Raw genomic sequence first — 60,948 nt, forward strand, 5'->3', positions numbered from 1 at the left:
GGCTTAGGAGGGTTTCAACCTGGAAAAGAGTGAGCGAGTGCATGCACCAGAGCACTGAACCATGTTTGATGACCCAAGCTTACTGTTGCTGATTGACACAGGGTCACTGAGTTTGTTGTCAAACTGACATGCTTCAACTATATGTTTGTATAGATACACACCTATAATCAAATCAAATATGAAACTTAACCTAATTAAACGTTTCAGTCAACTATCTGAAACCACTGAATGACTTGTTTTACATATAACCACAAACATGATTTTGGAATGATTATATATTTTATACCCAAGTATTCAAAGTACATTCAAAGAAGTTTAGACACAATTATAAAATCAACCCTTAACTTGCTTCAGAATACATGGAAAATGTCTATTATTGTCATAGGTTGTGACACTTGTTTTGTCCATAGTCCAGGGACAATGCTTTTGATATTTGGTATTTTTTTACATTCTTACATTCTCTGGTACCAACCCTATGGTTGGAAGCAACCACACTCTTGTTCTGGGGAAACCTGTGCAGAAGTCTACATTAGAGCACATCCCAATCAGAAATTAATTCTAATTTCTATAAACACTAAACATGTAACCTGACTAAAATGTAAAATTATTATTCTAACCTCTGTTATTACAAAATTTACAATACCACAGTACAGTAAACTACAGTATACATGCCATGTTTTTACTTATCATTTGCAAAAAAATCAGTTTGACGAATATTCTAGGAATTATTGTACATTGGCAAAACCTGTAAATCCCATATTCAAATTACAGTGCTTTAGGGGTTATTTAATCATGAATTGGCAAAAGGCTGACAGGTTCAGAAAACCTAATTGAACTCACTAACCCTGGGTCAGGCTTCTTCCTTGCATACAACTGATGAATGGGGGATAATACAGTGATAATAAAGTTCCCCTTGGTGAAAAACCAGTCTTCAGTGACTAGGGTTTGTCCACTCTAACACACATAATCATCCTTATTATCTGCTGAACTATAAAACAGACACCTCATTTGCCAGTGGTTATATTGGTGATATTGTCCATGTTAATTCAACAACCTCTGAGTCACTCATAAATCTACACTTTCCTACATAGGTTGGTAAGAGGTTTATATGAACTAAGCCAATAGTTCAACGGGTGCAATCAATACTAGCTTGACAAATCAGCTACTTTTTCTTCTTCTCGACCCGGTATTCTGATGTGCAAATTAATCTGAGGTTACTGTTTCAAAATGTTCTTTTAAGTTCGTACCCCAATCAACAGTTTCAATAAGGACAACCAGCATCAAACTATGAGTAAATGCACACATCATCCTATTGTCTCATATACATTGTTTTCTGAACTTTTTACACTGAACTTAAAGTAATAATAAATTAGAGTATCTCACCTTAATCAGCGTCTTAACACTATTGTATCGATGTATGCCACTGCTGTGCAAACCAGTGTCCTAGATGTTACACTGAATGCATAGTAGTCATGGGTCCAGTTTTATGTCTATTATTTCATATGTTATAAAAAGTGTACACATTTCTTTATGTACATTATACTTACATTAATCTTGATGATTATCGGAGCATCTTGCTTTTTGAATGTACATTGAATAGCATAATTGGGCAATTGCAATAGCCAGGCTTAATGCAAAAACATGAATGTTTATAATGCATGTATTCAAAACCTTTTTCAGACACTACAATGTACCTGTAAAGAATCCTTTAAGAACTCTGTTTGTGCCACTGTGGTAAACTGCCCCACAAATATGTTTATTGTTATTCATGACTTATTGTGGCCCTTACTGGTAAAGTTAGCAGGTCATACTAAAAACAGATACAAGTCAGTTACAAACACAAAAATAAACCATCCAAAGCTCTATACAATGTAATAAATGTAACTTTTGACTTAATGATTCAATATATAATAACTAGATTATAATATCCTTTATTGTACTACATTTAAATAAAATCATAATCAGGATGTATCTATCTATCTATCTATCTATCTATCTATCTATCTATCTATCTATCTATCTATCTATCCATCTATCCATCTATCTATCTATCTATCTATCTATCTATCTATCTATCTATCTATCTATCTATCTAGTAGATGCAGTGTAAAATATTAGCTTTTTAAGGCATATAATTAAAAAGAGCCAATACAAGTTTTTAAGATTACATTTTACAAAAATATGCTAAATATTCTGTAGTAGCTCTTCCTATCTGTTTATCTCTTAATGGTGGCAGAAAACGTACTGAGAAATTATGCTTCATTAAAAAGTCTAAATCATGCGAAAATAAAAATCAATCTTTTTAAGTTAGCTGATTACATGAATGACTAGTGGTATGCAGTTCACTAGTTAATTGTTCAGAATTAAAATATGATGTAAACAACCAATATTCACTTTTAGCTAGAATCAGATTTTTTAAAAATATCTTTTTATGTATTTTTGTAAACACATGACTACCAGTGTCAGTCGTTTTACTGTTTTCATTAATAATACTGTATATAGTTATTTGGAAAACCATGGGTATAAACAATGTAATACAAAATACACAACCTATGGGTTAAGCCCACATGTTTGTGGGAAACTAAGCTAAACACTTAAAATATTTGTACCAGAATATTCAGCTAAATACAAAGTCTGCTGAATCCCCTGGCTGTGTAAACAGCCTACCATTATCAGATTATATCAGCATAATACCGTACCATAATATAGTTTAGGTTATTTCACAGTAGTAATAGTGATTCTAATCTTTATTATTACGTAATTTACTATACTACACTACAGTAAACTGCAGTTTACTATAGTTCATGTTTGTACTTGAAAAACTGTTTCTGTGTTGACATATATATTAAAAAAAAATCAATCCTATTTTCAGAAAATGCAAATTTCAATTCAATTCTTAGAAATGCCTTCATAATCAAATAATTCATCATAATGTACATTTGTGATAAGAGAAAAAAAAAACATTTATTGCTATAAGAATGACAGTAAATGTTTATAGTGATTTGACAAATATACTAGAAATTATTTTACATTGTTTTTACATACAACTCTCATATATCCCACTCTAAAATGTTGTGCTCTAATGTGAAATAATTTACAGTGCCTTAGGCATTATTTAATGATGAATTTGCAAAAGGCTGACAGGTTCAGGAAACCTAATTGAACTCACTAACCCTGGGTCGGGCCTCTTCATTGCATACAACTGAGGAACAGGGGATAATAAAGTGATAAAAAAGTCCCTCTTGGTGAAAAATCAGTCTTCAGTGACTAGGGTTTTATCAACAGGTTACATGCCCCAACACTATGTTGTGAGGATGACCTTCACCATTATTAATATTTATATTGTGCTTATCATGTTTAAAACATAAATCATGATTTCAGTTTTATGACAGTTCTGTCATATGTTATAGGAAGCATATGCTCTCTTTGGTGCATTATATTTATAATACTTTAGAAAATTATTGGAGCATCTTGTTTTTTAAATGTACTTCGAATAGCATAAGTGGGCACTTGCCAAAGTTAAACACATTTTTTTAGTTCAGCATATTTATTTGAACGAATTTTCACATATGTGTCATATTAAGTAGTTCATTTTAAATTTGCAGATTTATTAAGTCCAGGTGATTTATATGAACTCTTCATATGTTTTGAGAGCACTCTATGCTTGTTCAGTTGCATTGTGCAATCAATACAAATATTACTGGATGGCTAAAGTTGGCCTCACTATATTTATACACATTAAAACATTTAACAAACCTAGCCATTAGGGTTGCACAAGCCAGTACATTCTTATCGCTGGTCCCAAGCCCGGGTAAATGGGGAGGGTTGCGTTAGGAAGGGCATCCAGCGTAAACTGTGCGAAATCAAATATGCGGAAAGAGAAATTCATACTGATTCGGTCGAGGCCCGGGTTACCAACGACCGCCACAGGTATCGTTAGCCAACAGGGTACTGGTGGAAATTGGGCTACTGTTGGCTGAAAGATGAGAAGGAGAGGAGGAAGACATCTACATAGACGGGAGGGAAAGGAGAAGTGTAGGGGAGTGGAGGTTCAGGTTGGCACTTTAAATGTTGGTACTATGACTGGTAAAGGGAGAGAGGTAGCTGATATGATGGAGAGGAGAAAGGTAGATATGTTGTGTGTTCAGGCGACAAAGTGGAAAGGGAGTAAGGCCAGGAACATTGGAGGTGGGTTTAAACTGTTCTATCACGGTGTGGATGGAAAGAGAAATGGTGTAGGGGTGATTCTGAGGGAAGAGTTCAGTAAGTGTGTAGTGGTGATAATAGGGTGATGATCGTGAAGCTGGAAGTTGAAGGGGCGATGAAAATGTCATCAGTGCTTATGCTCCACAAGTGGGTTGTGAGATGGAGAACAAGGAAAGATTCTGGAGTGAGTTAGATGAAGTGGTGGAAGGTGTACCTAGGAATGAAAGATTGGTGATTGGGTCATAGGGTGATGTATAAGAGTAGAGGAACTTGCACACAGGTGGACTATGTTCTATGTAGGAGATGTAACCTGAAGGAGATTGGAGACTGTAAGGTGTTGGCAGGGGACAGTGTAGCTAAACAGCATCGGATGGTGGTCTGTAGAATGGTTTTGGAGGTGAAGAAGAAAAGAAGAAGAGTGAAGACTGAAAGAAGAATAAGATGGTGGAAACTGAAGGAGGAAGACTGTAGTGTGAGTTTTAGGGAAGAGGTCAGACAGGGGCTCGGTGGTGGTGAAGAGGTGCTGGATGATTGGGCAACTACTGCAGAAATGATAAGGGAGACAGCTAGAAAGGTACTTGGTGTGATATCTGGAAATAGAAAAGAAGACAAAGAGACGTGGTGGTGGAATGAGGAAGTGCAGGAGAGCATAAGGAGAAAGAGGTTGGCAAAACAGATTTGGGATCGACAGAGTGATGAGAAAAGTAGGCAGGAGTACAATGTAAATGCAGCAGCAGGTAAAGAGGGAGATGGCGATAGCCAGGGAAAAGGCATATGAGAAGCTGTATGAGAAGTTGAACACTAAGGAAGAAGAAAAGTATTTGTACCGATTGGCCAGGCAGAGGGACTAAGCTGGGAAGGATGTGCTGCAAGTTAGAGCAATAAAGGATAGAGATGGAAATGTGTTGACTAGTGAGGAGAGTGTGTTGAGAAGATGAAGGGAGTATTTTGAGCAGCTGATGAATGAGAGAAAATGTTGGATGGTGTGGAGTTGGTGAAGCAGGAAGTGGATAAGATTAGTAAAAGGGAAGTGAGGAAGTGAGAGCAGAAATTAAGAGGATGAAGAGTGGAAAGTCGGTTGGACCAGATGACATACAGGTAGAAGCATGGAGATGTTTAGGTGAGATGGCAGGGTAGTTTAGAACAAAATTGTTTAACAGGATTTTGGAAGGTAAAAGGATGCCTGAGGAATGGAGAAGGAGTGTGCTGGTACTGATCTTTAAGCATAAGGGAAATGTGCAGACCTGCAGTAACTACAGGGGAATAAAGTTGATCAGTCACACCATTAAGTTATGGAAAAGAGTAGTGGAAGCCAGGCTGAGAGAAGAGGTGACCATCTGTGAGCAACAGTATGGTTTATGCCGAGGAAGAGCACCACAAACACAGTATTTGCTTTGAGAATGTTGATTGAGAAGTATAGAGAAGGTCAGAAGGAGTTGCATTGTGTGTTTGTGGATTTAGAGAAAGCGTACGACAGGGTGCCAAGAGAGGAGTTGTAGTACTGTATGAGAAAGTGTGTCAGAGAAGTATGTGAGGGTGGTGCAGGACATGCATAAGGACAGTGTGACAGCAATTAAGTGTGCAGTAGGAACGACAGACTGGTTCAAGGTTGAGGTTGGACTGCATCAAGGATCGGCTCTGAGCTCTTTCTGGTTTGCAATGGTGTTGGACAGGTTGACGGACGAGGTCAGACAGGATTCTCCATGGACTATGATGTTTGCGGATGATATTGTTATATGTTGTGAGAGTAGGGAGCAGGTTGAGAAGCGCCTAGAGAGGTGGAGGTACACGCTGGAGAGAAGAGGAATGAAAGTCAGTAGGAGTAAGACAGAGTACATGTGTGTGAATAAGAGGGAGGGCAATGGAGTGGTGCGGTTGCAGGGAGAAGAGGTGGAGAAGGTGGAGGAGTTCGGGTAACTGGGGTCAACAGTGCAAAGTAATGGAGAGTGTGATAGAGAAGTGAAGAAAAGAGTGCAGGCAGGGTGGAGTGGGTGGAGAAGAGTGGCAGGAGTGATCTGTAATAGAAGGGTATCTGCAAGAGTGAAAGGAAAAGTTTATAGAACTGGACAGGATTAGAAATTAGTTTATTAGAGGGACAGCATGTAGGTCGTTTTGGAGAGAAGGTGAGGGAGGCGAGATTCAGATGGTTTGGACACTATAAACCATACTGCTGTTTACAGATGGTCACCTCTTCTCTCAGCCTGGCTTCCACTACTCTTTTCCATAACTTCATGGTGTGACTGATCAACTTTATTCCCCTGTAATTACCAGAGGTGGCAAAAGTACACACATCCATTACTTAAGTAGAAGTACAGATACTCATGTTTTAAAATACTCTGGTAAAAGTTGAAGTACTGATTATACCTTTTTACTTAAGTAAAAGTAAAGAAGTCTTGGCTCTGACATGTACTTAAGTAAAAAGTAGTTATTACTTCTACCCGTTTTAGCTGTTAACTGGACCTCACATCATATTAATATTTGACAGACAGACAGACAGACAGACAGACAGACAGACAGATAGATAGATAGATAGATAGATAGATAGATAGATAGATAGATAGATAGATAGATAGATAGATAGATAGAACATTGTCATTGCATAGTACAGGTACACAGCAACGAAATGCAGTTTGGCATCTACCAGAAGTGCAAAAAGTAGCAATTGTGCAAAAGTGCAGATAAATATGTAGCATATTTACAGCATGTGATATATATGTAAGCATATGTACAGTGATTAAATATAAAGGCTATAACTGTGCAGAGATGTGTGGACATCATTAAGAGCTTTTGCTATGTTTCCACATGCACAGTTAATGAGGTGATACCGGAAAAGTGCACCTCTTCAAGTCAAGAAGCTTTTATATATATATATATATATATATATATATATATATATAATCATAGACATTTTACAGATTTGAATGATGTTTTGTTTTTATCTGTACGATCAATAAAGACAGTAATTTAAATTCGTGTCGCCATTATGAGGGAAAAACCCACAAAACGCCACCCAGAGGATTAATTGTGTAAAACATGGCGGAATTGGTGTTTGATTTGAGACTTGGCGCAGAAATAAAACAAAAGTTTACTGATTCAAAATATTTTTCAGTGGAGTTTATTTATTTATTTAATATATAAGTAAAGAAGGGACGTCGTGAACAAGTGTATGTTTTGCTGGAGGTTTTAATTTTGCCTCTTTTATATTTAGTTATTTATTTATGTATTTATATTTTTTTAATAAAAATGGTAAAAACAAAAATGCGCGCTAAATTGATGGCGCGTTAATATTATTTAGTGCCGTTTAAAATAATTTGAATTTTGACAGCCAAATATATATATATATATATATATATATATATATATATATATATATATATATATATATATATATATATATATTAATACAAAACGAATTAAATATGTTGTTACCGAATGAACGTATTCAGGCTGAAGATCCACATATAAAACACAAGCAGAGAAAAGATGATGATGATCATGAATGTGTCTGTTCTCAGTCATGTTTACATCACTGACTCCCTCTGTCTCATCCACGTTAACCCCAAACTTCTTACTGCCTTCTGCCTGCTGATTCTTATCTTCGTAAAGAGTGAGAGTCAGGACTTTATACACCGGCGGATTGAAAAAGACGCGCAGTCACAGGAAATCAGTTGTTCGGCTGAAATCGTCGCGCAGTGAAAATAAAAAATATATTTTTCACCAAATCAATGGATTAAAACTAAAGTAACGAGCCGGTTTTGAAAATGTAAGGAGTAAAAAGTACAGATATTTGTGTAAAAATGTAATGAGTAAAAGTAAAAAGTTGTCTGAAAAATAAATAGTGGAGTAAAGTACTGATACCTGAAAAATCTACTTAAGTACAGTAACGAAGTATTTGTACTCCGTTACTTCCCATCTCTGGTAATTACTACAGGTCTGCACATCTCGATTATTCTTCTAGATCTGTAGCAGCACACACCTTCCAAAATCCTGTTAAACAATCTTGTTAAAAACTCCCCTGCCATCTCTCCTAAACATCTCAATGCTTCCACCTGTATGTCATCTGGTCCAACCTACTTTCCACTCTTCATCCTCCTATTTGCTGCTTTCACTTCCTCCTTACTAATCCTATCCACATCCTCCTTCACCATCTCCACACCATCCAACCTTCTCTTTCATTTTCTTGGTTCTTGGATCTCTACAGTGCCTCATATGTCTTTTTCTTGGCTTTTTGACACATCCCTCTTCACCTGCTGCCACATCTCCTTGTCCTCATGCCTACTTTTCTCATCACTCTGTAGATCCCAATTCTGTTTTGCCAACATCTTTCTCCTTATGCTGCCCTGCACTTCCTCATTCCACCACCACGTCTCTTTGTCTTTCTTTCTATTTCCAGATATCACACCAAGTACCTTTCTAGCTGTCTTCCTTATCACTTCTGCAGTAGTTGTCCAATCATCCAGCACCTCTTCACCACCACTGAGCCCCTGTCTAACCTCTTCCCTGAAACTCACACTACAGTCTTCCTCCTTCAGTTTCCATTATCTAATTCTTCTTCCAGTCCTCACTATATTATATTTGAAGAATTTCAGTCAGGTTTCAGGCCCCATCATAGCACAGAAACTGCTCTAGTTAAAATAACTAATGACCTGTTTTTAGCTTCAGACCAAGGCTTCATTTCGCTGTTGGTTTTACTAGATCTTAGTGCTGCATTCGACACTATAGACCATGATCTCCTCCTAGATCACTTACAAAATTACATCGGCATTCAGGGACAGGCATTAAGCTGGTTTAAATCCTACCTGTCCGATCGTTACCATTTCGTAGATTTAAATGGAGAGCTATCCAGGCTAATGCAAGTAAATTATGGCGTGCCGCAAGGTTCAGTTCTAGGACCCCTGCTCTTCACAATATACATGCTTCCGTTAGGAAATATTATTAGAAGGCATGGAATTAGCTTCCATTGTTATGCTGATGATACTCAGCTATATATTTCATCTAAACCAGGCGATACAGCTCAATTAACCCGGATAACTGAGTGTGTTAAGGAACTAAGAGATTGGATGACCCATAACTTTCTACTTTTAAATTCTGATAAGACTGAGATTTTGCTCATCGCCCAAAAACTAGTATACAGACGCTCCAGCATCTCAACCTGCATTTAGACGGATGTTCTGTAACCACTAGTTCAACGGTAAAAGACCTGGGTGTTATTTTAGACAGCGACTTGTCTTTCAAAAATCACATCAATCAAGTTACAAAAACAGCCTTCTTTCACCTTAGAAATATTTCTAAGTTAAGAAACATGTTATCTATATCTGATGCAGAGAAGCTCGTCCATGCGTTCATGACCTCCAGAATAGACTACTGTAATGCGTTACTAGGTGGATGTCCTGCATCATTAATAAACAAGCTTCAGTTAGTCCAGAATGCAGCAGCCAGAGTTCTTACAAGGTCAAAAAATATGATCACATAACCCCGATCTTATCGTCCCTACATTGGCTTCCTGTTAAGTTTCGAATAGACTACAAACTATTACTTCTCACTTATAAAGCACTAAATGGTTTGGCTCCATGTATCTATCCAGTCTTTTAACACGCTACAATCCGCCACGCCCCTGAGATCTCAAAACTCTGGGCTTCTAGTAGTTCGTAGAATAGCAAAGTCCACTAAAGGTGGTAGAACATTTTCACATTTAGCTCCTAAACTCTGGAATAGTCTTCCTGACGGTGTTCGGGGCTCAGACACACTCTCCCAGTTTAAGTGTAGATTAAAACATATCTTTTAGCAAAGCCTACACATAACATACGTCTCACATCATAACCTTGTGCTCCAGAACATCTGATCACATGCACATTATCAACTTGTGCTGTTAATATCATGAACAGCAGCTACGCTAATTCCTCTCCACTGCTTCTCTTTCTCTCCCCATCCCGAGACACAGTGAGGTTTGGCCAGCTCCAGTCACCTCCCACCTCGTGATGATTACGGACCTTTGAAGAAGTAGATGCCGAACTCACAAACATCCCGAACCATCTAGAGACGTACCAGTGCCATTTGGATCCCGCTACATGTGTGGAGTATTGACATTGGACCTCCTGGAGTGTTTAAAGGCTCTGGCATGGAGAAGCTGATGCTGGATCTGTGATGATCACAAATGCTGAGCTTATAAAACTAGGAGCTACTAACCATATAGACTGTATAAGACTGCAGAAAGAACATCACTTATAATCTTATACTCCAGTAATCATGTTAGTTCTCACTGTCCAGTGTTCTGTATTGTTGAAAGATTTATGATCAAACTCTTGATGTCACCCAATTGAGGATGGGTTCCCCTTTTGAGTCTGGTTCCTCTCAAGGTTTCTTCCTCATAACATCTAAGGGAGTTTTTCCTTGCCACAGTCGCCACGGCTTGCTCATCAGGGACAAATTCACACCATTCACCATCACTGTTGATTTGTGTAAAGCTGCTTTGAGACAATGTCTGTTGTGAAAAGCGCTATACAAATAAACTTGACTTGACTTGACTTGACTTGACTCTCCTTCTTTTCTTCTTCACCTCCAAAACCATCCTACTGTCCCCTGCCAACACCTTACAGTTTTCAATCTCCTTCAGGTTGCATCTCCTACATCAAACACCTGTGTGCACCTTCCTCCACTCTTATACGTAAAATATTAAAAACCTTAAAAAAATATTAATATAAGGTATATTTATAGCAGATAAAACTGTGCAATTAATATGCCATATCTTTCTCTTATTTTTGTGGTAAAAGTTTAAGTATAAGGCTGTATATACAGTACATTTCATATAATAAAATTGTATTTATTAAATGTTCTCTTCTTTTATTTTGTATAATTTACTATTTACATTACTAATAAACATTTAAAAGACAATTGCATCAAAGTATACTTTTCAACAGGTTACATATAATTCTGTTCTGATATGAGTAAAAAGAAAATCATCCCTATCAGTTTATGACACCTGGCCTTAATACTATATGAGTTACATGTTATGAGCTCTGAACTTTTGCTGATCTTATCTCGCCTATAATTACTTTTCATGATATTCTATTTAGCATGGCCTCATGTTGAAACATCGGATGGCATCATTAAAACAATGACTCTTAGGGCTTATCAGCTGCATGATTTGACCTGTGAAGTTGTTTACTACGTTGCATGTCTTTTAATAGAATAAATCTGCAGACACCACATGCACAGCTAAGACTATATATGTTTTCTTGTTTTGTAAGATAAAGATTAGGAACATTCCCCAGCAAAAAACTGATATGTGCTGAGGAGAGATCCATAAAAAAGCTCTTTCATCCAGAAGCAGTACACTGTATGTTTTTGTAGTGCAGTGGGAAAAAAATGTGTTTCCTGTGGGCTTTTTACAGAGCAGAAGAATTTGTGGTTGCACAATCTGCTCGTAAATACACACGTCAAAAGCTTGAGCAATGTGAGGCCTCATTGGCGAAGAAAACACAGAGACTGGAGCAAAACAAGTGCTTCCGCAAACAGGTCCAAACAAGTAAAGAGCGATCTCTGTGATCTCCAGTGTTGGCCAGAATGTTCCAATCCACAAATAAATGTCTGGCATAGTCTGTACACTATTGGACGGCTTCCATTGTAGAGTATTTGCAATCATCGAAGCTCAATATTCACATTGCCATATGAAAGGCAACATTACAACATCTGTCTGCTTGTGGTGCCATCGGTTGTGCCAAGGTTGTATTGATATTGGTGAGGACGTCGGTGTGCTTGAACATTCGGACACAACAGGTTGCTGCAGTCATGGGTTCCTGAATGGTACAGAGTTAGACACTCAGATAAAGACTATATGTGTTTGTGATTTTTTTTTTTTTTTTGTTTACTTACTATACATTAAATAAAAAAATATATATATAAATAACGTATAATTTGAGGCATTTTATTGCCTTATTTAGAATTTATTTTTCAAGCAAGTAGTTGACGAGAGATAATCTGTGTTTGTGTGTGTGTGTGTGTGTGTGTGTGTGTGTGTGTGTGTGTGTGTGTGTGTGTGTGAAAGAGAGAGAGAGAGAGAGAGAGAGAGAGAGAGAGAGAGGGGCCAGTTTCTGTGTTATAAGAGGCCAGGATAAGGGAATATGGGGAGTTTTTTCTGGATAAAGACCAAAAGTCAGGTTCAAAGGGACATTATGTGTTATGAGCTCTGAACTCCAGCATCCCACTCCTACACTACCACACTGAATAATCACAAGGCAAAAACATGCACTGTATGACCTCTGACAAACAAATGAACCCCCAACCTCTCTCTCTCTCTCTCTCTCTCTCTCTCTCTCTCTCTCTCTGATCTCTTTTGAATGTTTTTTGGTTTCTGTTAAGAGCTTGATTTGTATTAAAACCATTGTTCATCCTCCTTGTCTTGATTTTATTACTTGTTTGGACTCATTACACATATGCTCCTTGGATGACATGCTAACCGAGTCAAACAAAGCACAGAGCTATGAGGTGTGATTCATGAATCTTATTGGTTCTATGAAGTGGGTGTTCTTCTTCCAAGTATGATTCTGAAAAGGAGCACAATAATCTAAGCCACTCTAAATTCTATTGAAGAAAACTTTTGATAACTTTAAATTAATTCATTATAGACAAATCCATTAAAAATGTTTTTTTTTTTCAAGAAAGCATGCATACGATTGAATCTGGGCAATTGTGCCCATCTCTTAAAAACTATATAACTCTATTGGTACTCACATGCAATGAATGATTTGTATTTATAAATCCTATTATTAATATATTCATATAAAAATCTTTGTGGTCATTATCATGTCTAAAGCTACACAATATGGCCAAAAGTATCTGGATACTCAACTATCCCACCCTTAGCGATTCCATTCTAAAGCCATGGGTAATACAGAGTTGGTTCCCCTTTTGCGGTTATAATAGCATATGCTCTTCTGGAAAGGTGTTCCATTAAATGTTGGTTTCAGATGTCTGTGAAAATTTAAGCTTCATCGACAAGAAAATGAGTAAAGTTAAAGACAGGTTGACATGAAGGTAGCATTTGAAGCCGGCATATCAATTCATCCCAAATAAATGCAAACTAGAATGTTAAGACATTTCTGTGAACCTCGTTTTGTGCACAGGAGCATTTCTGGTGTATTTCTAGATTTTTAGGCTGCTAGAAATCTTAATGCAACTGCACACATTGTAGACACTTAATTGCTTTATGGGAAACATTTGGAGTAAGTCCACATGTGGGTATAATGGAAAAGTGTCCACATACTTTTTACCATATAGTGTACACCTTAATCTTTGGACAATAGCTTCCAGGGTTTGGCAGCAGCAGACTAAAATCTACTAATTTGAGGCACTGAACTGAAAAAACTGTAATCTTCGAGTTTGCTTAGCATTCTGCTTAATGTACATGTAGGAAGGGAGTATCCTTAAAGGTTTAAAACATTTAAAACTTATTTATTAAGGCACTGATTTTAACTAATAGTATTTTTACACTCTCCCTATATGTTTTACATGCATTCATTTTTGGTGCAAATGTAAACAACCTGTCTTGATCTGTCATTCATTGCTTGTCCCCAAGGTGATGGATACTAAACGTTTTACACGTGTGCCACCTCATACAGCATTTGTATCACAGGACATAGAATTTCTGGAGTCTTAAAAAAAAATTGTAAAGAAAACAAAAAGGAGGCCGTTGTATGTGTGTCAATGTGTTTGTCGTACAGTGCCTTAGGGAACATTCCACCTACATGCTTCAGGTTCATGGAGTGCAGTGAGGGCACAGGAGTGAGTGAACTCCTCAGTATTACATGTTGATGGTGTGTTCATGGTTGATGTGTGGCGTCAGCTCTGGGTGCCCAAGGCCATGTTCCCTTTGACTTTTCTGGTGGGCTGTGTCTGTGTTCCACATGGTTCAAGTGACTTCTCAAGGCCTTGACCCGGCTAAAGTCTAAAATGTAGTGGAATTTGTAGCCATAAACTTGTTGTGCTGAAAACTGGAGAGCACAGAGCTGTAGAGTCAGCACCGTCATAGTGTGAGCTTATGGTTCTCACAACGATTCATTATTTCCAGAAAAGGATAAACATAAAACTATACATATGAGTATGAGCTGAGCTAAGTGAGTAATATCATGATAATTTGCTGTAATCTAATTGATTCACATTCCCTGTAAAAACAGAAATCTAAAATACTGTGTGCTTATGGTCCTGGTTTGGACCTTACAGCTCTGAGGTCTCTGATTTGGTCCTGGGCTCAAGTGAAGTCCTTTGCAGCATTTGCCATGGGATCCTTTGGTTTATGGGTTTCCTCCAGGTTGTCTAGTTTTCTTTTAACTCCCAAAACCATTCCAGAACATTGACTAGCAACTTTAAAGTCTGCCCAGAAGTGTATAAGTGTATGGTGTGTGCATGGTGTTCCTCACACAGTATTCTTGTGGTTGGGTCAGGACCCACTCTGAAAAATTACTTACAATGACATTGTCTGTGATTTATCAAAACAAAAGTAGTAAATGTTCAATATCTTGAACTATATTGTTTTTATTTATTATTTTGTTTCTGCACTATTTCTAAGCCCTGATAATAAAATGCAGCAAATTTCAATTCAGTTTGCTTTTAGCAACAGACATTGTCAGAAATTAGCTTTACAGGATAAATAAATAGATTAAGACTATACATTTTAAGTTCATAATTTAGTGTAAGTGTGAAATGTGCTAATCAATCTGTCAGTAATGCAAATAATCTTTTCTGTTGGAGCCTGCATTCAGACAACCCTGATGAATTTGATAAGGGACCATATGTTTTTTCGGTTAAGAAATTGGACTTTGGATTAGAAGGTTATAAGTACAAATCCCAGCACCAACAAGCTCCCATTCTTGGGCCCTTGAGAAAGGCCTTTATTTCTCAACAGCTCAGCTGCATAAAATGAGTTGATTCTAAGTTGCTCTGCAAAAGGGCATTTGCCACATTCCATAAATGTTAATGTAAATGTAGAGTCCATACCACTAAAATAACTGTCATTAAAGCAAAATGTGTCACCAAATATAAAGAAATAATCAGCTGTGATTTTTTTCTCATCAAGAAATCACACCCTAGATATACAGATAAATATACAGTATATTTTACTTGAAAAAATGAATGAAAGTATAATTGCTAAAGCATGCTAAATTGTGAAAACGTTTCATAGAATGGTGGAAAATCCAGACTCACCGTTATCAAGTTTATTGCATTTATGAATGAGTTTTTATAGTTATTAGCAGTTTTGCTGGCCACTTAAATTGAATGGGGGATTAATCCAAACCTCACACAGTTTATAAACAAAGACTTTGGCTTAATGTGATGTGAGTGGAATAAAAAAGCACTCCAATAAACATATCATTTCAACACACTAAGAATGAGTGAGTTGTTTGAATTAATTATGCATTATAAATTGAATTGATTATGAGTGGGTCCATTATATATATATATATAGGGACTCCTTTTCCCCACATCTTGTCAGATAATATATGTGATGTGATTTTGATGCCTTCTCTGTAATGCTTGACTTTTATAGGCATTTATAATGTAAAAATAGAGGCACTCACAAGAGGGCGCCATTGATCATGTCATTATGTGATCATTGATCATAATGGATCGTGTCCAGGATTTCACAGCATGCTGTTAAACAATTTGGTGAATGGATGCGGGGTGGAAAAGAAAGACAAAAAAAAGCCAAGTAATTGGAATTGAAAAGGTCCAATAATTTATTTCTGGGTTACAGAAGTGACTCAGCTCTGCACATGTTCAGTAGCATACGCTGCCTGCCTGCAAAACAAACAAACAAACAAACAAACAAAACAGCAACAGCTCAGAGAGTTCTTACGTCATGAAAGAGACATTTTGAGTAATGGGTTCATATTTTATGCAAATGAAAGCAAAATGTAGTTTTGACCACTGTAGTCTATTAATGAGCATGAGTGGCATTTGACAGCAGTGACCCGTTTAGCATATATCTCAACACTGGATTTTGCAATGAGTGACAGTTTACTTCACAGTGTAATGGAAAGATATATTGGAAAATAATTTCCTCCAATGCAAAAAGATAAACTCCAAAACACAAGCATTCTTTTTTACTGATCAGTTCTTCAATGCCTTATTAAATTTTTATTTTTGACCCCATGACATTTCCTATGCCTGAAATATTTACATTGCTAAATAGTCTGGGGCAACTCGAAAAAAATAAATAAATAATAACATAACATGAAGTTATAATTTAACTATTCTGACAGCAGTATATTATAAAGCATGCTCCTCTGATGCATTGGCTGACCTTAAGCTCATATTTATCCTCTTTTTCTTCTCCTGAGCATTCTTTTGTCTGTGAAATACCTATCACACAGGTGCTCTGAAGGTTGCTTCTTATTCAGATGTTCAGAAAGTCCTTCCTTGGGGGCTACTTTGAGAGCTGTCACAATAAAACTGAAACAAGTGAAAAAACAAGTGAGTCTTGTACTAATCTGATTACATTTTAAACACCCTTTTCTCCTGACACTATAACAACACCCTCCAAGGCACTTGGGATATACTCAGGAAAATGTCTACTTCTTAGCTTTGGTTGAACTATGAACGAAATGGCTTGTTATCTAGGCATATGCTTGGTTTCTTCTCTTTAAGGAATGACATATCTGTAAAGAAATCTAGCTAATGATTTTTCTTATAGGTAGCCATTGGGGTAGTCCAAAATACAAACCCGATTCCAAAAAAGTTGGGACACTGTACAAATTGTGATTAAAAAAGAAATGCAATAATTTACAAATCTCATAAACTTATATTTTATTCACAATAGAATATAGATAACATATCAAATGTTGGAAGTGAGACATTTTGAAATGTCTTGCCAAATATTGGCTCATTTTGGATTTCATGAGAGCCACACATTCCAAAAAAAGTTGGGACAGGTAGCAATAATAGGCCGGAAAAGATAAATGTACATATAAAGAAACAGCTGGAGGACCAATTTGCAACTTATTAAGTCAACTGGCAACATGATTGGGTATAAAAAGAGCCTCTCAGAGTGGCAGTGTCTCTCAGAATTCAAGATGGGCAGAGGATCAGCAATTCCCCCAATGCTACAGCGAAAAATAGTGAAGCAATATCAAAAAGGAGTTTCTCAGAAAAAAATTGCAATGAGTTTGAAGTTATCATCATCTACAGTGCATAATATCATCCAAAGATTCAGAGAATCTGGAACAATCTCTGTGCGTAAGGGTGAAGGCCGGAAAACCATAATGGATGCCCGTGACCTTTGGGCCCTTAGACGGCACTGCACTGCATCACATACAGGAATGCTACTGTAATGGAAATCACAACATGGGCTCAGGAATACTTCCAGAAAACATTGTCGGTGAACACAATCCACCGTGCTATTCGCCATTGCCGGCTAAAACTCTATAGGTCAAAAAAGAAGCCATATCTAAACATGATCCAGAAGCGCAGGCATTTTCTCTGGGCCAAGGCTCATTTAAAATGGACTGTGGCAAAGTGGAAAACTGTTCTGTGGTCAGACGAATCAAAATGTAAAGTTCTTTTTGGAAAACTGGGACGCCATGTCATCCAGACTAAAGAGGATAAGGACAACCCAAGTTGTTATCAGCGCTCAGTTCAGAAGCCTGCATCTCTGATGGTATGGGGTTGCATGAGTGCGTGTGGTATGGGCAGCTTACACATCTGGAAAGGCACCATCAATGCTGAAAGGTATATCCAAGTTCTAGAACAACATATGCTCCCATCCAGATGTCGTCTCTTTCAGGGAAGACCTTGCATTTTCCAACATGACAATGCCAGACAACATACTGCATCAATTACAACATCATGGCTGTGTAGAAGAAGGATCCGGGTACTGAAATGGCCAGCCTGCAGTCCAGATCTTTCATCCATAGAAAACATTTGACGCATCATAAAGAGGAAAATGCGACAAAGAAGACCGAAGACAGTTGAGCAACTAGAAGCCTGTATTAGATAAGAATGGGACAACATTCCTATTCCTAAACTTGAGCAACTTGTCTCCTCAGTTCCCAGACGTTTGCAGACTGCACAGTGGTAAACATGGCCTTGTCCCAACTGTTTTGAGATGTGGATGACATGAAAGTTTTCTCTTAAAATGATACATTTTCTTAGTTTAAACATTTGATATGTCATCTATGTTGTATTCTGAATAAAATATTGAAATTTGAAACTTCCACATCATTGCATTCTGGTTTTATTCACAATTTGTACAGTGTCCCAACTTTTTTGGAATCGGGTTTGTAGATACCCTATATTTTAATCCCAAATTTCACCCTTGTATAAAAAATCTCATCTAGATACTGTACTGTAGTAAACTTATTGAAGTTGCAATAAAGACTCTCCTGTCCTGCTCATTATGGCACTTTTATTTAATACCAAACATCTTTTCAACACTCAGTACTGCTTATCTTCATAGTATGCAGTTATAGAATAAGAATGGATTTTCCTTGTCACATACCTGCTCAAAAAACTGCTTGTCAATGTCTATTATTTCGATCGAATATCCATATTCTTAACATTCCAAAAATAATCCATTACCCATTGTCTCAATTAAAGTACATTAGAAGGCATTTGAGTCCATTAATTTGATGCAATTAATTTATTCTTTTTATTGTTCTATCATATTTGCCCAAAAACAAAAATCAACAATAAACCATATATACAAATAATAGCTAGAAGGACAGGCAGTGTAAAAGGTACATGCAATTCAAAAAGACATCCATCCAGATTCCATACAGGAAAGAAACACACACACACACACACACACACACACACACACACACACACACACACACACACACACACACACACAAACACATAAACTTCAGTAACATCAAAGGAAAGAAACATAAAATCAAATTTACATCCAGTAACAAATATTACAAGATCAGCATGGTCCAGGCACATAGTGAAGAGGAATGATAGAGATATTTTCTAGTGCTTAAGAAATCACCTCAAACAAAATATTCATAAGTTACGTAAATGATTGTCACCTTAATCGATAGATTCAGTTTTATACTTTGGCTACTTTTGGGATTAGTTATGTTGGAATCTTGCACTGGCTTTTTTTAAATGGGTTATTAAATAGTATATACTATTCTAGAGCATTACATTGAGTGGAATATTAAACATTTCATAAACATTCTTTTTTTACCTAATAGATGGCTTACCTAAAAGAATGGATCAGTATCTGAATCAGTAATATAATTAACACATTATTGCATTATTGATAGAAATTATCAGGAAAACTCCAAACTGTTATATCTACATATTTTCCCCAAATGATTTTCAGTAATACAGACAATTTCCCCAAGTGTTTTATTTGTTAAATGCTATTTTACTGAATTTCACAGTTGTTAAAAAAAGGTTTATTCTGTAATAGGATGTAGAGCAAAAAAAGCATATCTGTTTTTTTTTTTTTTGTAAAAGAAACACTGAAGAAATCTCTGCATGAGATGTGGATATTTTTTTTATATCTACAACAGACAGCAGTTGCTGCTTGTGAATTTGTAGAAAACATAAATATTTGCATACTTTTATCCAAAATCTGATTTTTCTCATCACAAATGATATATGTATATTTGTCCTGAAGTCATGTTTACTCAAATTAATAATCACAGATTTTTTGGTCCTTCAAAGCACTCTGGTCTGAAAAATGTGATTGTCTCCAGTGCAATGCGCCATTGTATAGAACTGCTGTCACAGACGGAAGAAAAGAAGGAAAAGAAAAGTGTTTTCTAAACTGATTCGGAACAGACGTGTTTCCGGTATTCTTGCAACTCCTGGATGATTGGTCCTGCAGTTGTTGGTTTGGCCATGTGTTTACGGTTGACCAATTTAAAAGAGAGCTGATGTTTTGAGATTCTGGCCTCTAGAGGTAGTCCAGCTCTAGTGCATGACTCAGTGCCTCCAGGTCTGCTCTGCATGTTACCCTCCAGAATGGCATGTTTTTCTAGAAGAAATCAGAGCTATTAGTACTCACATAACAACACAATGTATCGATAAACTGACCAGAAAATTAATACAAATGATTAGCTAGAAATAACATTTAGAATTAAGAATTCTTCGATTGCAATCAATGACAAAATTCAAAAAAGGCTTCTTGAATCGTACTTTCTTTGCCACAGTTTCCTCTTCCACTCCATCTCCGATTACCACGTACACAGCTCGCCTCCCGAACCTCTGAGTCACTCTCTCGAAACAGCTCTCTTTACCTGATCATACACAACACAAGCTCAAATTTCTGCCAGAGTTCATGTTCATCCTAACATGTTTCCTATTTAAATAAAACAAAAAATAACACATACCAGTTTTGGTAGCACTGTAAATGTTTTCGATGGGAAAAGCTCCTCCCAGACCATAGAGCAGCACTTTGGAAAGTGCTGGGATTAGCTGAGTGGTGGTGACCATCACATTCACACAGTTTGGCCTGAGGAAGGAAAGCAGGGGCAACAGGGTTCATTACTTGAGGAATTCTGCATAGTTTATAGATTCAAAGTAAGCAGAAAGAAATCTAATATCATCACTCAGAGTAAAAGGAATTTTTAAATATTTAAATCTAAAATCTAATTTACATACTAGCTAAATAACATTTTTGGCCAACTTCAGCAATGTGCACAAAAATAGAGCTTGAGAATGCTGCCTTGGTGCATTGACTTTCCCTGCGAGGGTTCGTCACCTGGAGTTAATAAGAGCTAGAGCCTTTAGAGCCTGCGTAAGCCACAGATCAGTCAGAACCTCCATTTCTCGCCTCAGCTGAAGCCATTCCTCACGCTTTGGACTCCCCAGCAAACCTGCCAATCAAAAACCCACAACAACCAAATCAGATTCTAAAACAATGAGGCACAAAAGATGAGTATCTGACAGCTGAGACTTTCAAACAATTCTTCTTTCCGTTTTACAGTTTATTCACCTCCTACATTGTTCTTGAAAGTGTTATAGATCTCTTTTACTCGTCGGTAGCGGAAGGCCAGCTTCCTCATCCAGTCGACGCCACCGTGGACCCCTGAGCCTAAACACAGAGCACCACCTCCTGCTGGACTTTGGAAGCCGTCTGTTCCAAAGTTATATGTGCTGCACACACAAAGAAAAATACACATATGAAACGTTTGCCAAAACCGGTGCAACTCAAGATTCCTAGTAAAAGTCCACTTTGTGGTTTTAGACCAAATGCATGGTTATCCTACTGCTTGATTTACTACCGAGGTTAAACAAAATGGTTAGAAACCCGTTCAAGTTTCATAGGCAGGAAAAAAATGTCTGTTTGTTTTCTACTAAAATGAATTAAATAAATAAAAGAAATTAAACAAACAAGCAAATACAGTTAAGTAAATGTCTGAATATCTTCACTTTACTGTGTATCTTTCCTATTCTTTTAACTGCATGCAATGAATAAGGATATTATTATTATTATTATTATTATTATTATAACTCAAATTATTATTATTGAAAAGAAGGAGAAGAAAAGAAGAAGAAGAAACTGATTAAGAAAAAAAGGTTAAAGCTTTTAGAGGTTAAAAAGACCACTTTTGCTGACATGATTAAAAATGTACATCTTAAACATCGGCAAAGGGAAAAGGGATCGCTTCCAAAGAATGTTAAAAAACAATAGGTATAATTCCTTATTTGGAAATGGTATGCAGCACGAAAAAAGCACCGGCCGTTTTATGAGCTATATCATTCATTTTATTGGAGATCTTAATACACTCCATGACTGTCTTCCTGCGAGACTATACCAGCATTATGAGGGGAACCACCATACCTCAAGTCCTGTCCGTTGTCATCTGAGGCCACATCATCGATATGAACTTGGTCGCATTCCTGTGAAATTAAAGGAAAGTGGATATGTTAGAGTGGTAGATGTGTTTCAGACAGGAAGAGAGGTACTATGTATGGGCAGGTTTGCCCTTTACAGAGCCTTGGGGAATGATGGAGTTAGACAGGAATATATAAAAAAAAAAAATGACAGAAATAAGCTGCTAATACCAAAGACATTTAGGCACCTTAAACACCTGAAAAAAAAAAGAAAATCAAATCGGGAGACTTCCTAAAGATGATAACAGCATAAAACTCCTCCTAAATCTGACAGTATTAATCAACAATGTAGATTAGACATATTGTTGTGTAGCAAAGCATTGACAATTGTAGAAAATGTACTTGTCTTTGACATATACACACACACACACACACACACACACACACACACACACACACACACAAGCACTCTTTTTTGCTCTGCAGCTGTTCTCATATTTCAGTTGGTCTAAGGGCCGACACTACCTCATAATGCTCTCATATCTCTACAGACCTCCTCAGACAATGCACACGCACCACAAATCCCTAATCTACTGAACAGATTTTAGCCCCCAAAAACATTTAATGTAATAAGTGCGATATTTATTTTAATCTAAAATACTTCAAATAGTCGTAGGGGTTAATCATTTCAACAGAAACCACATATTTTTACGCCAAGAACAAAAGTGCTAAGACATCAATCAGAACACTTTTTTCCCCTGTGGAAGCTGTCTCTCTTCCCAGGCTGACAGAGGTGAATGGAGATGAGATAAATCAACTAGGTGTGTCTGAACCATGAAAAATGACTGTGACTCGAGGTGAGTGCTCTTGGAGGAACCACCCCTACCCCCGACACCCAAAAAAAAAAAAAAAGGGCACAGGGGTGTCATTAAAACCTGCCAACAAAATAATTGTGCTCTCTCTCCCCCTACCCCTGTTCAACTATAATCTGTTGCTCCTCCCTAGGACAAATTTTCCTTTCAGAGTTGGCTACACACCTATAATTAACACCTCAAAGTTTGTGCTCCTCCTCCAAAGCAGAATTTAATCTCTTTCTTTGTCTTCTGCCAAAGCAGAGGAATGCTTCAAAACAAAACAAAAAAAGAGAGGAAAAATAAAGGCAGTCTCTTGAAGTCCCTTTGCTTTATGTAGATTATATTTGAAACTGGAACTTCTCTATACAATTCATCGCAACCTTCACACTCAGCAAATCCCCAGAGGATGTTTCCTAATTGCACTTTTTACCGTGTCATATAAAACATCATTGTATAACTGACTGCAAAAGTTTGCACACCCTCAGGACAAAATGAAGAAAAAAACCCCCCCCACAAAAAACGCAATTTGTCTTTTTAGACAAAGCAACATGATCTCTGGTATAATTTAGATGCCCTTCATTTATCCAGGAGAAATATAAATGGAGACAACATACTAAAATGTAGTATTTACCTTTAACCTTTTTGTGTATCCTCTGAGCAAATTTGGACTTTTCCCATTTTCTATCAGTCTGATTCTGATCATTCTCACACCTTTCTTTATCTTTTATTTCAATGTATTCTGGATTTTGGATTAGGTCTTCTGCAGAAACTCATGTGAGATTCACTCTGTGTGAGATACATTTTTGCTTTTCCCACCAAATTCCCCGGCAACGACGGCGGATGCAAATGTGCGCAGTCATTTGCTTCCGGTGTAATAATATATGCCGTACTAACTGCCATAGAACGGTGAGGGATTTTTCCTCACCTCAAGGTCATTGAAGAAGAGTCGAGAGTCTGCCAAGTTGAAGATCATCTCCTCCATCCACAACCCCAAAGATACAGCTTTGGCTGAGTCCTAAAACATGACATTAGGCAAATCATTATAATTACACCTCTTGGACTGTCATAAGTAGTTCATTAACAACCTGAAATGACAGTTTGAATTGTGATCAGGAGCATGGCAAAACAAGTTTCTTTCTTTCTTTGCCCCAGTTTGTCTGCATTCATGTCAATCATGTCAAAAAGCCACATATCAGTCAGTATGGCTTCATATACACACATACACTCACACACACAAACACAAACACACACACACACAATGTACAGCTGCTAACGTTATTTCCACAGTTTAGATCAGGGTGCATGCTGACACTAGCTGAGTAATTATGTAGCTTGGTGCCAGGCCAGGGCAGGTAGTTAACTGGTGCTTTACATTTGGCAGTTAATCAAGCCACAGGTGTCAGCCAGCGGTAAGTGTCAGATTAACTCAATGAAAGAAAGACAGGATCCATCCCTTCCTCCCCACCCACACAAAGTTCATGCAAGGGGGAGAGGGAGACATAGGTTTGTGTTGGGGGTACAAAGAAAGTAATGCTTCCTTTAATTAGAATAATTACATACTCCCTAAACCAAATGACTATCACAGAGTGCTGTTGAATTCTTTTTTTAATAAATGATACCTTGCTTCATAATTACAGATGAGATTGTAATGAGAAAAAAGAAGGGGCAAGCTACTGTTTTTCAGTTGCGAGAGTTTGTTTAGCGAGACGAAGAGAAAAAAAAAAGTTTGGCCTCTGCAAGAATTTGCACGTTTAAAGACCGTATATGGTGCCTGATGATGAATGAGATGCCAAAAAGACTCTAATGAGAAAGTTAAAATTGTGCTATGATCTTCGGTTCACCTCGGCCTCAAAAATGCATTGAAATGAGGTTCTTTCAACACGTAGATTGGCTTTCTGCCCCATAGTTTTGGCCTCCCCACAGGCCAAACGCAGGCCAAATACTTGTTTACTGTGACAGCTTTTCAAACTCTGAATTTTCATAACAGTTCTATATGTTTCAAGCTGTGAAAAATATACATATTGAATAGAACATCCAGTTCCTTCTAGAGATTAAACAATCATAACGCTCTGTCTGGCAGTAAGCATTTAACAGACCTGTTCTTCTACATTTCAAACCCAAGTATATATAAAAAAAATCTTTGTTGCTCTTTATCTAAACTCAGATATAAACTCAGCATATCTATATGGAACAATATTTGGGAAAAGACTGTATAATTGTGGAACATTCTTCGGAAACATCAGCTTCACTAGTCATGGTAAATCTCAAGATGTTGGGTTTCTCAAAGTGAGTACACTTTGTTACATATCAAAAAAAATAGATAAAAGAAATATGGAACAGAATCAGCACCGGTGGTGACCGATAACTCAACCTAAGAATAATGTGACAGTTTTAAAATTATTATACACAAATGATTATTTACGGTTGAATGAACTTGCAGAACAATCTGTTTTTGTGTACAGTACAACAAAACAGCTAATTAATGTCAAAAGAGAGAGAGAGAGAGAAAAAAAAGAGGGACATTCCATTAGTCAGAGCAAAAAAAAAGTAATAGAACAGGTTTGTACCTTGCCGAAGCGTGTGGAAAAAGAGCCTGTGAGAAGCGAGTGGAAAATAATGATGGTTTCATCCAGGTCCCAAATAAACACTCTCTGCGGGCAAACATACACACAACATAAGTAAAAACGCAAAAATCATCTATGGGCTGACTTTGTGATTATGGCAAAACAACAGCTTTCATCTTGTTTTATAAACACTAAAATTAATTGTCAATGGTTTATTTCTCTCCTCGTTGGTCCTGAAGCAAGTTCCCTCCTCCATGCTACAGTATTAACATGCTGCTCTGTTTTCTGTGATAAAAACCACTTGTGGCTTGTTGTTTTTTTTTTGGTCAGATACTGTATATCACTATAGCTTGACTAGTGTGAGAGAGGCCACAGAGCAGCGTATGTACCTCGATTTCAGAGTCCAGTGGGGGTACGGGGTCATTGGCCCTCTTCCTTCCCCGCAGTTTTCCATCCGAGCCACGTCTGGCTGGACCTCCTTCCTGCTCCTTTCCTGGGGTTGGGGGGCTAGGGGGGGCATGATACTCCCCTGTTACACAAAACACACAAACACACATTATACTTTGTTTCTAAGAAGTTCCCATTCTGGTATAATGCAATAAAATTAAAATGCATGATTTTTAACAAAATTTGAATTGCATTGAATGCTTGTCTTTACCTGGGTGGGACTCTGGGCTGTGACTGGTTGTTACAGCAGGATGTTCTGTATGCTGATAGGGGATCGCTGTGCCAATGGCTGATGGGCTGATATTACTGCTTGTGAGGTAGGGGTTGTTGTAGTGTGTATTATAGTACGGTGAGTACTGGCTTTGGCCATAAGTGGAATACGCTGTGAAATCCTAATGAAAACAAAAAGACAAATAAATGACAGTAAAATGCATTTAAACTATTAAAGTGTGTGTTGATTTCTTTTAATTTCTTTTTTAATATTATCAGCTTTAGTTTGTTTTTATAAGTTAAATGTTTCACAGTACTGCAATAATTATACTAATTACAGCTTACCGTCTTTGTACCTAAATGACCTAAATTTCTGCGCAGTTCCATGCAGCACGACGCTTTACGTCGTGTGCTTCTTTACTTGAGCCACTCACCTGCTGTGTAGGACTAAATGGCGTTGAGCCTGTGATGGCATTCGTTCCCTGGAAAATTCCAGATGGAATACTGGCACCTGGAAAAGGAGCACATAGACAGCCTTTAAGACACGGCGCATATCTGAGTGTGGTTTAAAATTCAGATGAAATTCATTCTACTTTACACGCTCACTCCAACACAAACAAAACGATGCACCAGAAATGCAACAGAAAGTGACACGATAATGGCAGCACAGAGAATTACTACAACAAAGGCAGGCTTTTCTTAGGAAAGCTTGAGTGATTGATGATTAAAATTATTTGAATCAGGCGAGTTTGTTGATTGAGAGAGTATCCATCAATATCAGTAAAGAATGAATGCTGCTATAAACCCCCCTTCCCTCACTTACACCGCTTATTTCCTTTTTCCAGACAATCTTTTAGGTTAATGTCTGTACCAAAGCTTAGCAAAATCTCATTGGAAATCAAACAAAGGGGTTCAAAGGGGAAAAGGTGGGCAATGTTTCTGAAATGCAGTGCACAGATAAGTTACTTATTTTAAGCTATATCAGGTCTCCTGTTAAAAAATTCATACAAGTCACACAAAACTACCATGACCAGATCTATAAGAAGCATATCGATTACATGAGATACACTAGTATTGTGGAAAAATAGGCACTCTAACAACCATAAACCACATCCAAAAGAACAAAATCAATTAAATAGTGATTATTCATCTAATCAAAATTCTAAAATACAAATAATAAATACATTTGCCTTCCCTTTCACCTTTACTGTCTTTGTCTTTATCTGAAGTAGCTCTTAAATAATGAAAACATCCTAATACCTCTTCAACTCTCACCTTAGCGGAGAGAGAGGTCAATTTCATAGTGTAATGGCAGCCATAAAATTTGCTGGGTTGAGACAGGGGACTCAATTGGTGCCGGTGGAGTGAAAGGACAAAGGATATAGGGGTGTTGTGGTGCTGCCGGTGGCCTGTGCCACTCACATCGATGCAAACACTCCACCAACGGGGCGTGTGTTGTGATGGGGAGCAGCAGAAGGGCTTGACCCCCAAGAGAGGAGAGAGACGGCTGACGCCAGGGCCCCAGACTGAAGCTAATGGAGAACAGGTGTGGTGAGGGGCAGCATGAGAAAGAAAAAGAGAGAGAGAGAGAATGAGAGACAGAGTGAGTGAGAGAGAGAGAGAGAGAGAGAGAGAGAGAGAGAGAGAGAGAGAGAGAGAGAGTAGCAGACAGACAGACAAAGAGAGGGGCCAGGATGGGCCGAAGCCAGCACCTGGAAAAGTGTGTGTGGGGGTGGGCTCGGAATTCACAAACCACCTATCAAACAGTTTTTATCAGCCAAAAAATACAGTGTGGGCTAACACATACACACGTGAGTGTGTGTGTGTGTCTATGTGTGTGGGCGGAGTCGCTAGAGGTCTTGTTAATTATCCTGGAGCAACACGCTAGGTCAGACGCACTCACACACACACACACACACTGTAGAGAAAATAAGAGCTGACAGGACGACTGACCATGTGTAGAGTAACTGTAAAGAGCTTGGCTGGAAGGTGTTCCACTGAAGTTGGACGTGTAGCCAAGCAAACTGCTTTGTCCTGGTGAATGACTCAAGCCATCTTCTGTTTTAATATCTGGACAAAGGCAGAGAAAGAGAGGAAAACACTTTTTTTTTTAAAATACAAAGGAGAGTCATGTAGTTTGAAGCCAAAGTCAATAAAATTTCCAGTGTTTCACATAATTTACTAAACAGTGCTGACTGATAAAATAGAAGCAGTATGCTCTCTTTAGATTTTATTACATAGAGCTCAAAATGTTGAGAATATTCCCATGATTTTTTTTTTATTATTACAGTAGTATCAAGTATAGGCAAAATATTTAGTTATATTTAAGTGTCTCCATTCGATTTAATGGCTTATTCAGGTCTGCATAGCATTATTGACAGAAGTATGGCTCGGTTCTAACTTCGTATGTGACAGCTTTTGTCCCATAGATAAACAAAACACTCACTGTAGGGTGGCACACTGTAGCCCTGGGTGTGATGTGTGTAGGGTGTGTACGGGCCTGCAGGCTGGATAGCAGGGCTGTACTGCGTCTGTCCATAAGCAGCCATCACTTATAGTTGGGACAGCTGCACTAGATAAAGATAACAATCTTAACATACTTCACAATTACATATTAATTCCATTTATTTTCGTCTAAATCTCGCAAAAGTGCAGATGAAATATGAAATACTTACATGCCGTAATAAGTGAAAGCTGATATATCAAGCCCCTGACACAAAATGTATCAAACAAAATATAAAGAATAAATTTCAAGGACATTTGCAGACAATAAAGAGGGAATTTATGGGAAAATATGGGAGATATATGTACAGCAGTAAATCTAACCTGTCAGTAAGGACGGGTAGCTGTTTTTCTCTTTTTCCCTTTCTTCTCTCAGCTCCTTGCCATCTGAAAAGATAAAGATACTCAACAAGAAGCAATACCCCATGCAAAGTGAAAATAACCCGTGGCACAGTCAATACCAGTGTATACTAATTGTAAGGTATGTGACCTTATTTCGCCTGTTACAGAGCATTACAGTTGGCAATATGCTAACAAATGGTGTTCAAGGCACCTGAGATTTACATGATTATTATTCTGTCACACAGACAACACTGAGATGGTTGTTTGCATGAACCTGCCTGGTAAGATTGTGTTACAGAGAAGAGAACAATGCGTCAACTCGCTTAACACGACAGAATCTGGCAGGCAACCGCAGGCGTCGCGATATGTCAGCAGTTTGATGAGTAATGTCAGGACAAGAACAAGTCAATGCATTGCAGTTCTTGCACTCTTGCTGTTGTTTGTAACTAGAAATTGGATGTCTGAATGGACCATGACATGTCAAGATGACAGTGGAATACGGTACTGGCCGATGGTGGGTGTCCGACTCCCTATTAAGTCCTATCTTTACTTTATGTCACTTTGAAACATCAAATCACAAACAAACTTTTTTGCATCTCTCTATTATAAATGCAACGAAGGATTTATTAAACAGCAAAAGACATCAGTCAATTTTGAAGATGGCAATCAGAAATAATTTTTTTTCCAAAGTGTGCTTTGAAAAAGCACAAGGCTCTCCCCCAGGGTTAATCAATCTGACCTGGTCAAGCCACTGTGGCCTCTGATCTGACAGAGGACTCGCTGAGACCAAGACTCATGAGCAATGTTTACGCAAGCCAGAGCAGATCATTAGAGAAAGTAGCTACTTTCCAATGCTAAGCAAGGGTCAAGATTAATCATTATTCTTTCTCTGTTCCACCCTTATTCCTAATCTATGACCATCTCTAACCTATAATTTCATCATTAAATATAACACGTAAGCTCTGGCACTCAGATTTGACATGTAGGATAAACGAGAGCGAGCATAAGTATCATGATCGGCATCATTAAGTGGGCTACGCCGCATCAGATCCATTTCATGTATTCTGCTTGTTTTGAGCGAAATCATGCAAAGTAGGTATATAATAGGCTACAGTTTAGCAAGACTGCACACGAAGTCCACCTTTTAATGTCAGGCATGTGTGACTCATCTTAATTTGATCTGTATTTTCCTCACTAAATCACAGAATTACAGCTGTAGTGAAATGTGTAATGTGGAACCAGTAATGGGACTGCTTCAGTGATAATGAAGAGAGCACAGTTAAACATATTACACACATTAATTGGGATAGAATAATAGAGGGAGCTTTGCTTAAATCATGAGATCACTGAAGAAAAAAACTCACATGTACTATTCCTCACAGGAGCTGAAAAATTCTTTTAGAATGTATCCCAGTGCCCAGCATTTACACAAAAAACCTACTGCAAATCTGTTAAACTAATCTTAATAATATACCTAAGTACAGTATTTGAGCATTTTTAAAAGAAAGGTCTGTCTGTGACATTCTGTGGAAGAGCAACAACAACAACAAAAAAAAAAAAACCCCATCCACACATACATTCACAAACACACCATATGCACAAACTGCTTCAAATTCCTAGTTATCGACTCATCTTCTCCAGGCGCAAGGATGCAGGGGGTTCAAACTCTGACCCTTTTAGAACAACACAACACCTGCTGACTCAGTACAGAGAAAGCCAGAGAGGTGGGAAGGGCCTCTGAAGGCAGTCAAAAACAGTAAATAAAGAGAGGACGTGTCAGCATATGTGGAAAAAAAAACTGTGTCAGGGACATCCAGTGGAATCCTGACTTCCTCACAGTTCTCGCACTGCACAGCGTGTTTCCTGGTACACGCCTGTCCCGGAGAGACAGGGCATGAGAAAGATCAGGCCAGCCGCTCTGCACGGGGGTAAACTGAGCTAAAACAAACCCTGCATGGGGCAAGGCCAGTGCAAAGCACTTCACCTGGCTTTCGCCCTGTTCTGCCGGAGCAGCCTGTTTTCACGGGTATCACCTTCCATACACAGTCCTACTCTGTGACGTGTCACATTCATATCTCGGGAACAAAATAAAAAATCATAAACCATCAAAACATTCATTTAAAAAGGACAGTTAATGATTCTGATTCTTATTTTTGCTAATAAAATAAGTCACGATTTAATTATTCTAATCTCATTTCTGTTCAATCACGAGTTTTTGAAATTAGCAAAATAAGTAGGTCAATTCTTTCTGTTAATTAAAAGGTCACCATGACGGCTCCTCTAAGAGGGTGGTGCGCCAAGGTTAAAAGGGCATTCTGGGTAACCATGAGGTGAACCAGAAGCCAAGACTTTGCCATATGGTGCACTACAGACTTCTCCTTTATGTGCTTATCCAAGACCATCTCTCTAGATCTAAACCTCAATATGAACTTTTTTTTTTTAAATGGCACATATGGCACTTTGCTGCTGTGACTATTAGAGGTCTGTCCCATTTCTTAACGGGTTATAGAGAGGGACATGTTGACCCCTGTCACACAATGCCAAAGTGGTGTGGCCTCAAACACACAACACACACAATAGTCAGATCAGACATCTGGTATTAATGCAAAGAATTCAGATCACACATGTTAATGCATGTTTTCATTGAGCTTGTAGGTGCTGAAAATGTAGTCATTTGTTCTTGAAAAAACAAAAAAACATTACTAAATCTCATGAATAAAAGATGTTACAAATCTTTTTTTACATTTAAAACTGAAAACAATACCAAATCTAGCAAAAAAAAAAACAGTTCTAAACATCTAAAAGCTTTGGTCTTTATATAAGTGTATTCTTTATTATGTTAAACATTATTTCTCAGCATTCTGATTCATATCTGAGCACTGCACGTGTACATGCTTATTAAATCATCTGACACCATTAATATTATATGGCATTTTAGACTCACTCATGTTTTGCAGGTGCTTCTACCTTTCATTATGTTTTTTTTTATGTCACTGTGCTTCCCTTCTTTTTATTAAGTCTCTGTTTAATTGTGCAATATTGAGATGTGTTTTGCAACACACCTTGTCGGTTGGTATCGGTACGCATCGGTTCACAATATGTTTTTGCTTGAATGAAGAAGGTGTGCAAAGCTCTGAATTTACTGTTCTATCATTTAATCAATGAAATGACCTGTTTTAGATATAACTGCTTGGATTGCTTCTCTATTTTTTTAAATAATAAACCTTTAAATAATAAAAGTATGAGTTTTATTACTACTATCACTACAACTGGTATGTTTCAGATACTAAATCATACTATTATATGTCATGCTTTAGAGACCAGCATACACACGCTCACCACACTCATGCGGCTTGTCTATGGCTGCTTGTCTATGAACAGCGCCTCTGGGCTTTTGCTCGTCTGCAGCCTTTGAACCCCGACTCTCATAAATAAAGACTCCAGGCCGCACACGTCCGCTCTTTAGGCAGCTAATGGGAGCAGATGTGGGGGGTGATAACGGCCCAGTAATGGCCTCCTGAGATGACTTATACACCACGCTTACCTCATTGCCGGGGGATTTCATTAACACTAGAGCCCAGCAGAGCATGGGAACCCTGACAACTCTCTCTCTCTCTCTCTCTCTCTCTCTCTCTCTCTCTCTCTTTCACTCTTGCTCCTTTTCTGTCTGTGACAATAAAGACAGCAATGCATTATTACTATTAGATGACTCATAGAGACCAAAAACAACAATGCTGTGTTTAATTCTAGCTTTATACTGAGAGACAAGGGGTTATGGATATTTCGGCTCTTTTACCTAAGAGAGTTTTACTTTCGTGAATTATTTACACTGACCTTTGGGTATTCTGTCACAGAACCAAGGAAACACAACAGGAATTAGCTGAAACATCACAAAAAAATTTCAAGAAAAAAAAAACACAACATGCCTCATGTAAAACTCATAACAAGCTATCACCTTTCTCTTTCTGCACAGCCTTTTAAATTTACTGGCTGCAGTTATTAAAAGCGCACAACTCAATGGCTGCCACCTCTCTGGTCACTGGGATGTGTGTGTGTGTGTGTGTGTATGTGTGCACGTAACACTAGCTGCCAGTCATGGTGGGCTCCCTTTTCCACATGACAGCTTCCGAAAGTAGAAAGGCTGCTTTCAGGCCAGCTTTGGTGGACAGAAGCTCTCTGCTCCCATCATCTCAGTGCAATACTCCTACCCTGTCCTCCCCCATCCCCTATCTGTAATCGACCCCTTGCATTCAGTCCTCTCACAGTCTCATCAGCCTGTAGCCGTCCGCCCGTGCCCCCGCCCCACACCCCGGGTCAGCAGAATGCTTCGGTCCAGCAGAGCACTCTCCCCTTGAGCAGTGCCCCGAGACGTGGGGCAGAAGACGGGGACAGCTGGCAGACCTCCCAGAAGCCATCTTATGTGAGCGGGGTGGGGGGTTTTGGGGACCTGCTCAGTCAGCCGGTGGTCTCGTTCCCAGGTAACACATCTGGTGCAGTCCGAGCAGGAGACCAGCAGAGTTACAGTCAATTAGATGTAGATTAGTGTCCGATCATTCGTACTGAGACCCCCCTTTACAAGCTGCTCATTTAGTTGTTCCTGTTTCTATATCACACCGATATACAGCTGTGAGAAACAAAATTAATTTTCTGGAACAACATAGCGGCTTTTCATTTGAACCTCATAGCGCACTCAGGGTTTAGATAAAAAGCAGCAGCTATACATGTGCATTGCCTGAATACGCAAACTTGAAAAACGAACAGGAACTTTTGGTACAATATAAATGCTGAAGGCAAGAAAGAAAGAAAAAAAACAGGGGTTTCTTCCATTAACAGATTTTTTTCTGATACACTTGCTCTTGCTTTAGGCTGGCAAGCCTCGTTTTCTAATCTGCCTGGGACAGGGACTGAGTGATATATTACTTTATCAGACAAGGACTGTTGAAAAATTGCTTGCTTATTTTGGCCTGAGGGACATACCCGTGTGTACACTTGCTGAGGAGCCAGGGAAATGGAAAAAAAAAAAAAGCTTACACAGGCAAACTAATTTGTTTAGATTGAATTAAAGCCAAGTTTTTTTTTCCAGTCATTGCCTTTGCAAGCATTATAAAAACAGGACAAAATAGAGACAGAGAGCAAAGAGATATAAAAAAAAAACATTAGTTATCATTTCTCATCATTATCAGCTACATACAGATAGAGTTGTCATTTTGTCTTGATGTATTTCTTTTCTCTTGCTTTCGCTGTTTGGAAAGAATGGCGGAACGAAAGAACGATCGTATTAGGATGTGAATATGATGCTCATGTGGGCGGAAGGAGAAAAGAACGAAAAGGGGGAAAAAGAGAGGTACCAGAGAAACAGAATAGATCTGCACTGTGATATATATCTTAAAGACTTTTACAGCTGCTGTATGCTGGAAGACTGGGATAGGTCAGATCAGGATTATAGAATGGAGTTGTTAGGTGTGTGTGTGTGTGTGTGTGTGTGTGTGTGTGTGTAGTGTGTTTGTGTGTGTGTGTTTATACGCTCCCCCCAGGCAGCTCCTGAAGGAATATAATAGCTGAGCACCATTTCTGTGGATTCTAAGCCTGTACACAAACACACTCACACACGCATTCACTCACAATGATAAATACAGATTGTCTAATTCCACATCATTAACAATTGCTTTATCCAAATCGAGTGTTTGTTCTTTGCAGTCAAATGACAATGATCCCTTTTTTTCTCTTGCTATTGTCAGTTGAAAACAATGAAATGGCTGTTTAAAAACCTAAAGCCAACCCAAAACCAACAGACAAAAACAAATCAGTGGACAAAGCCTATTAGGAAAGAATTAATATGGTTGTTTAAAATAGGAAGTATAATTTCGCTCTGACAGTTTTAGCTTTAGGGCCAAACACCGACATCAAGTGATGTTTTTGATCAAAGAGGTTTAAACAAAGTTCACAACTCTGTGGTTGGGCTATTTTCTATACCTTTGTAGTAACAACAGACAACACTCAGACGCTATTCTTCAGGTGAAACTAAAGACCCACAAGCATGCACTGCATCTGTACTCACTTTGAGTGAATAATTTATAATGTGGGACCTTGAAATAAAAAGCTTATTAAATTCTACAGTTTTAAAATACCAAGCAGATTTTCAGTATGAGAAACATGCAAAAAAAACATTTCTTTTTTTTACTGTTAAGCAATATTTTAATGTATTTATTTAACACTCTAATTTATTTTATACAATTATATATTATTTATATAATTCCAAGGTTTTAAACAGTTTAAAACAGCTTTTTATTTTACAGAGTTAAAACAATTCATTCTAGGTATCTGATCTATCGCTTTTATTTGTCATTCTTTGATGACTAAACGAAGTAAAAGGAGTAGATTTAAGAAAGCGTGCACAGAAAAGTTTTAGTCACATGTGCCTGATGATGTGGCACAGCGCTAACTCAAAACAACGGCTCTCGCAATGTATCGGATTCACTCCGCCAATTCTCGCTAGACTTTCAGAGCAGCTTGTTGGGCAGCAGCTAAATATTTTGCTCATTACTACCGAGGATATCACCCATCTGGGGTTCTGAGAAGCAGAGGATCAGTTGGCTATTCAAAGCAAAGCTGCGACTCAGGGCCTTCAGCCTCACCTCAAAAACCGAGGGTTTAACACCCGCCGTCCAATAATGAAACGAATGCTGATAAAGTCAGGAAGAGCTGCGCTTCCTATGAAAATATTTATCATTCCAGCAACCTTGGGCTACAGAGGATTTTAAGAATTAATTTGTGTTTTCATAAGAGGGGGTGCAAAGGCCACGCAGGATGAAGCATTCTCCACACTCGCTGATCCCAGATCTAGAACTTGGGCAGCATATTCACAATGTATTTGAGCCAGCAATAAGAGCCATGAAGGTAAAGAATGGGCTTGAACAGTGTATAAAGAAAAATGAAATGGAGTTCATTGTTACAAGACAAAGAAACACTTCAGCACACTTTTCTCCAAAGAGTGAATGGGTGATTTCACTTGACTTATATACTATTCAACCAACAACAAAAAACATTTAAAAAATAAATGTTAATAAAATATGTTAATTAAACGTGTTCTTTAAAAAAATATATATTATTATTATTAGTTGTTGTAGTAGTAGTGGTAATATTGATGCTATTATTATTAATATTATTATTATTATTATTATTATTATTACTACTACGACTAATGATAATAATAATAATAATAATAATAATAATGTCATTAGTTGCCTGCGATAGAACTATAAGAGATATATATATATTTTTTCTAAAATATTCACTTCTGTGCCACTAATTTAGCACAAAAGTTGTCCAACATGGAATTTTTTTTTGCGTGACAAGCATATAAAACTGGTGCAGTGAAGCAGCCGTCTAATCAGGGAAGAAAGGAAACCCAGAAGAGACCTTAGACTCTGCTTTATATCCGCACAGAATGAAAAAGGGAGCTGGCATGTGTTTTATTGTTTCTGAAGCTTTTCGTGAAGTTCAGGCTTTTTAAACGTGGTGTTCTGGATGTGGAATGGAATGAGAGATGTGTGTGAGTATTTGTGTGTGTGTGTGTGTGTGTGTGTGTGTGTGTGTCTGTGTTGAGAGGGGGATGTAATGTGTAATTGTGCAAAAGTGATTCGGGTGCTAGCCACAGGAAGGTGAAATGTATTTAACTGGGGGTTGTGAGGAGACCTTGAAAAGTATGAATGGTCTTCTTTGAAAAATGCTTAGCAAAGCACCCTAAAATTATGTTATTAACTGGCTGGCTGCAACCAAAATTTTCAGTGAATTTGGGTGTAATTTGCAGCTTGAAATTACGCTCGAGCAAATCTACTTCTACCAGCATGAACATTGAACATTGCGAGGAAAAATAAAATAAAAGCTGAAACATAACATGTATACGTTTTTCCACATCGCCTACGAGCAATCACAAAATAAAATACTTTTACTAGGAGGAAATTGAATTGGAAAAAATCAAGCAAGTTGCTTTTATTTTTGAAAAGATGTAATACAATTTAATAATCGTTGAATTATGAAAGGTTAGGAGGTCTTAATATCGTTTATTTTCCAGTCGGTCAAGTAATGTGCATTTTTTGCTTTCAGCGTCAATTACTTCAGCATATTATATACAAAAACAAACAAACAAACAAACAAAAACAGTTGTGTGAATTTCCTGGTTAAATGAATTGTAATGTCAGATTTGAAGGTTTTAATTTCATTAATTTCCCTTACATTAAATTATTATTTAAAAGCAAACCAGGTGCTTAAAACAAAACGTATTTAATTTTTTTAATTTTTTTAAAGAAAATGTACAAATAAATTGACAGCAATTTTAGAGTAAGCTAGAAACTGACAGTAGTAATAATACTAATGACCTGCCACTTGTTTAGATGGTGGCGAAATTGGTCAAACCTAGAACTTAATTTAATAAAAAAAAAAATTAAATAAAAAAATTAAAAAAAAAATTGTTACAAATTTGGAATAGTTATCAAATGAAACATTTTTCAATCTTAAAAATAACTTTTTTAATTCTTTTGTCAAACATTAAGTGAAAAAACTGTACTGTTGTTACACGAGATACACAAGTGAACACAAGGTGTTTCGATCATCACTTCCTAAAGCCTTTTTGATATCGGCTATGCGTAAAATAAAATGATAATAATATAAATTCATATTTAAATAAACAAGTAAAACTCACCCTATAGCAGCTCACGTGAAGATTTAGTGTCTCGGGCTTCAGGGTCGCGTCTCCATTCCAGCTGGAACGAGGAAATTAATGAAAGAAATGGTCCGAGAGCGTGACAGGATCGCTGACAGGATGTGTGTGTGTGTGTGTGTGTGTGTGTGTATGGAAAGCTCAGGTCCAAACCATTATCTACGGCACAAAAAAGCGCTCAAAGTAAACGTCGCTATCGGCGGCTGGCCGTTGTGTCAACAGCAGTTGAGGCTCAGAGTGTGTAGTCGGAGTGATTAGAGAGAGTGGAGATTGAGCTCTGACCCTCCTCCGCGCTCAGACTACAGCGGTGTATGCGCCACTGACACCAGGCTGAGGGGAATATACTAAAAAAACTAGCGACCTGTGGACACTCCCCCTCCCTCCTTCTCCCCTCCCTCCTCTTACACCTCCTCCTTCGCCCTTCTTCCTCTCCTCCTCCACCCCTCATTCTTCTCCTTCTCCTCATACCAAATCCTCCTTCTCCTCCTTTTCTGCCTTCTCTCCTCCTCCTCCACCTTTTCTCCTCAATATCCTTCTCTTACTCTACTATCTCCTCCTACTCCGCCGGTTCCTCATACAACCTCCTCATCCTTCTCCCTCTTCTGCACCTTCCTCCTTCTCATCCTCCTTCTCCCCCCCCTTTTTATTCTCCTTCTCCTCCACATCCTCCTTCTCATACCGCCTTCTTCTTCTCCTCAAACCTCCTTCTTCTCCTCCTCATACCTTCTCCATTCCTGAGTGTGTGTGTAAGTGTGTGTGTGTGTGTGTATGTCTTTATATACACTAGCCAATTTAATTCATATATTGAATTGAATAATTGTGTGTGTGTGTGTGTGTGTGTGTGTGTGTGTGTGTGTGTGTGTGTGTGTGTGTAAGTGTGTGTGTGTGTGTGTGTGTATGTCTTTATATACACTAGCCAATTTAATTCATATATTTACAATATTATTTACATAATGTGCTTTTAACAATATACATCGTTACAAAGCAGCTTTACTGAAATTAGGAGATTTAGAGTATACATGTTACATTCATAAATTTATCCCCATAAATTGATCCCTAATGAGCAAGGCAGCGGTAATGGTTGCAAGAAAAATCTTTCTGAGTCGATATGCGGAAGATACCTTAAAAGAGACCAGACTTAAACAGGAACCCTTCCTCATCTGGGTGACACTTGGTATTCATTCATTATAGTGTTATCTTGATGAGCTAATCAACTGTTATGTAATGGTCAACTGAGTGAAAAACTGTTCATAGCAATTGTTCTCTTGAGAGATTGTATCATGTTAATTACAGTCACCTTCATGGTTTCAACATGGTTCACCATCAGTGTCACCAGCAAAGCACACACAAACCATTACACTTCCTCCTCCATGCTTCACAGTGCAAACCACACATTCAGAAACAGTCCGATCACCCTATGTACATCTAACAAAGACATGGTAGTAGAACCAAAAATCTCAAATTTGGACTTCTCAAACAAAACCTTCAAACCTTTGGAAATCTCAAACAAAAACTGATTTCCACTGATCTAATGTCAATTTCTTGTGCTTCCTGGCCCAAGCAAGTCACTCCTGCTTGTTGTTCTGAAGTAATGATTTTTTTGCCACAATTTGACCAAGAAGGCCTGACTCACACAGTCTCCTCTAAACAGTTGATGTTTAAAAAGGTTTTCCACCTGAACCCCTAAAAATATTTATATACATTTTTGAGGTTGATAATTCTAATAAACTTATCCTCTGCAGCAGAGGTAGCTCTTAGTCTTCCTTTAATGTGACAATGCTCACAAGTCCCTGTTTTATCATAGTGTATGATGGTTTTGATACTTTTAAAGCATTTAAAGTTCTTGAGTTTTTTTTTTTTTTTTTTGATTGGCTGGATTTATTTATTAAAGTTAAAACGGACTTATTTTCTATTTATTTAAATTTACTTAACAGAGTGTTTCTGCCCTAATATGGATTTGTACAGTAGTTGTATTAGCACTAATAGGGCTTTTGCTTTTGACTCTGTACTCACTCTTCCTCTGCACCTGATGGTCTAAAGCTAAGACTGTCGCTTTAACGCAAATTCATTTTCATGGCACTAATTTTATTAACGCACAATTAATGCAGCTCTCAATTCTGTTTAACGGTTTTTATTAAAAAATAAATAACTAAATAAAAAAGCGGCGAAATTAAAACCTTAAATGCAACACACATTTATTCAGTCCTTCCTTCACTCAGATATACAAAAAAAAAACTCCACCGCAAGATAATTTCTAATTACTACACATTTGCCAAGTCTCAAATCATGAACCAAAATCTGCCACGAAGCACACATCTGGCAATTAAAACCGTCGCAAAAGTTCTGTTTGGTGTCCTGATGATTTATGTAATTTAAACACCATAATTACTTTAGAACATTTACAAGAATATTTTGTCTTCATAATCTATGTTAAATTTGGTTTCACTAATAATAAACATACATTTGCATAAAGTTATATTTGTCCATGCTCATGTTGATTAGAGTATTAAAAACTTGAAGAGTATTAATTTCAGGTACATTTTGAACAGATACAAATGTGTGAATAAGTTGAGATTAATCAAGAGTTGACTCATGACAATTATGTGATTAATCACGATTAAATATTTTAATTAATTGACATTCCTAGCTAAAGCACAGGCAAAAACTATAAAAGAAGAAAGCAAATGCCATGAGTTTTGTGATCTGTCATCAAAGTTACTTTGAACAATCTAAAAAATAAAACATTTTCAAAATTGTTTAACACTTTTTGCTTACTATTTAGTTCCATATGTGTCTTTTCATAGTTTGGATGTATCCAGTATTATTGTGCAATGTTTAAAATAATAATAAAAAAGAAAGACCTGAAGGAGAAAGTCTGTGAAAACTTTTGACTAGTACTGTTTCATGTACTGCACTACAATGCTTTAATGCTTCAACTTCCACCTGTCTAATTTTAGGTATCATTTCCCTGTTTTACTTTCATAGAATTATGGTGAATGGACTCCAGTGTTTTCCCTTCCATAAAATCTGAATGTCAAATCAAGTTCATGGATGGCATAAGGAAGAATGCCGTAAGCATACCTGTGCTTGCAGTTAAGCAACATGACCCAGACATGAATTTGTTCATTTATGAGTAATCACGCTAAGACCTCTGGCTGGTTTTTGAACTATGAGGAAAATAAAAGCAGCCATTGTCTTCCTCTTTGTAAGTTGCACAAACAAGCTATTACACAGATACCAGAGCTAGACATTTGTAATTAATTGTCTTGTCAACAGGTTATAAGTTTCTGTTATGCAAATCAGTATTCAAAAAGTGTCTGCATCTCAAAATCATGAAATCTCAAAAATGATAGTCAACAGCCAAAATATTAAAAGAATTAACTGATACCTGTAATACCTGTGCAATCGCTAGCTTATGTTATTTCTGAATCTTTAATAAAATATGTTATGTAGTTAACCTATACTGAGAGATTGCACTTAATATGATTTATTTATTTATTTATTTTTAGATATACCTTTTTTGCATACTTGTAGGCTTATTTGGATTACTTTTATACTAACTACTACATTTCAACCATTTATGTGACCCTTGATTTGTTCCTCTAGACCCAGTACAGACATGTAAGGGCAAAACATATTATGAAAGTGAAAACATAAAAAGTGAGAAACCCAAGAGGAAATATGAAGATGCAAAACAACAAAATTAAAAAGTACAACAGCTGAACCTCATGCACAAAAACAAACATTTAAAAATATATCAGAATTATTGTGGAAGAGGTTAGGTCCTCACTGAACATCCTTTTATTGATAAGTGGACATGGAGTGTGACTAGAAGAAATATTTTTAATGTTTACATATTCATATTAATGGCATACAAATTTGACAGCATATCTATAATAACGTCCTATAAATGTTCTTACTAAAAGTAAACATGAATGAAATCGGTGTAGATTTTGGACTATAATTTCTATTGTTATTCTAAACCAGGGGTCACCAACCTTTTTGAAACTAAAAGCTACTTCTTGGGTACCGATTAATGTGAAGGCCTACTAGTTTGATACACAGTTTTTAGTTTGATCTGAAATAACACATTTTCTCAATTTACCTTTTATTATATGTTATTATTAATAATTAATGATATTCATCTATGTGAAGACACTGATCATGTTAATGATTTCTCATAATAATCATCAACAATGATTTAACAAAGTAGAAAACAGCTATTTTTAGAAAAGGCCCGCGGGCTACTCATGTGGTCCTTGCGGGCTATCTGGTGCCTGCGGGCACCACGTTGGTGACCCCTGTTCTAAACTTTCTCCAGCCTCAATTTTCTGTGGTCTCGCCAAATGATGAGCGCTGTATCCAATCAGCAACAAGCATATGATGTGTGGAAAGGACTGTGCCTATTTTTGAGGTAATGTTGTTGTGATTTTGTTTCTGCTGTTGTGTTTTTGGTTTGTGGTCATGTTCCAAATTATAAACAAAGCTAATAAAGTCCGAGCAACACTGAACCAGGCAGTGCCGACAAACACACTGAAACTCTTCACAGCAGGTCATTCTTCTGTAGCAATAATCTATCTCAGTTTCCTATCTATATATTTCTCTGTCTCTGGTGGCTTTTTCAGCAGTTCAGTGGGCAGGCCTTCCCCTTTAACCCCTCACACATTCAGTCCTCCACCTCTTACTGGGCACAGCAATACTGCTCCCCTTGTCTTAGGAATGTGGAAATGATTTCCGCCTTAATTTTATAACACAGGGGGCTCCCTTTGGTTCAATTTTCACCCATGCCATAAAAAACATAGTAGTGGTAAGAACACCGCAGACATCTGTTTTTTCCATTGCCAAGCCTTTAATGATCAGGTAATAAAAGTTCAATTTGACAGAAATTACAACAGATGTTGCAGACCATAAACCTCAAATATAAGGGACTTCTCAGGAGTACAGGCTGACCCTGCATGGTCATAGCTCACCTTACTATAAACATCACCATCAGGTCCTTTAAGACGCCTCACTCTGGGTAGTGACTGGCAAAATTTTTGTATTTAGTCAGTTTTCATGTACCCTCATGTACACCAACACAAACAAACAAACAAACAAACAATTTAACAAACAAAACAAACAAACAAACAGGTTAATAAACAAATAGCAAGGCCATTATGGAAATATATTTAGTACTTTTGTAAAAACAGATGAGTAGCAATGAAACAAAATAACGCCTGAGTCAGCATTTGCTTGTTTACTTTTGCTGCAGTAACCTTTTCTGGGGTAAAGCTATAAATAGGAAAATGTAACTTATATATTATTCATTGTACGCAAAATGGGTGTACAAAATCTTTCAAAATTATATTATTTATTCTCAAAAGTTTTATCATTATTTTGGACACACCTAATGCAGCTTATTAAGGGCCTGATAACAAGCTGATAAATTTAACCAGCATTAAAAGAACAGGAAATTATCTACAATATTTAATTCTTGCAACTTTTCTGCCGATGGTTATTCAATGATTATTTGTTAAGACTATCAAAAGCTTAAACTGTTGTCATTTTGGGTCCATATGGGTCCAGGAATGTAGGTCAGGAATTGTTTGCATCAAACTGACTAGCAATTTTATTTAATGATTGTGAAAGAAATAATAAAATTAAAAGGAAAATTAATTTATTCACTTGTTTTTTTCTGTTGCTGTTTTAGAAAAGCTTCCCATCGTAATTAATCTAATAATAAAATGTTGTTGTTGTTGTTTTATATTGCTAGCATTAAACACGTACCTTCTTGCCAGTCCCAGTTGCTTAGTGCCATGTTAATCTGCATTAAAACCATGTTTCACATATTAACCCTCTTTTTAGGTGCTTGATTGACATTCAGCTTCCCATTCCCACACTTAATAAACAATCGTGTGTTTTTGAACATTTCCAACTATGTGCTGTCGGAAACGGCGGGTTCAGCTTTGACCTGGAGGCAGGTATTTGAGACGGTGCTGTCTGATTTTCCCATGAGCTTTTCTTTAATAATGACTTGTTATGGTGTGAAGTACTTCCTATGTGACTGAGTTTTTTTTAGTCATAACTTACAGTTTCGTACGCCTACACACCCAAACTGTTCACTTGATAGGAATGATTATGATAGCACTGAAGTCAGTTGTATGTGATTGACAGTTGTTCTGTCCTGTTAAGATTAATAGGCCACAAATGATTTCCAATAAAGTTAAGGGCACACGCGGGGTCTGAGCACTTTATAATGAACAGGGGCTTATGAGAGTATTAAGGTGCGTTTGTGTGTGTGTGCGTGTGTGTTTGTGTGTGTGTGTGTTTGTGTGTGTGTGTGTGTGTGTGTGTGTGTGTGTGCGTGTGTGTGTGTGTGTGTGTGTGTGTGAGAGAGAAAGAGAGAGAAAGAGAGTAAGTTTCAAGCCCAGAGGTGAGAGAGTTATGTTCACACGCCTTTTCTTTGTTCCCACGGCAATCACAAATGCACCTGACCCCGAGGTTCACATACAGAGTCTATCTTATTTTGTACTTTAAATGTCTGCCATGTCAACACACTTTTTCTACTGTCTCTATGGAGCAATGAAGCACTGCGGTGTGTTTACTTTGATAATAGTCTCAGCGTGTGGTCACCATCACACTCTTATGATATATTGGACTCTTGGTTCCTGTCAAAGTCTGCGTGCTTGTGTGTGTGTGTGTGTGTGTGTGTGTGTGTGTGTGTGTTTGTGTGTGTGTGAGTAAGTATATGTGAAAGAGGCACTCCTGAATCAAGACACACTGTTTTCACATGTGTGACCTGCTGCATCCTTTTATGATAATTCATGGAACATTTTGGTGCAAGATATGGGATTCTCAACACCGCTTCCGGCAAAGGCGATGCTGTGAGTGGAAAAACAGAGCCGGTGCTATATACCACGGACTTTTGGTTCGGCCTTTGTGTCCATAAGATCGCTAAAGCAAGGAGGGGCAGTGAGAAAAGTGGTGCTTTAAATGACCTGGGGAGGTAAAGCATTGTTTGGGAGACAATGTATTAGTGCATCTCCATGTGAGAACTCCAAAACAACAGTAAGCAGCCCAACAAAAGCACAAACAGGCTGCTGAAACCTGAGAGAGAGAGAGGGATGATTTTTAGAACTGGATTGAAGACATTCTTCTACACCCCCTAAACTTTACGGAAATGGAAAATCATTTACAAAAGATTATAGGCAATGGTGAAACAAGTGAATACGGTTACTCATGCTTACTAGCTCGTATTTCATCTGACGTGGATATGTTGAGAATGAACATGCAGTTCATCCAAACATGTTTTCAGAAAGAAAGAAAGAAAGAAAGAAAGAAAGAAAGAAAGAAAGAAAGAAAGAAAGAAAGAAAGAGTTAATAATTACTGTATTTGGAAAACTACTCTGTACTTTGACAATATGACAAATGCCTGGCAGGCTGAAACCAAAATTAAGGTTTTCTGCCTATAACCTATTTTGATCCTATTACTATAAGAAAATGTGAAAAAATTTGCCCTTGATGCTGTAGAACCGCTGTAACTTACTTTGAAATTGGAAAAAAGGACACATTTTATTTGACAAAAAACTTTTTATATAGTAAAAGAAATTACCATGAGCTGTAATTTAGGGACTCATGAGGACCTCATAAACCTCAGGTTATCAAAATCCAAAACATGATGTATTCAACAGTGGAGGATGAAATACATGTAAAAGTAAAAATCCCCTGCTTATATATTACTGCAGTAAAAGTAATAGTACACCTTTTACATTTCTACTCAATTAAGAGTAAAAAAGCGCTTGCTTTCGGGTGTATTTAAGTTTCAGACAATAAAAGTACAGATCTATGAAAACGCATTATGCAGTTCAACATTCCATTTTTCTGCGCATCAAACCTTTTTACGAAGAGGGCTTTCTATTGTTACAGGCACACAGTAAGAGTATCATTACCCTGTTAAACCCCTTGTGAGAAGTGTGGGGTTAAGGTTGTGGTCTTGCGACAGGCTATTATTTAATGCAATTTATTTATTCCCTTTAAAGTAGCAAGGAAAATGGTTGTTTTTTTTTTAACTGCAGTTGAGTAAAATATAAGATATCAAGCATTAAAATGTAGTCAAGTAAGATTTACCCCAAATGAAATATTGTGATTATTTAAGTTATTGTCCACCAATGTGGAAAATTAGGTTTTATGCTAAAATATTGGAATTTAAAACCTAATAATTATAATGGCAAATAAAAACTAAGAAATGTTTTACGAATGAAAAGTCATTATATATATTTTGTAATTAGTTCTTGGAACTGACTGTATCATTTATTACTATCATTTATTATGTAATTTCTTTCCAGTGTATGGCATTTATCAGAGAACAACTTTTTTTCTCCATGTTATGTATAGTTTTTTTCTTATACTATGCTTCTTTAGAACTGATGTTCTACGATCATCTCTTGTTTTACTGAAGAGGAACCATGTCCATGGTTTAGAAAGATTCAAGACCCCCGCTGTCTTACAATACGAACCAGATTTGACACGCCAAGGGTGGTAGAAAAGGAAAGACAGAGAGAGAGGGAGAAAGAGAGAAAAACAATGTGAGAGAGAGAGAGAGAGAGAGAGAGAGAGAGAGAGAGAGGGAGAGAGAGAGAGAAAATTAAACTTTCATCCTTTCTGAAGGGGTCACATCGTACAAGGGTCATAGGTGACAAAAAATATCTTGGTCACATAGATCAGAAAAAATAAGCACATTCAAATACTTAACCATCATAAAAAACTCTCCTTTAATATCGCAGTCAGTTTATTAGAAAAACACAGTGCTTCTTCTGAAACTTGCCCACTGCAGTGTGCTCAGTGTGGAGAAAGCTGCTTTTTTTCTTTGCAGTGTCCGCAAAGGCTTCAAAACAGATGCACACATGCACTCATTGGAAACAAAATGGATGGCTCCGCTTTGTTTCCTTAGTACTGGGCTGTGGTCGGGAGGTCACTCAGGCAGAGGTCCTCTGACTGATCTCTTCTACAAACAATTAAAAAAGCTTGTTTTTCTGGATTGGGTTTTCGATTAAATTTATACTGTAATATTACAGTGTGCTGTTATGTCTGGGTGGAGGAAAAGAAAAAATAAACAGCCTTTATTGGGCAAATGAAGTCCATGAAGTTTTCTGGAGAAAAAGAACAGGTAATTGACATGGGCGTTTAGGATACATACATACTCTATACTGTATACATACATACATACATACATACATACATACATACATACGTACATACAGTGGTAGAAAGTACATTAAAATTACAAATACCCTGTTTGAATGTTTCTCCAGTCAAAGTAAATGTGTTGCTTTTACATTTCTAGAAATGTAATTTTTAATATGCTCAAGTATTAAACATACTGATCTATAGGTTATAGTCTACTGGTACCATTTTCTAGATACGAAGTAAAAAATATTTTGTTAGCCTGCATAGCCTGCATATTTAGCTTCATTAAACACAATGAAATTGACATATTGTGATTTTCCTGATTTTGAGATTTTGATGTCAGGGAAAAAACAGGATGTCGCGTAGTAGAAAAGTAAGCACTGGAGTGATGTGATTCATCTCCATGCAAAACATTACAATTACATTCATTATTTTCCACTAACAAGTTCTGAAGAGTTTTATTCCTCTTATACCACTTGAAAATGTTTATGGAATGTTTCAGAGAGTTCTTAATTCCTGGTTCCACTTACATAATTGAAGCAAAAAATGCCTAGTCATTTCCTCCTCAGACATTTTTCTGTTGAATTTAATAAAACAAAAAGCAGCTTGTCATGTTACAGAAAAGATGGTAAAGTACTCTTTCCTGAAGACTTTCCCATGCCGGAAAACATAAAGAAAGGAAACTGAATCATATCATACTCACAGAAAACGTGTCATCGTGTAAATGACTGAATGCTACCAAAAAGAATGTTACCATAAATGAACCTACTTTCAGAAAATGAAAAAATAATCAGAATCAGGGTTTCAAGAGAATTATGGTATACTGTAAATGGTCTTTTATCGATGTCTGTTAAAGAGTGACATGTTCTCATCAATATCCAGACTGAGGTACATATGCTCATATAGATTTTGGCTCTGGGGTTTGGTGGGAAGTGTGCAGGGAGCATAATGGGATCATTTGCTTAATGTATTGCTATTGATTATTTAAGAGGACAGGTATGCCAACTGTTTATGGAGAAGCAGTAAGTGTCCCTTTGGTGATTTTAGAGCCAGAGAGAGAGAGAGAGAGAGAGAGAGAGAGAGAGAGAGAGAGAGAGAGAGAGAGAGAGAGAGAGAGAACGAGGGATACTGCTAATTCAATTTTCTTTTCTTATTGCAAAGAGAGAAGAGGGTAGGGCAGGTAATTGAGGCTTGAGCTTTTTGTAGCCCCAGGTGACAAGAGAAGGAAAAGTAGGTGTGAGAGGGGAAAAAAAAAGATTCTTTTCTCTCTCCATTCGCCATCTGGCTCTGGGCTGTGCATTTCTCCGACCTCTCTCTATCTTTCTTTCTGTCGTTCTTCCTTTCTCTCTCCAGTATTGTCTTGTCACTCAAACCTATGTGAAAACTCCTCCCAGCACATAGAGGCAAAAAAAAAAAAAAACCCATGAGAACCTGTGCACTCTTTGGTACTTTGCCCCCACCCTTTTTCTATGCTCACCTGCAGTTTACTGCTCTTCAAAAAAATGCCTCTCTTTCACTGTCTTAGTGTGTTTAAGGTGTCTCCGGCTGAAGCCATGTCTTGAGATTTGTCCTTTATGGTCTTGCTGAGCTGCGGCAGCTGGTTATCATATGTACGACTTTAATGCTGAACAAACCGTCTGCAAGAAACTGCTCTTTTTTATGATTATAACATTTCCAAGGAGCTCCTGGGTGACAATGCAGGGTTATTATTGTCATTAAAAAGACACACATGCTCTATGTACATGGACAGTTTGTTTAACAATAAAAACGGCATATCAAAACACAATCGCGGCTAGCACTGTGTAGGAGATTAAGCACTAAAACGAAATGCATTAGGTGATCTGGTTAATGCACAGGCTTGACAGAGATTCGTATGGACAATGTCAGAAATATACAGTACAATATGAATATCTACCATATGTAAGACACAGCAGGTCTATATGTCTTATTCTACCAACATTCTGGCCTTTATCTTCTTGTTTTTCACCCTTTGAGCTTTTACAGTGCATATGTCTTTGCAGCTGAGCAGTCATGAAGTGACTTTATTGGTTATGTGTCGTTGTGTGTTGAGTGTGTTTATGGCTCTGTCTGTGGGGGAGAAGAACAGACATTGGAACACTACTAAAAACCACATATAATCAGAACAAGGCTGCAAAACCTACTGCTGTACCCTGCGTAACCTCAAAGCAAGTCTGTGTGAGTTATTGTTTTATTTATTGTTAACATTGATGCAACCATATGAATTAAATACATCAAAAATGACATGTTGGAGTTTTAAAAAATAAATATCTAGAGTTTGAATACATAGAGTTTTATTCTTAAACAATTTCACAATTCTGAGTACTAATCCTGGCACTCAAATATTACATCTGTGTTTTGTTATACAATCAGATAAGCGAAGGTGAGAAGTCCATTACAGATCGGTCACATGAACTCCACATGGGAACGTGATTCATGGGTGAATTTTACTGAGTGCGGTTTAGACACTTCACATGAAACGTTCACACATTTTCACAAGGTAACATTACACATTACAGGGCTAATTCCTTGTTTTATCACATTCTTGTAGACATGTAAGAGTTTACAGTTTTGCACTTTAGCTTGAGCAAAGAAGCTGAAGATGTTTTTCAACTTTGACCAGAGAATTTATTTCCATAAGTGCTTGAATTTTGCCTAAAAACTTTGAGTTCTTTTACACCTGAATATAACCTTATCATTTTTTTTTACAAAAATAATTTTTTCTATAGCCCCATATCTCTCTCTTTCTCTCACACTGTTTTTCTCTTTTTCTCACTCTGTGTGTGTGTGTGTGTGTGTGTGTGTGTGTGTGTGTGTGTGTGTGTGCTATATTTGTCACAATAACTAAAAGAGAAGAAAACAAACTGCAGCTATATATATATATATATATATATATATATATATATATATATATATATATATATATATATATATATATATATATATATAAAACACAGCAAATGTATGTCAAATTTGGTTTAGACTAAGGTGTAAGCTAAGTATTAATTAGCCTCATTAATAATTTAATGGAAGATCCAAGAAGGTTTTATGCTGCTTTGTGTTCTCAAACATACCCTGAGAAATACAGTCTCTTCTTTAATATCCATGGAATTAAAATTGCTATTCTGAAGTATGATATGCCTGTGCAGTGTCCATTTATATAGAAATGTGTGTGTGTGTGTGTGTGTGTGTGTGTGTGTGTGTGTGTGTGTGTGTGTGTGTGCGTATGAGAAAGTGAGAATTGGGGGTTGGGATGGGAACCTAACATCCATTCCATGACACCAGATGGACTCTTTCCATTATTGATAATTCCCAAACTCAGCAGGAATTTGATACCTTATCAATAATTCACACGTCTGCCGTATTTTTGGAGTGGCTAACTTAATTACGAGACAAGTTAAAATGGCCTTAAGGTCCAAATGTTTAACTTACTAATATACGGTTATTGGTGGGAACTAGGAATAGGACAATTAAGTAAAAACTTTGGTGATTAAGTTGATTAGCAGCATAGCTCTGGGTTTACTAACAGAGTGTATTGCTCAAGGACTGTATTACTGTAGAAGATAGAGGTGATAATGCTGCTTTTGTAAGGTCTGCACATTGGAGGACAGTTAAAATGTGACATTTTAATTGGTGTTATGGCAAGTGTTCAGTCAGCTGTTCATTTAAACTTAACCTCAGAACACCTTTTGAAATCCACTACCCATTAAAACACACTCACTGCTTATCTCTCCCAGCTTTGTTCTAGATTTGTAGGTAATGGGAGCAACATCAAGTAGATGATTAGAGAGGGGAGCCGAGGAGAGCAGAGAGGAAATTTGGGAGAGTGACTCAGCCTGGACTGATAGGGCAACAGGGAGTCATAAAGCTCTGAAGCTCTGGCCCAGTCCTGTCTGCACGCCTCACTGAAAGATTCATACTTTCTTTTTTTAGTGAAGCATAAATGGAATTCTGATTTAAAATGAGATAATATGAGAAAGTCTGAAAAGGAAGGCATTTGAAAGGAAGTGAGCTGTGTGCGGGTGTGTGTGTGTGTGTGTGTGTGTGTGTGTGTGTGTGTGTGGGTGGGTGAGTGGTGGGGGTTATAAGAAAAAGAAAAAGTGGGATGGTGGATGAGAGTGTGAGAGAGAGAGAGAGAGAGAGAGAGAGAGAGAGAGAGAGAGAGAGAGAGAGAGAGAGAGAGAGAGAAGAAATATAGACAGAAAGGTCAGATGTGCCTGCACCTCCTCTGATCTTGCTCTTTACTCTCACCCTGTGCTCTTTAAAGTCTCTGCTAATCCGATCTGAGACTGAGAAACATGAGCTCCATCATCGATTCTCTTGCTTTCTCCCTCATGCAGACTCTCTCTGTCACTCTTTAAAGGTGTGCGCTGGTGAAACTAAACTGAAATTATAGGAGAATTCAGGAATGGAGAAAAAATTGCCTTGGTGTCCCTCAGCCAATATAAAGAAACACAATTCGGAGGAAAATGTTGGCTGTGTGAATAAATGTTACTGAAGGAGTTGGTTATATTATTTATTTTATGTATCTAACATGTTAATTAAAATCAGTTACCTGATGTTACACAGGTTTTGTTAACACAGGCAATTTCACTGGCTTTAATTTTTCACAAAAAACCTAAAGTGTAAAATAATGTCTAAATAATTAATTTTATTTAATTACCTTTTTTATTTTAATTTTATTTTTGCTGCCACAGAAAGAAAGAGCAAATATCCATGGACCGTGGCAAATTTTATTAACACGCACTTAATGATGCTTGTATTTCTGTTTGACAATTTGTATAAAAAACAAATAAATAAATATAAAATATCCATGACATTCTTTACTTAGAAAAGAAACTCAGAAAGTATGTGTGTGTGTGTGTGTGTGTGTGTTGGGTCTTATAAATTCACATTCACACACACACACACACACACACACACACACACACACACACACACACACACCTCACCAGCCAGTCCGTGAGAATATTTTCAAAACAAAACCGGTACTTGTACAACAGTTGGAGACGCGTGCTATAAAGAACTGTTCTTATTTCACTGAAATGAAAATGTATAGATATTTTGAATTTTTTTTTTTGACCACATAAGGCATTATGTAATTTTATATTTGCCAATATATGAAAGTTTAAAGTAACATTAGTTGTTAAGCTGGTTTGAGATGATTACTAAAAAGATTTCTTATTATATCTTTGTTTCTAATAACTTATAATAATCAAACCTTACATTGGAAGATGAAGTAAATTATATTGAATATCGTGTGGCAACTGTCAAAGTGTGAGATATAGTAGGCAACAACTGATACTCAATTATTGAAGTTGATTTGTTGGAAAAAGGAAAAATGTATAAAAGTACAAATCTGAGTGGCTTTTACAAGGGCCAAATTGTGACAACAATTGTTAACAACTGCCTTTGTAGTAGTCCGGAAAGGGAAAGGACAACTGATAAAAGGCAACAGGTTCATGGGGATTGAGGGCTTATTGATAAACACTAGGAGTAATAACTACTGCTGATTGTGAGTCCTAAAAAGGGTCGATGCAGTTTATGATAGAAAAGTTTCAGAATACTCACTGCTTCACAGATTACTGTGTAATTAGCTGCAGATTAATCAGAAAGTCCATGTTGTACTCTGTCCAAAGCTGAAAGCTACTACAATTATTACACTTATGCTGCGTATTTTTACACTTAATCTGTGTAAGATCCCATTCGCATTAACAATTTACCTTAGTTTACAAGCTCTTTAATGTAATGTACATTAGTCTTAATGACAATATGTGGTACAAGTTCTTACAACAATTTTGTAGGCACATAACAATTTCCCTTCACTTAAACATGGAAACCCAACCCGTTCAAGCATGACGATGACCCTGTGTACAAAGTGAGCTTCTTAAAGATATTGTTTGCATGGGTTGGAGTCAAAGTCTTAATTGGCCTGCTGTAGAGCTCTCACCACAATTCTATTGAACACCTTTGGGATTAATTGTACTTCTGACTGCACTATACATCAGTACCTTATTTTTCTTATGCCCTTGTGGTTGATTGGGCACACATTTCAGTGGAACATCTTACCAGAAGGTTATTATAACAGCAAATAAAGACTAACTCTGAAGTAGGATGTTTAAAAAGCACATACAAATCTTTGGGTCTGGTTTTCACAAACTTTAATCCATATTTTTTTTGTCCATATATAAACAATTTGCCATATACACTATATAGCTGTATCACAAATTACTTAATATTTATTGCTTAAAGTATAGTTAGAATTGTAATAATATTTCCCTTCCCTTTGACCTACAATTACTATTTATTGGAATTGTGTTGTGCTATCTATACACCCACAGTATTATCTGCCTCTTGTCTACTGTGTTTGCTTTACTGTCTTTGTCCATTGTCTTGCAAAGTCTTTGTAACTGTATTCGAATATGACAATATAATTAAATTTAATTTAATGATTAACTTGCATGCAAAAAAGAAAACTTTACCATTAATAATTATAATGAAACCATGCTTTGTTACTATGTAATGCTATGGGAAACTATGCTATGTTATGGAAATTTGCTTAGTTGACGTAATTAAAATAGTTCCCCTTTAGAAACTCGAGCTCCATCAACAATGTTTTGGGAACGCTTCTGCGTTGTCCACGCTCTGAATCATGTGTGTAATCAGTCCACTGGAAAGCATGGCATCACCGGTGGAGTGATGTCATGACCAGGAAGCTATAAAAGCACATTGAGTGAAACCGGTGCTAGCTTCTGTTAGTTCAGAAAGCTCTCTGTGTGTTTGTCTTTATGGTAAGTGGTCAATAAAAATAAAATAAAAGCGCTTGTCTAGGAGCAGAGCATGCTAGGTCAGTTCTCAAGGGAGCCAACTGTGTAGATTGCGCTGGCATGTCGCACTCTTTGAGTAGGGTGCTCCTGCTCCTCGTGGTTCAGGCCCCGCTTTTGCTGAGGCAAAGTGGCATCTGAGGACCTGGGTTTCGCAAATTGACCTGTCAGAGGGTCTGGAGATGGGCTAGTCTCTTTCTCCCTCCTTACCTGCCAGGTCCAGTGTTCTGTTGAAAGGTTCAGAAGCATGCCTTTCCTCTGCTTCCCTTTGCAATGAGAGCTCAGCTCCGCCTCTTTTAATCTGTGGAGGGGGGATGGAGGTCTGCGAGCACTCAGGGACAACCCCTCGGCAAATTCTTTTTAAGGAGCTATTAGAGGAAGTGACCTATGCCATAGCTAAGGTTGAGAAAGATTTGCAAGCCAATCAGCAGAAAGCTGACCCATCCAGTAAGCTCGATGAGCACTTTCTGCAAACTGCGTCACTGCCCCCACTCCGGGTTTTGCCCTTTTCCCTGGACTGAGGTGTCCAGGTCTTGGGCTAAGCTTTATTTGGTCTGTCGCTTCAGTCCTAAAGTGTTGCTATATTCTAATATAGTTGTACTAAAAGAGTGTGTTTACAGGACTATGCCCCAGGTTAAAGAGACACTGGTTAGCTATCTCTCCCCAGGTGCTGGGTCATCCCTAAAAACTCTGGCGCTGCCCACCAAGCCCCTTCGGCGCTGGTGGACAAGGCTTATGGCTTATGCACCATAGCTGTGATGCAGGCCTATCAAGCTAACCTGCAATGAAAACTAGACGTGGGAGGCATCTTGGGTGGTCAGGAAGTCCGTGAGCTTCACTGTGCTATGGAATTAGCTCTCAGGGCTATATAGGAGACTGCTAGGGCCATTGGCTGGTTCATGGCTGCCCTGGTGTCCACAGAGAGGCACATATGACTCACAAATGGATAGGGCTGTGCTCCTGGATGCCCCTCTGGTGCCGACCAGCCTGTTCGGCGACGTTGTTAATGCAGTCGTCAATAGATTCCAGGAGGCCAAAAAAATGTTGCTGCAGTACCAGCCATATGTCTCACGTCGCTCTCATTGGGTTGTTTGGCGGGCGCAGCCTCAACCACAACCCAGCATGCTGGGCATTGTGAGGTGCAAAGGCCAAAGCCCCGGGAGCTGACAGGTTTGAGGACTGTCATCTTCAATAGAATAGTTTCGGCCAAAAATCCTGATATACCACCTGACCACCTGAGGATCCTGCTCAAGGAGAACCTTGCCACTTTCAGTATAGCATCGTATAGCGCTGTAGACAGAAGGCTATACGATTCAGTTCTGGTCTCGTCTGCTCCGTTTCAACGGGGTGTACCCCACCCTGGCGGGGCCTGAGCAGGCTCTGGTCATGGAACAAGAAGTAGATACTCTTTTGAGGAGGAAGGCCATTGAGGTGGTCCCTCCTTCAGTCAAAGAGACCAAGTTCTACAGCCGGCATGTCATAGTTCCCAAATATGACGGAGGGTTGCGTCCTATACTAGATTTACCTGAACCGCTCACTTTTGAGACTCAGGTTCAAGATGCTGACCATGAATCAGGTCATGTCACAAATCAGGTCCAAGGACTGTTTGTCACAATAAATCATAAATCATGATCATTCTTTCATGTGTCCATCACATTAGCTCACAGGAAGTTCCTAAAGTTTGCTTTTAAGCTAGCTTACCAATACCAAGTCCTTCTATCTTGCGCTCTCACCCACACCTTCACAAATTGTGTAGATGTGGCACTGGTCCCGCTGAGACTTTGGGGCGTCTGTATTCTAAATTAAATTGACGATTGGTTGATATTGGTTCAATTGGAGCAGCTGGTGGTCCAGTATCGAGATGTCGTTCTTTCCTACATGGAAGTGCTGGGGTTAAGGCTGAACAGCAAAAAGAGTGTGGGCGCTTATGTGGGCGCAGTTGTCCCCTGCTCATTTGAAATTTCAAAACCATCCTTACAGCCGTCAAGAGAGTGAGAGAAGGCCAGTCAATCACTGTGATGCAGTTTCAAAGACTGCTGTGTCTGATGGCAGCAGCGTCCAATATGGTTCCACTTGGCCTCCTCCACATGAGACCCCTCCAGTGGTGGATCAGGGCCCAAGGGTTCTCTCGGAGGGGCAATCCACTCTGCCCAAGGTCTCTGGGGAAGGCCCCATCAGATGTGGCATATCAACTGCCTAGAGATGCTAGCCATGCTTTGAGCTTTGAAGCATTTCCTTCCAGGAGGGAGGCCTCAGAGGCCACCATGTGTTGGTCTATATGGACAACATTTTGGTGGTTTCCTACATCAACCACCAGGGGGGTCTGTGATCTCGCCTCCTTTACAAGCTGGCACATTAGATCGTCATGTGGGGCCAGGGGAAGCTGCTCTCCTTGAGGGCAGTGTATATCCCAGGTCACTTAAACGAGGGAGCAGACACCCTCTCGAAACAAGGGCAACTCCACCCAGATGTGTTGGAGCAAATCAGTGAGAGATTTTACAGAACATAGGTGGACCTGTTTGCGACTCAAGAGACATTGCACTGTCCCCTCTGGTTATCCCTAACAACCCCAGCCCCTTTAGGAGTCCATTTCCTCCTGGTGGCCCCACGGTGGCCAGGCAGGCCATGGTTTGCGGAACTGGTCAGCAGGCCTGGTCAGAGCTCATTTGACTGTGTGGCACCCACTAAGGCTTTGTCCTCTGGAGTTTCCATTCAAGACATCTGCAACACTGCGGTGGTTCACCCCGCTGACCTTTATCAGGTTTTATGGCCTTGACCTTAGTGCCACTCCTGGCCCCTTTGTCCTTTGACCTAACTATGCACATCCACACTAGGCAGGGATTGGTCAGGCTGGCATTATTAGACTCTCGTTCCGAAAGCATTGTTGACGCAGCTCGAGTTCTTGAAGGGGAACATCTCCAGGTAACGTATGCAACCATGGTTCCCTGAGGGAGCGAGACACTGCGTCTCCATGCCACACTACCTGCATCCCTGCAGCGCTACCTTCCATTTTCAGATGTTAGCACCGATTTCACTGCATGTGCTTTTATAGCTTTCTGGTCTTGACGTCACCAGTGATGCTGCCAGTGACGCTTTCCATTCGACTGATCACACACGTGATTCAGAGATTAGACAATGCAAAAGTGTTCCCAAAGCTGTGTTCACACTCCCTGGAGGAACCATGGTTAAATACTTAACCTAGCGACGTTCTTCCAGTGGTTCATTAATGATTAAAAGTCAACACAAGGCACCAGCCTAGTGTTAGCCTGCAACATTGGATGAGATGCACAGTAATCGGACGCAGCCCATGGCCACGTTCATGTGGTCTCAAGACCACAAGACTCCAACTCGCCTCTTTATGCACTATTTTTTCTTTTTCCATGGTGTATCATCTGTTTTGAGCATATAAATCTATTTGTAACTAACCTGATCAACATCTACAGACAAGCATGTGGCAAAAAATGCCAGGACATATGTAACCACAATTTTTATTTTCACAGTTCCAGTATTTCACCATTATTTCCACAGTTTCTTATTCCTAGCTTAAAATGTCCTCTGAATTTATGCTAGTATATACTGTTGCCCAAATAGCACAAGCAGTAAACTACACATCGGACTGTAGTACTTAAGAATGAGCCAGTAGTACTGAAAGGTGAATAATAAATGACATCAGTTATTTTTAAACAAACATTGTAATGAAGGAGAAAAAGGGGAATGAAGAAAAGACAGAAGATGAGAGGAAAAGGGGGCACTGAAGGGAAAATATCAGTCGGCATTTTCCAAAGTACCGTTTAAGCAAACATGCGGCGTCTGAGCAAAACCAGCTGTGCGAATGATTGCTGGCATCAGGGATGAAAATAAAATGCCTGTTAATAGAAATAATAACTGTTGAGGCCCACCATAAAGATTCAGTTGAAGAGGCCCAGAGAACCGAAGCTCAGACAGAACATATCATCATCACTCACGTGGCTTGATGGTGAACAGATCTGCTTTGGGACGCCCAGATACCCTTGTGGATCTGGATGTGGTTGTCGCAGAGGTGTAGCACATCACAATCTGGGCACCAGGTTTGACGGAAAAGCCTGTCTCACTTGATTATGTTTTTCTGGCTGAATCTTTTGACATTCAAGGGCTATAATTTCACCTCTTTCTTCTCTTTAAGCCTCTTTTTCCCCCAAGTCATTCATGACATACCCACATATACATAAATATACACAAAAACTCGGGTCTAACTGTGTTCAAAGTCAGTTGGCCTCATACTCTTATTGGCCTCTGAGGCCTTAGCAAAGACTTTTAGTGAAATATGGAAGTGGTAAACAGTAACAGATTGTCTGTATGAAAGATGCAGAGTTTAGAAAGACGCACAAAGAAAAAGCTGCAACTCATGTAACAACTTTTGCTGATGGTAAATGAAGGGATGATAAAATGTTCCAATATAAAAGCAAGAAGTTCTTAAGGTGCTTTGGCTTCCCCTCATCCCCTAAGGTGTCTCTTTGGCATGAGTGGCAGAGTGCCAAGTTTTTTATACTCGTCTGATTTATGAGAACGGGGGTAAAGAGTGAAAAGAGAGAGGGCCTGCACATAAATCAACATCATCACAATAACTATGCCATAATAAAACACTCCCTCCTTCCTCTCCCCAAGTGGACAGAGTGAGCAAGAAAAAAAAAAGAGAAGAGAATGAAGATGACAAGAAAAGGGAGAAGTGTGAGAACAAACAGGCAAGAGCGGTATTATAATACTCAAGATATTAGTCATGCCAACGATGGTTCGAATGTTGCATGCTCCTTCTGATCTTTTGCCAAGGTATGGCTAGAAAGAAATAACAGGGATATCCTGTTAAAAACATGATAATGTCAATAATGTCAGTATTACCACAGACCTGTCAAATTATTAAATGGTCAGAATGTGTTGATGAACATTCTATAAAAGCACAGCTATATTATATTAGGCTCACAGTAATGCGTTTATTAAGAAAATCAGGAATTCAAAACATTCACAAGAAATGTATTGTTTCATGACTGCTCTAAACAATCGAAGCCTAATAATAACTAAATTACAAACAGGGGTGTCAAAACAAACACTTTCATTGATCTAGTAAAGCTTTTTTGAAAGAGATGATTATTTAAAATTCAAGGAATTGTCAGGGCATCAAGTCTTTGCGAGTAAGGACATTTTTTGTTTCTAAGTGACATGACAAGCCCTGTCTCTTGACATATTAACTGCAACAAAAATAAATGGAGAGGTTGAAAAACACACACACGCACACACACACACACACACACACACACACACACGTGTATGTGTGTGTGTGTGTGTGTGTGTGTGTGTGTGTGTGTGTGAAAATATACTATATACTGTATACTGTATATCCAGAATACAATCTACAGGTGAGGTGGTTTCTGCAAACAAAGATTATTAAATGTTTTTAAATCAGCTTTGCAACACTGATTTGACAAAAAAAGTCTAAAAAGGGGAAGCCATTCACGCTTGTTTCCCCCTCTAAGTAGGAAGTGTACCATGAAAATAATGAGTCACCATGGTGTGATGTGATTGTATTTCATTAACTGAACATCCAAAAACTTTTGTTTTATTTATTTTATTTAACAGTGGTGTTTGGCTTTAATTTTATGAAGGTTTGTGAATGTTATTAATATATATTAAATAGCAATTCATTTTCTCTCTCTCTCTCTCTCTCTCTCTCTCTCTCTCTCTCGCTCTCTCTCTCTATATATATATATATATATATATATATATATATATATATATATATATATATATATATATATATATATATATATAAAATTTAAGACAAATACCACTTGATATACTTCCTATTTAGAGGGGGAATCAAGCATGCATGGCTTCCCCTTTTTAGACATTTGGTCTAATCAGTATTGCAAAGCTGATTTGAAAACTATGGATCTCATGAATCAATCTTTAAATGTATTAAGCATGTGTTTAAAAGATTGCAGAAACCAAACAAAAAATCATAAATGCGGAAATGTTGATCAGCTGTAAATTGTGTTCCTGTCACAGAGACCTGAAAATACAAATTTAAAATGTTGAAAGGAACGGTAGAAATGCAGATACTAAAAGTAATTTTGATTCACTTCAAGGTGAGTGGCATGTGAATTAAACAAGGGAAAATGCTGCAAACATGATTAAATTAAGACATTTAAATGCATGTTTTATACCTATATGAAAAGTACAATAATCCACAAACAATACATTACATGAACAACAGTCTGCGGACACCTAACTATATGTGTTATATGCACGATTCATATGTGCTTCTTAAACATCCTGTTCCATGCCAATCCCTATTTACTGTTAAAATAGCTTCTACTCTTTAGTAGAGATTTGGGAGTGTGGTTGTGGAGATTTGTGCTCATTTAGCCAAACGGATGTTAGTAAAGTCAGGTACTGATGTAGGGTGAGAGGTGTGGTGTAGTCAGCATTCCAATTTATCCCAAAGGTGTTTAATAGGGTTGAAGTTAGAGATCTGGAGCAGGCCAGTCCATATTTTAGTTGAGCTTGATGCACAGTGGCATTGTTATGTTGGAACAGATTTGGGGAAGTGACACAAATGGCTGGAAAGGTCAGTTGTCCCAATACTTTTGTCTAAATAGTTCATAATACATTCAGGAGCAGGACGCTTTTCATGAATTTCCACATTTCTATTGCAAATGCTTTTATGAATAATTTATTAAAAAATCTGTTTGAATCTTGCTTGGTGCCCAATAAAGTGAAAGTGATTTTGGTATAGCAATGCATAACTTCCCTGGAAGAAAATTATTTATTTATTTTTATTTATTTTTTTTAAAGATGTCAAAATCTTTAATCTCTTACATGCACTTTTAAAAGTAAGAGCAGGTATCACCTTGGTTTTCCTTCTCAAGGCAACTTCATACAGCCTATAAAACACACACTAACATTTGACACTGCAGAGCTAAATAAATAATGGTAACAAAAAGCAAATAGCGATAACCATAGTCCTACTAAACCAGCTGATGTTATTGAAAAATGAAACTCCCAATGTCGTGCATTTCCATAGCTGGTACTCAGTATTGTCCTTATGTGTGGCAAGAAAAAAAGTCCACACCACTACGCTTTCCATATCCTTCCTCATACCTCATCAATAAATGCCCCTTTTCTGAAACTCAGAGCAGCGGGTCATGATGTAAGCATTTCTGGGGCTGCAGAAATATCTCTATTTGAACCACTGTCATGTGGAGTTGATTAGAATTGTGTACTTACTCACAAGTGTGCACTTCTAAACCCTCATCTGGATCTGAGCAGAACTTGGG

The 60,948-nt window shown here is 37.9% G+C and overlaps 1 protein-coding gene across 2 annotated transcripts; it reads right to left on the reverse strand.

Annotated features, from left to right (window-relative positions):
- Positions 1-18,823: 18,823 nt before the first annotated feature.
- Positions 18,824-37,956, reverse strand: eya2 (EYA transcriptional coactivator and phosphatase 2). Of its 2 annotated transcripts, none has more exons than XM_046856745.1 (16): positions 37,614-37,956; positions 28,895-28,957; positions 28,744-28,778; positions 28,515-28,635; positions 28,022-28,138; positions 26,503-26,579; positions 26,070-26,250; positions 25,801-25,940; positions 25,415-25,498; positions 23,773-23,862; positions 22,001-22,059; positions 21,152-21,312; positions 20,918-21,032; positions 20,547-20,668; positions 20,353-20,453; positions 18,824-20,191 (listed from the first exon to the last, which is right to left on the reverse strand). In XM_046856745.1, the coding sequence occupies exons 4-16, from the start codon at positions 28,615-28,617 to the stop codon at positions 20,111-20,113; spliced, it is 1,431 nt and encodes a 476-aa protein (XP_046712701.1). In that variant the 5' UTR covers positions 28,618-28,635; positions 28,744-28,778; positions 28,895-28,957; positions 37,614-37,956; the 3' UTR covers positions 18,824-20,110. The 2 variants fall into 2 exon arrangements, with proteins under 2 accessions (XP_046712701.1, XP_046712693.1); XM_046856737.1 differs by having other exon boundaries at positions 28,515-28,640.
- Positions 37,957-60,948: the final 22,992 nt, after the last annotated feature.

The sequence above is a fragment of the Silurus meridionalis genome, chromosome 1 (assembly GCF_014805685.1).
Source record: "Silurus meridionalis isolate SWU-2019-XX chromosome 1, ASM1480568v1, whole genome shotgun sequence".
NCBI lineage: Eukaryota > Metazoa > Chordata > Actinopteri > Siluriformes > Siluridae > Silurus > Silurus meridionalis.

Coding starts and splice junctions, on each gene's coding strand:
- eya2 (XM_046856745.1), bottom strand. CDS start 28,617: ATGGCTGCTTATGGACAGACGCAGTACAGCCCTGCTATCCAGCCTGCA. Junction 26,251..26,502: donor CATTTAGTCCTACACAGCAG/GTGAGTGGCTCA, acceptor TGTTTTCATTAG/GATTTCACAGCGTATTCCAC. Junction 25,941..26,069: donor CAGCCCAGAGTCCCACCCAG/GTAAAGACAAGC, acceptor TTTGTGTAACAG/GGGAGTATCATGCCCCCCCT.